Here is a 72,089-nt window from a genome sequence, read left to right as displayed (position 1 = left end):
ATAATGATACTAAAACTAGTTGTTACTGGAGGTGTCTGAGAATGACTATGACGATTCGATTTGGAGAAGTCTGATTCGACTATCAATGTCGCCGTTGAATCATATAAAAATGTCATGTGAAATGCAACCTGTGTCAGCAGCTTCTTACATATGACAACAACCAGCAGTGTATCGTTTAAAACAAGTGAGGCTGTTACGCCAACTTCATGTTATATCCCAACAGTGAACTTGCATGCAAGAAACGAGGCTGCTATTTGGCAAGTTGTTGTTTTTCAAGCCATGTTGTTCCTATTCTGTGTGCCGACAGCAACTGTGTTTCGGTTTGCAAATGTGATCTGTTTATTTGTCGGGATTAGTTCTGCTCTTAAAAACCCCCAACAACAACAACAGTTGACTATTAGTCGACTATGGACAAAATCCGATGAATCACAATTCAACTATGAAAAAAGCCTTACTCGAAGTCAGCCCTCGTTATTACCTTTAAATATTAAAATGGAAAAGCTCAAATTGATTGAGATTTTATATGACTACAAATAACAACAAATAAGTTCCCCGCGGCATTTTTATACAAAATTTTGCATATAGTTGTATATAGGTATTGCTTCTGTATATAGTTACAGTCAAACCTGTCTATAGCGGCCACTGAAGGGAAACGGCAAAAGTGGCCACTATAGACACGTGGCCGTTATAGACAGGTTGGTGGCCATTTTGAATTTGTGCGCACACATATTAACATGTATTCACAAAACCAAGAGACATGGGAGAAAACGCTCTGTTGACACATAAACAGGTAGGTAAATCTAGGTAACAGCTCCGGTGAGGAAACTAGTAATATCAATAACAACAATGAACATTCAACGGCGCTGGCCTTTTATCCGCCACAAATGTTAATTGGCCGCAGCTGCGCGGCCACCAGGCATGAAGCGGCTGCCTCTTCGTCCCCGGAGAAGGCACAGCCCGCCAAATAAGAGCGCAGGACAGGGGATGCTGCCCTGTCCTGCAGAACGTCACAAATTTCCATCTTTGATTTTTTTTAAAACACGATTTTAAAAGCAAGAAATAAAAATTTTAGTGAACGAGCCCGAGGATATACAGTATGTACAGGATACGTGTGAAGCAGTCATGAATGGGTGTGTGCGTGAACAATTGAGTGCGGAGGAGGTGCGAAGATCGTCGTAAACTAACAATACCATCGCTCCTTTCTTATTGAATGGGCTTCTAATCTCTAATTAGTCGGCAATTAAGTGATATTTTAGATGTTTTATTCAGGTGTTTTGGCTATTTTAGAATCTATTCACGGCATTGCAAAGTGGGAAGATTACCGTTTTGGCCGTCATTGAATCTTTTCAGGGCGGCATTGCAAAATAAGAAGACTGCTTTTTATGTCGAGCTAGGACTCAGTAATTAAAGTGTACACACGACGGCTTCATTGCTTAAAAAAACTAAACTTTTTTGTGCATGAAGCTTCTGCTTGCGTCGGCATTTTGGCCGCTATATGCGGTCAGATATTGACCAAGGGAGACAAAATGGGTGGCCGCTGGCCGCGTTAGACAGGTAACCGCTATACACAGGGTCTATAACACGTAAATTTTCTGCGGGGGATTTTTCAGTGGCCGCTATGGGCAGGTGGCCGTTCTATACAGGTGGCCACTAAGACAGGTTTGACTGTATTTAATTTTTGTATATAGTTGTTGCATTGTGTAAATGTAGCTTTTATATAAAATTATTTGGTGCAAACTGGGCGGTTATTTCATTTGTTTGATGTTCTTTGTTGTATTTATAATTTATTACTAATATTATTATTATTTATTCACTTATTAACAGGACCTACAGGGTGTCCTAAAAATATATATACACCTTTGAACAGCCGATAAGTCAATTGTTAGTTTTTTCTTCACAGATGAAACTCATTGAAATGAATGACGGCAGCCAAACTAAACTTTGAAGAAAGGAAACTCATTCTAAAAAAGCGTGAATGCACACAAATACCAAGGGAATTGTTTTGTGATGTGTGTGATTCCATTGCTTTGCGTTGTCAGCAGTGTCTGCACATTTGAGAACAGGCAGTGACAAAACAACAAAATGATGTATGAAAATGGACAAATTACAGTAAACACTTAGTTTACAATTATTTAAAGTGTTCAAGTTTTTTTTGGGACACTGTATATTTTGTGGTAATGGTATTTATACTGTGTTTCAGATTTGTTTTGTATTTATTGGTAATTTGTTAACCATGTAAATTAGGTGACACATTATCTAACAACTATTAAAAACAATGCCATTCACTTTCTTGTAAACGTATGAAAATCTCCAATGTGAGGGGATGCCCTTTAAAATCTCGCCTAGGGCGTCATTTAGGGCCGGCTCCGTGCCGACACCTCAGCTAACCACATATTGTAGCGTGGTGATGAGGACAAATTAGTTACTGCAATAAACGTGGCTGTAAAAGCTAGCGGGCCGGCATTGGCTTGGCTCCCTCACCCATCAAAAAGCAGAGCACAATATGAGCCGCCAAAGGGTGAGAGGAGACCAGACGCATCTCCAGCATACAGAGGAGCTCCTTGCGAAATGCCAGTGGGCCGGAGACGTTTATCCCACATAATGTTTCAGGACTGTTATTAAGCTCATTCACTCACTGTGAAGTGCAGAGCTGTGAGTTCAGCGGTGTCAGGTGCTTCCAACGCGGTTAAGTGAGTTTTTTGGGTTTTTGATGCTAATTGCCAAACAGTTGCCCCCCTGGCTTCCTTGAAGCTGAGAACAACCTGGAAGACATTTAAAAGGCTCCAAAAATGACATGTTAATGGATGATTTTGAAAAAACACTCATCTCCGTCAATTAGGGGGAAGAACATGTCAAACATCATGTCTCAGGAGACTTCTGTACTCAATACTGGTTGAACTTCTCTTTTTCTATCTACTGAACGGCCTTCTAACTTCAGAATGGTCAGTTGTGAGTGAAACTGTAACTTGTCCTCAATGGTGACCCTTACCTTCAAGTGTCATAGACTTCACTTATTCACTTCCCTTCACTGATCCCTTGATTTCCGCAGAAGTCGTTGGGGCGCACTTGAAAACAATGCCGCCAGCTCTCTCCACCTGGCTCTGTACTCCACTTGAACTCTACAAGTTTATGGGATAAAAAATAGTATCTGAGGGATACAAATGGACTGTACTCCAAATCTAATAGCATATTATACGGTGTGTTAATGTGAAGATGAAGAAAAACATGAGATTATGTTTAAAAATACTGTATATGATAAACAGTAGGGCTGTCTTCGACTAAGGATTTTCCTAGTCAAAACTGATTCGTTAGATTTTGTTTATAGTCGAATATACAGTATATACAGTCAAACTTGTCTATAGCGGCCACTAGAGGGAGTCTGCAAAAGTGGCCGCTATAGACAGGTGGCCTCTATAGACAGGTTGGCGTCCAGTTTGAATGTTGACCAGTAGAGGGAAAAAAAGAAAAAAAAAGGAAAAAAATAATAATAATAATGTTGACCAGTAGAGGGCACTGCGGACTGCGGATAAAAGTTGTAAAGCACAACTAGCCTTGTTATTATCAGGGTTCATGGTTCATGGTTTTAATTTATCCTGAACATGCATGAGTCAAACAGTAGCACATCACATAGTACAATTCACAATTTTGCATGTTCAAAAAGGAGTAGGAAGAAGCAAAGCTTATTTAATCCTACCCCTCATCAGTTTCACATCAGTTGCAATACATTTATTCACCTCTTGTTCTTCCAAATGTACTTTGTAGGTCTACATGACAATGTAGTGCAATCATAGCCAAGGTTTTTACTTACTAAAAGGAAGCTAGAGGCTTAATAATAACTGATAGAATATATCCACCACCCACAGAACAAAGCTGTGCTAGTAATGTCTTACGCTTGTTTTTAATATTTTACTTTTTATACGGCAGAGTGTCATTACAGCTTTAGTTCATCAGGAAGTGACGGGAAGTGACGGTGGGCGTCCCGAGCAGGAGAGCTAGGCTCAGTGCTAGCTGTGAGTTTCAAGAAAGTTGGGAAGTGTGTTTATGTTGGCGTGGATGTAAAGTCCTGCAGTGTTCTCCGCTGTTAATAAAGCCATTAAAGTGCATCGGCGACGTGAGTCTCTCCTTCCCCACAACAAGCGGCATTACAGTATTGACCAGTGCACGCCAGGAAATAAACGGTGTCATTTCTTACAGGCATTGGCTGGACAGCTATGTAGTGGGGCTTGTTTAACCTTTTCTTTGTGGGCAAGCAGGAAGGAGAGACGATGCTGAGAGATGTGTGTGTGTTCTGAGCTGCTTTCTGGTGGCCGCGTTCAATAAATAAAGTTGGCAGAAGAAACAGGAGAAGTTTCCTTCTTTGCTTCGGAGCTGAATAACACTGACAAGTTAACAGACTAGTAGCGAACGGAAAAGAAGATGGCTTTTTTTTGTGTCGAATACAGAAGATGAGGACTTTGATGGATTTGTGGATGAGGATAGATGAAAAATAACGTGAGTACATTCTAAAATACTTCAATTAAGTACAACCGAACTCAGTTTTGCTCCCGCTGCCGCATGCATGCTAGCGTATGTTTTTTTTTAATTGTAGCGTCGCTGGGAGCACGTCCTGTTCCCAGCCTAATTTGCGGTGATGTTTTGGTGCAAATGCTCTTAAAGTTACATGTTTGACCAGGAAATAGCAAGCTCAAAAGAAGACGGATTTTTATGTGGAACAACTGACAGTTTGCGTGGATCTTGTGAATAATTGTGACTGAGCTAGGACTCAGTAATTGAAGTCTACACACGACGGCTTCAATTGATTGAACAACGAAACTTTTTCGTGCATGCGGTCAGATATTGACCAAGGGAGACAAAATAGGTGGCCGCTGGCCGCGGTGGACAGGTGACTGCTATACATAGGGTCTATAACATGTAAATTTGCTGCGGGGGATTTTTCAGTGGCTGCTATAGGCAGGTGGCCGTTCTATAAAGGTGGCCGCTAAGACAGGTTTGACTGTATATATATTCGACTGCCCTGTGTGTGTGTATATATATATACAGTATATACATATTATATACACAGGCATATATATAGGCAAAATGATCTGACACATTTGTAGGTTAAATAAAAGGCAAATAAAGTAAAGAAACAAAAAAGTGTTTTTATTTTCCAAAAATACATATAATGCCATTTTGTTCATATAATTCCATTTTGCTTTGTTTCTTTATAATGCCATTGTTTTTCGTTTCTTTTTCAGTTGCTGCCATGAATTGGACTGGTGGACATCGCGCTTTCATTGTGGAAACTATCAAAACAAACAAATCTGTAACTGCAACACAACGAGCTTTCCGTTTGGACTTCAATCTTGGTAGACATGATCCCGTACCAGCTCGAAACACGATCTCGTTATGGGTTACCAACTTCAGGGCTACTGGATCTGCATTGAGTGTGTGGACAATAATGGATCCCATTTGACTGATTTAATTTTTAAAACATAATGAAACAGAATGGCATTATATACTTTTCGAAAATAAAAACACTTTCTTGTTTCTTTACTTTATTTGCCTTTTATTTAACCTACAAATGTGTCAGATCGTTTTGCCTGACCCTGTATATATGTCAAAGAAAAAGACCTAAACACTCAGTTAAACAACTTAACATGGTAGGTGTGCAACAACAGCACCTTTATTTGACGACACAGAAAGCAGTTCACATAGATGCACAGTCTTGCCTGTTTTGCTGTTGTATCAGCCCGAAGTGTGTGGCGGTCACTTAGCTCAACAGCATTGTCCGGTACTCATGTCTCGGTGAAAATTATGATGTTGCAGTCCAAAAGTCTCTTACTGTGGATGGCGAGCTGTTAGCTTTTGCCTTTGTTTACGTTCTCGACACCGCTTGCAAGCACCTCCGCTCGGCTGGGTGGTGTGTGTAGACTCCAATACTGTGGAGCTCTCAGAGACGAGTCGAAGATCGCTGATAAATATGTTGGCACTGCGAAATCCAGTATACAAAAGCTCTTGTCAAGTGTAAGATGTTAAAGCAGACCCAATATGAACAAAACAGTAACTACAAAACTGCATATCTGGAAGAGACGCTGGGCTTCGTTGTGTGTACGCGCTGCCATCTTGCGTAAGTACACGTCTTCTGTTAAACACACGTGCCATTTTCAATTCTTTAATAACACAAAAGAGGCTCATTTTGTATCAAAATAGGCTATTTATAACATATAATAAAAATGTATGCTCAGTCACCGCCATGGGCACCCCCATGTAGTCAGAATGGTACAATCTTGATTATGTGACATTTTCATGTGATTCAACTGCGAGATTGATTGTCGAATCAAACTCCTCCGAATCGAATCGTAGTGGACTATTCTATGACACCCCTTGTAAACCGTGTACCTTGCATCAAAGTTACGTTGGAATCCTCAGAATGTGACCAACCACAGCTGACAGAAATAGAAAGTGGAGCGGTCTTATGAACAAGAACAAGGAAAAACAACCTTGATGCATGACTCCGTTTTTCTGTCCAAGCCTCCATGAGTGAAGACCCATTGTCCTCACATGTTTGATCTAATTTTAACCCAGTAAATCAACAGTCGTGGTCAAGAGTTGCAGCAGAGGCAGCACAAACGCTTTGTATAAGAAACAGTACTCGTATGTGTTAATGAAGAATGTGTCCTTTTCGGGGAAGTAAGAAGGTTCCTCTTCTTTCATGTCTGTCAAAATGACTTGTGAGACTGTTCATACTTTCATCACCATCTCCAAGGTTCTCTGTGTTGAAAGGGAGCAACTGTGATCTCTCTCATGCGTGGAAGCTTGTGACCTTTGCTGCCATTTCTCACTAAAGGTGCAGCAGTGAGGGATCGTGTTCATCCCCACTTGGGCTCACAGATACGCTCCCTCACACTGATAGGAAGGCATTGATTATTGCTCCCGTGCTGCAACAAATAAGGCTGTTGAACCTCCATCCACCCATCACAGCTCGACCTAAACTCAGCCCCGGAGCACACTCATCCTTGACTTCATCCTCCCATCATCCCTCTCTCTGTTCTCCTGTACTGGCCGGGTCACATCATGACAGAGCCGATGGCCTTGTGTGAGGAGATTTACAGTGCTGTGTAGCCATCTGTTATGTAGCAAGTGCATGGCGCTCACGCTCTTTCACCTTCTTCAGCGTCTAGCTTTGTATTGTAAATGCGCCATTTGCATTCATGAAGGTATTTACATGCATTCACAAGTTACATCTTCTGTATTTATGTCACTCTCTGCACATTGCACCGTGCTCCAAGAAGCTACGACATTCCTTTTAGGCACAATTCACCCCCAACTTTCTTGTTTATCTTACACCACATTAACTTTATTAAAGAATTCATTTAAGTGAATTAGTCAAAATACACTATGGAAGAGCTCTGGACTGACGTACCAATTTAGTTTTGGAGATGGGTTATACTGTACACACAACAGGGGTTGGCGGGATCGATCCAAACATTGATAGTATCGATACCAAGGGTAGCATCAGTACTTTCAGTTGTTTTCTACAGTGGTGTGAAAAAGTGTTTGTCCCCTTTCTGATTTCTTATTTTTTTGCATGTTTGTCACACTTAAATGTTTCAGATCATCAAAGTGATTTATATATTAATGACAACACAACTGAACACAAAATGCAGTTTTTAAATGAAACTTTTTATTATTAAATGAGAAAAAAAATCCAAACCTACACGGCCTTGCGTGAAAAAGCGATTGCTCCCCTGTTAAAACATAACTTATCACACCTGAGTTCAAGTGGAAAAGGTTACAAAGCCATTTTTAAAGCTTTGGGACTCCATTGAACCGCAGTCTGAGCCATTATACACAAATGGCAAAAACATGGAACAGTGGTGAACCTTCGCAGAAGTGGCCGGCCAACCAAAATTACCCCAAGAGCGCAGCAACAACTCATCCAAGAGGTCACAAAAGACCCCAAAACAACATCCAAAGAACTGCAGGCCTCACTTGCCTCAGTTAAGGTCAGTGTTCATGACTCCACCGTAACAAAAACACTGGGCAAAAATGGCTTGCATGGCAGAGTTCCACGACAAAAAACACTGCTGAACGAAAAAAACATTAAGGCTCGTCTTAATTTTGCCAGAAAACATCTTGATGATCTCCACGACCTTTGAGAAAATACTCTGGTCTGACGAAACAAAAGTTTAAAGGGATATAGACAGGAAAAGCCAGCAGTTTTTTTTTTTATAGCAGCACCAGCTGGAGAACAGCAGGTCAAATGCATTAGACATTTTAGAAGATGCATTACACTATATTTTTATGCTCTGCTGAATGAATTAATTTGGAGGTTTATATTGTGTATATCCAAGCTCAAGACAAGGTGGTCAGACCTTTACAACAAGGAAGAGAACCTTTCCTGGTGAAGGAGGGTGCATGTACTTCATATCCAAATAAAAGGTACAGTAAGACCACAATGTGTTACAGTTCATCAAAAAATAAATAAATGTGACAAAGACGTATTTGAAAATATTTTGAAAACTTGTGTTTGTTTTTTAAAGAGAATAATTCACTTGGAATGATTCTTTTCTTTTTCTTGGTATCTTGGTATCCTCATGAACCTCACCGCACGTCACTGCCTAATATTCACATACTCACATACATCGCTCTCTACGACTGTCATCAGGATAACATCAGATAGGAGTTACTTTTCATAGAACAGTGTGGTTGCCAGCAATTGTATTCATCACAAGTCTAGAAAACATTTTGTAAACATTTCTGGGATATCAATCTGTCTGGTTAAATGGCAATACTGATTGTATATCAGTTTTACCTGCTGTTGTGCTAATGGCACAGGCAACAGGTGTAAAGGGGATGATATGATAAAGACAACTCTTATCAAAGAATGGTTTTGCAGGTGGTTTCCATGAAACGTTTCTCTGAGCCTCATCCTATCCTGCTGATTCATTGCTAGTTTTGCAATTTTTCAGTGTCCTCACCACTCACGGTACAGTAACATGAAGCGGTATCTGCAGTCTACAGAATTTGCTCAGGTAGTGCATCTCCTCCAGGATGTAAAGTAAACGCGCCATGGCCAGAATATTTTATGTGTCTTCGACAGGGATGAGCCGGATACTCATTTTAGACAAGTATCCGTAACGGATAATGCATTTTTGCCGAGTACGAGCATGAAACGAGTACAGCTCGTCATTATCCGTAATCGTGATGAAGGAAAATCGTGCATACACTCAACAAAAATAGAAAAACAACACTTTTGTTTTTGCTCCCATTTTTCATGAGATGAACTCAAAGATCTAAAACTTTTTCTACATACACAATATCACCATTTCTCTCAAATATTGTTGACAAATCTGTCTAAATGTGTGATAGTGAGCACTTCTCCTTTGCTGAGATCATCCATCCCACCTCACAGGTGTGCCATATCAAGATGCTGATTAGTGCACAGGTGTGCCTTGGACTGACCACAATAAAAGGCCACTCTGAAATGTGCAGTTTTGTTTTATTGGGGGGGGGCGTCACACACGCTGTCTGCCATCTGCCCTGAACGGTGTAAACCGGGATTCATGCGTGAAGAGAACACCTCTCCAACGTGCCAGACGCCATCAAATGTGAGCATTTGCCCACTCAAGTTGGTTACGACGACGAACTGGAGTCAGGTGGAGACCCCGATGAGGACGACGAGCAGGCAGATGAGCTTCCCTGAGACGGTTTCTGACAGTTTGTGCAGAAATTCTTTGGTTATGCAAACCGATTGTTTCAGCAGCTGAGTGGCTGGTCTCAGACGATCTTGGAGGTGAACATGCTGGATGTGGAGGTCCTGGGCTGGTGTGGTTACACGTGGTCTGTGGTTGTGAGGCTGGTTTGATGTACTGCCAAATTCTCTGAAACGCCTTTGGAGACGGTTTATGGTAGAGAAATGAACATGCAATACACGAGCAACAGCTCTGGTTGACATTCCTGCTGTCAGCATGCCAATTGCACGCTCCCTCAAATCTTGCGACATCTGTGGCATTGTGCTGTGTGATAAAACGGCACATTTCAGAGTGGCCTCTTATTGTGGGCAGTCCAAGGCACACCTGTGCACTAATCACGGTGTCCAATCAGCATCTTGATATGGCACACCTGTGAGGTGGGATGGATTATCTCAGCAAAGGAGAAGTGCTCACTATCACAGATTTAGACAGATTTGTCAACAATATTTGAAAGAAATGGTGATATTGTGTATGTGGAAAACGTTTTAGATCTTTGAGTTCATCTCATAAAAAATGGGAGCAAAAAGAAAAGTGTTGCGTTTATATTTTTGTTGAGTGTAATAAAGTCTTACAGATCACTATCGCACATACACAGTGCACATATAGCTGAATAATAAAAACTAAATATAACAACTGATCAGTTCGTGTCAATTTCAGGCTTGAAATAATGTGCCGATTTAAGCCCCACACATTTCCGGTTAAACCACACCACTTTCGGTTTATGCCCTGCTCACTCAGAGTACAAATCCAGATACAGATCATTTAGATGGGTGAACAGATACAGATACAGATAGCTGTGTACTCGCTCATACCTAGTCTTCGAGCACAATGTCTACTGTATAGTGTGGGCGATACCAGGAGACAGGCTAGAACACTGGGAGAAGTGGAGGGCAACAGCAGCTCGACCGCTGCTCCTATTGGCAAGGAGGAACACTAGAAACACTACCAGATGCCCACAAATTGACCTGTAGTTGGCATCTCATTAGTTTCCACCCAAATGTTGGAAATAGACTTCATGAGGGCCTGACATCCACAAGTTGGACCTGCGCACACAGCCCCGTTACCATGCAGTTTGTGCATGCTGTTGGCATTTGTCAGAGAAGTCATAATTGGCAGATTTACCATTGGCACCCTGTTCTGCTCGTAGATGAAAGCAGGTTCACACTGAGAAATGTGCGAGAGTTTGGAGATGCTTGCAGAGGAGGTCCCCTGGAGACATGCTATCTTCTCAGCAGGACTGTGTCCTCATAGTGTAGATAGAGCATACAGACACATGGAAGCCACACACACTACTTAGCTACATCATATATTTCTTGAGGAAATTAGGTTGAATCAGCCTGTGATCTATTTTTCTTATCTGAACTATGATTTCAAATAAAATCCAGTCCTCATTTAGCGGACTACAGTCGTCCTTCGTTTATCACACTTAATTGGTTCCAGACCCAACTGCGACAAGTGAGTTTCCGCAAAGAATTTAATATATTTGTAGTTAGAGCATAGAAAACCTGTTTATGACTGTCTAAATACACTATAAAAACGAAGGCAGTGTATCTATTACAGTAACAGTAAGAAATAAAAATTCCAATATATTTATTTAAATGAAACTACTAGGTTGAGAACTTTATACATATATATAAATACTGTATATACACACATACGTGTGTGTGTGTGTGTGTGTCAGGGCTGTCAATCGATTAAAAAATTTAATTGCAATTAATCACATTTTGTCCATAGTTAATCACACTTAATCGCAGCTAGAAATCCATTTAGAGATCCGCCAGTTTTTGCACTTTGTCCCACGTTGTACAGCTAGACTAACTATAATGTATTTTTATGGTTTTTCTTTCACCTTATATTTGGTCCCAAATGCTTACACTATGTGGGAATGCATAAAGGTAAGATCTGATGACCTTACTGACTGCTAATGTACACATTTGTTCGGTACACAACCTCCCTGAAAAACAATAACATTGAAAGTCCAGGCTCGTACTGGTGGATGGTGGGTCTGTGTTCATTTCGTGCTTTTAACCATCATAATTGAGGACAAAAAATCCTAATGGGCAAGGATGTCCCAATATGCTGTGCCTTGCTGATGCTCTGAATCCAGACTATTGTAGGGAACTTAAATATATCTTTGAAGTTTTTCAAAAGTTCTTGCTTTAACTTGATGGACTGAAAATCAGTGCAAAAACAATGAGTTTCAAGAATAGCATTGTTTAAAATGTTACTCAATTTTGGTGCTTTTTTCCAACTGAGCTGTCAGGCGTGGTGGGAGCCACGACAGGAATCAGGATCCCAATGCAGACAGCCAGAGTCAAAAATAGTAACAAAAATACTTTAATACGAAACAGAAAGAGTCCACAAGGTAAAAGTACAACTAAGGAAAATCCACTAACGGTTAACCAACGAAAAACACTGACAGCAAAAGGCTGTCAGGAACAAAAACCAAAGTACAAACAAAAAACACTGTAGGCAAACCTGACAGGAGATATCTTGGATACAAGGCTGAATGAACAAGCAGGTAAGGGAGCCAGAATGCAGGGTAAGGGTAATGGAGCCGGACTGAGCAGGAGCAAGGAACAGGAGGTCAGGAAGTCAAGGAGTACAATCTGGCACTGGTAGATTGTTTGGCTGCAGCTTAAGAAGGGAGGAGGTAATGAGCTGCAGGTGTGTGTGATTAGGTCTGGGTCATGTTCAGGGATGTGCTGCAACACAAAAACGGCAGAGGGCAGCAGAGCAGAATGCAGAACATGACAGTATGTCCCCCCCTCATAAGACGCCTCCTGGCGGCTTACCTGGCTTGTTAGGGTGGAGATGGTGGAAGTCGCTTATGAGTGACGGGTCCAAGATAAGGGAGCGGGAGACCCAAGAACGCTCCTCAGGGCCGTAACCCTCCCAGTCGACCAGGTACTGGAATCCTCTGCCCCTCCTTCGGGAGTCCAAGATAGCCTTCACCGTGTATGCTGGATGGCCATCGATCAGGCGCGGCGGAGGAGGCGACTCGGCCGGGGGGCACAGGTGACTGGAGGACACAGGTTTGAGGCAGGAGACGTGGAATACCGGGTGTACTTTGAGTGCTGGAGGTAGTTTAAGTCTGACGGCGGAGGGACTGATGATGGAGTCAATTTGGTATGGTCCCACAAATCTGGGTGCAAGCTTCCGACTGGTTCCGGCCAGTGGTAAGTCCCTGGATGACAACCAGACTTCCTGACCGACCTGGTAGACGGGTGCCGGAATTCTGTGGCGGTCGGCCAGGCGTCGATTGCGCTCCGCCGTGCGGTTCAGTGCGGCTACCGTCTCTCGCCAAACTCTTCGGGCGCGGCGAAGGTGGATCTGGACCGATGGTACTGACACTTCCGCCTCCTGAGACGGAAAAAGAGGAGGCTGGTATCCATTGGCGACTTTGAAGGGTGACATACCTGTGGCCGAGCTGACAAGGGTGTTATGCGCGTACTCCACCCAGGGGAGGTGGATGGACCAGGATGACGGGTGTCGGTGGCAGACGCAGCGTAAGGCGGCCTCGAGGTCCTGGTTGGCCCGCTCTGTCTGGCCGTTTGTCTGTGGATGGTGACCGGATGATAAGCTCACTGATGCCCCGAGCATCTTGCAGAAGGACTTCCAGACCTTGGAAGTAAACTGGGGCCCTCTGTCGGAAACAATGTTGATTGGAATTCCGTGGATGCGGAAGACATGTCTCACCAAGAGTCGCGCTGTGTCCAGTGAAGTAGGTAGTCCAGGTAACGCTATGAAATGTGCCATCTTGGAAAAACGGTCAACAATGTTCAGAATTGTGGTATTTCCTCTGGAAGCAGGTAGTCCAGTAACGAAGTCCAAAGCTATATGTGACCAGGGACGGGTCGGGATGGGCAGCGGTTGTAACAGACCCGCCGGAGGTCGATTCGATGACTTATTTCTGGCGCAGACAGAGCAGGCCGCGACGAACTCCTTCACATCCGCCGCCATGGAAGGCCACCAAAACCTCTGCGCCAATGCCAGTTGAGTTCGTCTGGTTCCTGGGTGACAGGTAACTCTGGAAGCGTGACCCCACTGCAATACGTCCGACCTCAGCGTCTCAGGAACAAACAATTTACCAGCAGGACAACCCTCTGGAGACTCCTCCCCTTTAGTTGCCTCCGACACCTTCTTCTCCACTTCCCACCGAAGAGCGCCCAACACTCGGGCCACAGGTATGATGGTTTCCGGCGCTGTTCCCTCCTCCGTGGGACTGAAGACTCTGGACAGGGCGTCAGGTTTAATATTGCGTGAACCGGGTCTGTAGGTGATGGAGAAATTGAAGCGTGTTAGGAACAGTGACCAACGGGCTTGTCTGGCATTGAGTCTCTGGGCGGTTCTGATGTAGGACAAGTTCTTGTGGTCGGTGATAACTATAAAAGGATGAACTGCGCCCTCCAGCCAATGCCGCCACTCCCGCAGCGCGAGAACGATGGCCAACAGCTCCCTGTTGCCCACATCGTAGTTCCCTTCAGCCTGTGTGAGGCGACGCGAGAAGAAGGCGCAGGGATGCAGCTTCTGGTCGACCGGGGACCGCTGGGACAGCACGGCTCCCACTCCCGTATCAGAAGCGTCAACCTCAACAGAAAATTGTAAATTAGGATCAGGATGTACCAGAACCGGAGCGGAAGTAAACAAGGTCTTGAGTGTGTTAAACGCAGAATTAGCCTCTGGGGTCCATACAAACGGAATTTTAGGTGATGTAAGCCTAGTCAGAGGTCCTGCTTTGCTGCTGAAATTACGTATGAATCGCCTGTAGAAGTTGGCGAACCCGAGAAACCTCTGCAAGTGCTTCCTTGATTTGGGAGTAGGCCACTCGACCACCGCCTGGATCTTGGCGGGATCGGCACGCAGTTGACCTTTCTCCACAATGTACCCCAGAAATGGCACCGAAGTGGCGTGAAAGTCGCACTTCTCTGCCTTAACGTAGAGCCTATTCTCCATTAAACGCTGGAGAACTAGTCGGACATGAGTGGTGTGGTCTTGAAGATTCCTGGAAAAGATAAGTATGTCATCCAAATATACGAAACAGAATTGATTTATCATGTCGCTGAGAACATCGTTAATGAGGTTTTGGAACACCGCCGGGGCGTTCGTGAGACCGAAAGGCATCACCAGATATTCGAAATGCCCCAGCGGTGTGTTAAACGCGGTCTTCCACTCATCTCCATCCTTTATGCGTACCAGATGATAGGCGTTGCGGAGATCCAATTTTGAAAAGATGCGTGCAGAGTGTAAAGCGGAAAAGGCAGAATCCATAAGTGGCAAGGAGTAACTATTGCGGACCGTGATGCTATTGAGCCCCCGGTAATCGATACAGGGTCGTAGAGATTTGTCTTTCTTGGCAACAAAGAAAAAGCCCGCCCCAAGTGGCGAGGAGGAGGGTCGAATAAGACCGGCTGCTAGGGAAGAGGAAATGTACTCCTTTAGGGCTTTTTGTTCTGGAGCGGAGATGTTATACAATTTGGCGCTAGGAAATGTGGCGTTAGGTAGTAATTCTATGGCGCAGTCGTACGGTCGATGAGGGGGAAGTGTTTGCGCACGTTCCTTGCTGAACACTTGCTTTAAGTCGTGGTATTCGCTGGGAATTCCTGTAAGATCTATAACTTCCTCTGGGGATATGGAAGAGGGAACATTGGATCGAGCCGAACGGAGACAGTTAGCGTGACAAAACGGGCTCCAACTGGAGACGTGCAATTTGTTCCAATCTAAGAGTGGGTTGTGAAGCTTAAGCCAGGTTAACCCCAGCACTAGTGGTGCGGACTGGGAGGGCATGACATAAAAATGGATGGTCTCGGAGTGGTTACCAGAGAGATGAAGAATAAGCGGTTCGGTTTGGTGTGTAATGGCCGCCAGGAAGCGCCTATCCAAAGACCAGACCTCCTTCTTAGCAGGTAACTTAATCATGCTGATATGTTTGAGAACAAACGTAGTGTCCAAGAAACAGTCATCGGCGCCCGAGTCAATAAGTGCGGTTATGTCAATACTTCTCTCTTTCTTTATAATTACTCCCTTAATTTGAAGTCTCTTGAAGGAAACCTCCTCCGCTGTAGTGGCTGAATCCTGGAGGTACTCACAGCTCCCCATGGCTGGATGGTCCTCCGTAGCCGGTTGGTTGCTCCTGGATCTTGGCTTTAACTCCCCTGCTGATCCAGAAGTCGATCCTTGGCGACGATGTGGTCGAATGGGGCATTGGAGGAGTCGATGCCCCGGATCTCCACAGTAGAGGCAGAGGTCCAACTTGCGACGACGTGCTCTTTCCTCGGCGGCGAGGCGTCGTCCCCCAAGTTGCATGGGAACCTCTGGTAGTACGGTCACGGCGTCTCCGATCCCTGGTTCGAGCCTCTGTCCCTCAGGAGATGGTAATGGTATCCTGGTAGGAATCGACAACCTGCCGTCGTATCCCTCCTTGGTGTACTCTCTCACCCTCTCCCTTATGCGGTTCTCTAACTCTATGGCTAAATTGATAAGGCCGTTGAGGGAAGTAGTGTTGTCCTTAGCCACCAGCTCATCCTTAATGTGTACATCGAGTGCTTTGCGAAAAATACTTCGGAGAACGGTATCGGGATACCCACTCTCTACAGCAAGCACTCGGAAATCAATAGAAAAATCTGCCACCGAGCGTCCTTTCTGTTTCATGTCTAGTAGTCGGCTTGCTGCTTCCATTCCCCGAATGGGATGGTGAAAAACTCGTCTGATTTCTTCCAGGAACATAGGTAAGGAGGTGCGTATGGCAGGCATAGATGTGCTCGCAACCATAGCCCACGTAGCGGCTCTACCCGAGAGTAAGCTCATTATGAATGCTACCTTGGATTGATCCGATGTGTACGTGGTGGGCTGCTGGTCAAAAACGAGGGAACACTGGTGTAGAAACTGGTTGCAGGAGTCCGACTCTCCAGAGAAGCGAGCAGGGTGAGGGATATTAGGCTCTCGCAGCTGATGAGATACAGGTGCGTGTGCAGCTGCGCCATTAGGTGCGTCTAAGGTGTGTGGGGACGTACCGACCTCTGGTGGCGGGTGAGAGGAGGTGCTGGCGAGTCGTAGGTTTAGAGCGTCCATGCCAGCAGATAGAACCGATATGGCTTCCATGATGCCTTGGAGGGTCTTCTCGTGGCCACCGACTAATTGGCCTTGATGTGCCAGGGCCGAGCGGAAGTGCTCCATGTCTGCGGGATCCATTTTGGCCAGATTGTTCTGTCAGGCGTGGTGGGAGCCACGACAGGAATCAGGATCCCAATGCAGACAGCCAGAGTCAAAAATAGTAACAAAAATACTTTAATACGAAACAGAAAGAGTCCACAAGGTAAAAGTACAACTAAGGAAAATCCACTAACGGTTAACCAACGAAAAACACTGACAGCAAAAGGCTGTCAGGAACAAAAACCAAAGTACAAACAAAAAACACTGTAGGCAAACCTGACAGGAGATATCTTGGATACAAGGCTGAATGAACAAGCAGGTAAGGGAGCCAGAATGCAGGGTAAGGGTAATGGAGCCGGACTGAGCAGGAGCAAGGAACAGGAGGTCAGGAAGTCAAGGAGTACAATCTGGCACTGGTAGATTGTTTGGCTGCAGCTTAAGAAGGGAGGAGGTAATGAGCTGCAGGTGTGTGTGATTAGGTCTGGGTCATGTTCAGGGATGTGCTGCAACACAAAAACGGCAGAGGGCAGCAGAGCAGAATGCAGAACATGACATGAGCACCTGCAAGTGTAATGTTAAGTAACTGCTTTTCATGTACATTTTTGAAGCTTAAATTGTATTTGTGTAATTTATAGAGTGACGCAGATGTTTATTCCATTTGGCACTTGTTTAACTATACAAAGAGATAATTGTGCCAGCTGTGCTGTAATTGCATGTTGATACAGAATATTGTTTATTCAACTAAACTGTTTAGAAAACTTGATTTGAACTGAATTTTGATTAAAATTTGATTAACTTAATTTTTTAACTAATGTCCATTTAAAAGTACATGGTAACAGACACAATAATAGACAATTAAGTACATTTTATTTAAAAAATCATTTTCAATAATACATAAAAGTCATTGGATCAACTTAATTTTAAAGGGCAATGCACTATATAAAAAAGTGATTGAAATGTCCAAATATTAAGTCCATGCAAGCTAAAATTCCTCTTGAGGGAACAGAATAAGATCATTCTTCCAACTCAATTTAGGCTGTCCGTTGAACATAATTTTTGAAAATGCTGTCATTACTTAAAAATGCTGAATACAAATGGTTATTTTTTTTCATTGAGGCAATGTATTATTTTTTAGAGTGTACGGTTTTTAACATTATTAGAGCCCCGTGACATAAAACAACACCCCTATATTGAACTTTGAGCTGTGATGCTATAAATGCTATAAGGCTGCTATGTATGCCTCTGCGAGTGTTCCCAGCCAACTGCATCACAGGCTCACCCTGCTGCTTGGGATGCTTGGGTATGTTTTCTTGAGAGCATCCGCTTATCTCATGATTCGTTTCACCACGTCTTGTTTGCCCCACCCTGTTTGTGGTTTATCCAACCAATCCATCACTTGCCCCCCCTTATGATGATTAGCTCTCATTCTAGTAATTAGTTCCTCTGCTTCTGTTCAGTTCTCCTTTAGCTCATTTGTTCCATGACCTTGTCTTTTTTAGCCTTCATTTTTTCCTCACCTCTTTTTGTGTTGAATAATTTCTTCTGAGGATTTTTTTTTTTCAGTTACCTGGCTGCCAGTGCTGCATTTGGCCCAGCATGCCAAAAGATTCAGACCTGAAAAACAAGTGGGGAAAAAAATCCATCATTGACTTCCTTCTATCACTGCTCCTTCAACATTGTGTTTTCTATAGTATTCTTAAATGTGATCAATAGGAAATGCTTTCTTTCTGGCCTATTGACACAAATCATTATCCAGATCATGCATTGTTAAACACAGAATTGGATGGCTGATGTGTTAAAAGTGTTTCTTCCAGTCCATGCAACACCATGTGCCCAAAACAGCCGGTGTCATCTTCTGCTACGATAAGCGCTTTCACACGGCGCTCCCAGCTGATGCGTGCACATACAATGTAACGTTAATGTCTTTGTGAGTGCTGTTTTAATTTCCCATGCGAAGGCGGGGAGAGCCCGTCCCCCTGACCCTGGCGTGTGTTGGACAGCCCTTCTAGAGCTCAACGGAGAAAAACGGCCTTATTAGCCCAGTTCATTAAAATCATTAATAGTCATGAAATGAGAGGCACCAGAGTCCAAAAGGCTTAATGCTTCATCCATATTAATTAGACGCCCACAAATGTGAAGTGAGGGAAACCAGGCTGCTGCAGCTTCAGGCACACACACTCATGCACACACGCACACGCACCCACACACACACACTCACACAACCTGCCTACTGTGGCGTGACCTCCTCACATCCCTCCCTCGACTGTCACTACGACTAGCCTCCTGTTACCACTCCCGATTAAATTCTGTTTTAATTAAAACTGATCACATTAAGAAACTGATGTGCTTAATTAAGCAGACTCTGGTGGAAGCGCCATCCACTACATCTGACGACTGCAATGTAAAACACTTCCCGTGGCAGGAAGGGGCATCATTGCGGAAAGGGGTGGGGGCGCTGCATGTAATCAGCCCCACATGCTTCACCCTGATGCCCCTCCTACCCCTCTTTAGACAACCTCATTTCCCTTCAGAGGCACAACACATCTATTCTGTTTTAACTTGTGTAGTGGTTTTCTGGTCATAAGGACAAAACCTACAATGTACTGTAACTCTATGCAATTTCCATATGCTCTTTAGTAACATCTAGAGTTTACTACAGGAAACTATAAGTTTGGGCTATGCAGACCACTACATCAGGGCTGTCCAAATCTGTTCCACCATGGGCCACATACTGAAAAATACAGGTGGTCCTCAGGCTTCGTATCAGTTCCGATCCTACGCTGTGATGTAAGTCAAGATTTGGTGTCGAACGTCGGATCTTACACTTAAATTACAGTGCTTCCTAGAATATCGCGGGGAATAGCTTCCCAAAATAGCCCGCAATGAGTGAAATCCGAGAAGGAGCCAACTATATTTTTGTACAATGATTATACATGTTTTAAGGCTGTAAAACCCTGCACCATACACTTTTTATACATGTTTCTCAGACAGGCATGAACATTTTATCACATTTTTCTCTTGTTCAAACACTCAAAGTTCAAATTTCATTTGAATTTTAATGGAGATTGGACACAAGAAATTAAGTGACTCACACATATTTTAATCCTCTGATCGTGGCTTGTCCTGGCGTTGTTAGACTAGCGTTTTTGTATCCTTGTTAAAATATATTCCTCCTCATCGTCCTCCATGAACCGAAGATTCATTTACAGTACTCTAAGCGCCCGACAGCCGCGTAACATCTGCCTTCATTCAGCATGTACGATCGCTAGTAGCTAGCGATCATACAACAGGAAACATGCGTCCTGCACGAAGGAGATTGATTGACAATGGTCTACAGCCAATCAGAATGCAGAACACAATGGTTGGGTTTTCCCTTAGCCAATCAGGACTGTTGTAGCTCTATATTTACTGAGACAAATTGGACACGTACGGACATGTCTTTAAATCTCACATGAGTATAAAACACCCTAGTAAAACACAGTAGTAAATATAATAACAGACACATGCAACAGAGCACCGATAGATGGCTGTAATACACCACAAGGACGCAGGACACAATGCGTGTTCATACGCTGTTAAAAAAATGTGCAAAATTGCAGTAGACCAGGGGTCGGCAACCTTTACTATCAAAAGAGCCATTTTGCCCCCTCGCACATAAAAGAAAAATTGTCTGGCGTTTATAAACTTTAAGTTTTAATCATTCCTAATTTGACGTGTTACAATAGATTACAACAAACACAACTAGTGGGGTTGTGATAACACGTTAGTTAAACCGCACTACCTGATGCCTCAAGAAATGTGCAGCACAGTGAATTGATAGCTGGTTCCTTTCATTTCGCTGCTCGACTGAACTATCAATCAGTGGACTTACAGTATGTGGTTGCCGGTTCGAAGGGCTGTACTGCAGGAATGATCACTGCTAGATGTGTAGGTCTACTTGTAAATAAATGACTACTTTTCAGAAAATGGATGCCTGTTTTGAAAACGTCTTTGGTAATGGTAATGGTGTAATTTTATTTGAACATGCATCCAAGTTACAATGGAATACATCACATAATTCAATTCACAGTTCCACATGTCCAAAAGGAGTAGGAAGAAGCAAAGCTGATTTAATCCTATCACCCATCCATTACACATCTTGTGAAGTACATTTATTCACTTTCTGTACTCCATATGTGATTTTTTAATACAAAGACTAATGATAAGGTAATATAACAATATGATGATGTAATTATTAAGATTTTTTTCACAATAAATATAATAATCAGTATAATAATAAATAAATACTAATAAATAGAGACAAGCATAACAAAACAAGTTCAAGACTCTTCTTCTTTGTATTTTGCAAACATCAACTGCTTGTATTTTTTTTTTAATTCGCTCATCTTGGTGCTTTGTTTGAGTTCCTTACTCAGTCCGTTCCATAATTTAATTCCGCATACTGAAATGCTGTGGGTTTCTCGCATATAGGTGTTTTAAGTTTAATTTTCCTCTAAGATCATATTTCTCCTCTTTTGGAGAGAAATACTGTATGGCGTTTTTGGGTAAGAAATTATTATTAACTTTATGCATTATTTTAGCGGTTTGAAACTGTACTAAATCGTATTCATATTTGTGGTTTAAAAAAAAGGGATTTGTATGTTTTCTATAGGCGGCATTATGAATTATCCTCACTGATCTTTTTTGTAGTACATTTGCAGAGTGAAGGTTGCTTTTATAGTTATTACCCCATATCGCCACACAACAAGTTTGATATGCTAATACCACAGAACAGTAGAGTCTAGAGTGATTTTTGATCAAGAACAAATTTAGCTTTATTCAATATTGAAGTATTTCTCGCCACGTTATGTTGTATATTGTTGATGTGAGATTTCCAGCTTATTTTTTCATCTGTTGTGATCTCCAGATATTTATTTTCATCCACCCTTTCAATGTCCACTCCGTCCATTTGTATTTGATCGTACGTGTCCTTTCTGCTATTACCAAATAGCATTATTTTAGTTTTACTGAAGTGAAAAAATAATCTGTTTTTATCAAACCATTTTTTTAATAAGGCCCTTTCATCCATAACTTTTTAAATCAGCTCTTGGTGCTTTCCTCAGAACAAAAGGCAATAGTATCATCCGCAAATAATACCAACTTTAAGTCTTCCGTCACTTTACAGACGTCATTGATATACAAGTTGAACAGTTTTGGTCCCAAAATTGACCCTTGCGGTACCCCACACATCTTCCAATGTCTTTGTTGTTTCTTGCCACATATCAAGCATATAGGTAAGGCAACATCGTTGGCAGAGAAGGCAAAGGAATCTGTTCGTGCAGAATTAAAAGCTCAATTTTCTTCTGAGATGTTTCTTTTTTGGGGTGACATATTAATGGTTAGCTTACTGTGGGGGGGAAAAGACGTCTCTGTCATGTCTCAAAGAAAGCAGGCAGGCAAATACAATCACTAGTCAGAACTCATCCATGATGCATTCACGGTCTTACAGAAAGTCGGATATTTTTAACTCTTTTTAAAAATCAGGTGTGAAAAAATATTCGAGCATTGCGAAGGGAGCCACAACAAGGAGACTGAAGAGACGCATCCGGCTCCGGAATCGCTAGTTTCCGACCCCTGTGGTAGACGGTAAATATGATCTTTATCCTTAATCATGGTCGCGGGATTTTGTGCAGCTCGTGAGACGCACATAGTGTATTCTTTGTTTGGTTTTTCTCTGTTCTGATATTTCTTCCTGGTCTGTGCTTTTTATGGCACTGTAGGAATGACCTTTACTCTTTTTTGGAGGGAGCTGGGAGCGCACCTGCTGGTGAGTTGCAATTATTCTTCAATTTAGTTTAGCTGGGGTTTCAGCTAGTTGCCGGTTCATCGTTGTTTTTGCTAATGCTTGATGCAACCCGTTTGCTTTGCTGTTGTTTTTCACCTGGACTTGGACTCTTGCTACCTGTGTGTTGGAAGCATTCCATTGCATCTTTGTTCGCTTTTTTCTTGTTCACTTGTATTATTCTGTTCAGGTGCATTCCTGTTTTCACCTCCCATGGTGTGTTTTATGTTAACCCTAGCTGTGTCTACTTTGCCTTTTTTGTGTGTCACAGCACTCCGTGTAACCTTATCGTTTAATAACTAAAAGACTCTATTGAATCATCTTGCCACCATGTATCTGCATCGTGGGGTAATTCTACACGTAATCTAGCAGAACCTGACAAATCACTTTTGACACTATGAGTCTAATTCATTTAACAATATATTTATTGTCAAAATATTGCATATCAAAATTTGAATGTGTCTTCTTAATTCCTTATATTTGTATTTTAGTTCATTTAACCATAAGCTTGAAAATGTTTAATTTAGGCAAATAATGTCAAATTTGCTAATATATGCATGTTTGTTTGTTTTTTTTACTAACAGGCCGTGTTCAACCAAGAAACATTGTAATTTATGAAGTAATATATATATTTTTTAAAAGGTAATAGACTGAAGCCGAGAGATTCAAACTGCAATGTGGCGAGGGACGACTGTATTGGACTGCTAAAGCATTCCCTGCCTTCTCTATTTTGTCTTAATTTTCCCTTCTCCATCCTTTTCACCTTTACCACCAGCTAACCTTTTCTCTTCTCTACTTGACACCCATCCTCCCTTTCCCCTTTTCTCTCTCTCTTTCCCTTCCACCACCCTTTGCTCCTCTGCCACCTCTGCCTCTCACTAGCACTTACAAGTTATGGTTTGTGGCTGCTGAGCTGACAGCAACAACAGAGGACAAGATAAGGTTGTGACCTCTCTGGCCAGAGAGGATGAGATGAATACATTTATGTGAGATGGGAGATTGTGGGAGGGGTCCGTCAGTGTTGTCCCAGGTGGATGGAACTCTGTATTTCTGTATTTCTAACAAGAGATGAGCTGGAGAGAAAGAATATGTTCATGTACAGAAGTTTGCATATGCTGATCGACTGAATGTCGTATTACTTAATACGTAATACTTACACAATGTACATCTTCAGTGTTTTTTCAAAACAAGAATTGGATGCATAGGGTCAAACTTCTAAATGCATGCATGCTCGAATAAATGACATGTTCTCCAAAACTGCTGACTAAAAACTTGACTAGCGAGTCAAAATTTAAAGTTGAGGTGCACTCAAAACTTGCTTATTCATAGCAGTGTTCAATCACCGCCACATCATAAAAAACACATAAAAAGATAACTGTACAATGTTAAGTTTATGAATAATAGTGCCATGTCCTGTGTATGTCGCTCTGCTTCCGCCTGTCTGACATGTGTTTCAGTGCATGCTGCTGCTCTGATTGAGATGATGACGCACACCTGTGGCCAATTACGGGAAACTTTATCAGCTGCTGCTGGACTGCAGACCAGTGCCAGTTATTCCTTCGCCTACCTGTGTACCTACAGCCATTCCCACTTCTCTGGTGGCTTCTAACTGGTCTAACCCTTTTCTTGTTGTTACCTGTATGCTATTGTCGTTGCTAACGCGAAGGTTAGTTCTGCTACATTTTTGTACTGCAGCTTTCTCAGTTCTTCCCGTGTGTTTTTTTCCTGCCTTTTATTTTCACGGCAGTGTTTTTCGTTTCCTGTTTATACCCGGCCTTTAGCCCTGAGTCTTTTTGTTACCTTTTTGTATTTTAGATGTGTTTTGATTATTGCCCTTTTTGGTAATACATCTTTTTATATCACTCGCTGTGTGTTCACTCTGCATCCTGGAATCCAGAACTCGGCCTAGCTGAAACGTGACAAATGGTGGCAAATAAAACCTTGCTCTCACCAGTATATTTTAGTGATAACAATGGTGACGATTGGAAACCACATGATTTTTATATCAGAACTTGTTTGCATATTTTGCAAACAGTAAATCAATAATGACTTCCACTGTAAATCTTGTTACATGATGTAATTACAGTTCATATCATAGCCACTCAATAAATCATGATATTCATGTCAGGTTTTTGTGGGATTTTTTTTTTCCACACTATCCATCCATCCATCTTCATTTACTCCTCCACGAGGTCGGGTCGCGGGGGAAGCAACCTAAGCAGGGAAGCCCAGACTTCCCTCTCCCCGGCTCTTTCGTCCAGCTCTTCCCGGCGGATAGTGAGGCGTTACCAGGCAGTTACCAGTTGAGAGACACTGTCTCTCCGTGTCCTGGGTGTAAACAAGACCTCCTACGGGTTGGACGTGACCTGAAAACCTCCCCATCCTGACCAGATGCCCGAGCCACATCATCTGGCTCCTCTCAATGGTTCTACTCCGAGTTTCTCCCTGATGACAGTGCTTCTCACCTTATCTCTAAGAAAGAACCCAGCCACCCTACGAAGGAAACTCATTTCGACTGCTTGTACCTGCAATCTTTTCCTTTCGGTCACGACCCAAAGTTCATGACCATAGGTGATGGTAGGAACGTAGATCGACCGGTAAATCGAGAGTTTTGCCTTTTGGCTGAGCTACCTCTTCACCACAAGAGGCCTTTTATTTGGAGGATTAAATCACCAGCCAATAACAGACCAAACATTATCCAAGATTAAATGTATCATCATTATATCTCAATAATGTATCAATTACAACCATGGAATTTCCATTTCACCGACGACTAACAATTTCAAAATATACATTAAATATAAGTTCTGTGTAAAGAGTTTCAAAGAACGTGTCATACACCGTATTTTCCGGATTGTAAACCATACTTTTTTCATGGTTTGGCTGGTCCTGTGACTTGTACTCCGGAGCAACTTATACATTTTTTTTTCCACACTGACCGCCGCGAGAGGGTGCTCTAGGCTTGTGTGCAAGTATCTGCTACTCCTATCACTACTGTGCCACTGAAAATTTACAATGTAAACATCAACTTATGAGGACAACAGAGGGACTATCTACAGTACATGGAATCATTTTCAGGTCAAAAGGGCAAAGTATTTTATCTTTTCAGTTTCTCATGCACACGGGATCGCCGTTCTGGGTGACTTTTATATATATATATATATAGTTTTTTTCCTCTTCATTGTGCATTTTTGGCTTGTGCAACTTATATCCAGGAGCGACGTCTAGTCCGGAAAATATGGTACATATATTTACCTAAGACTTACTAAATGTGGTGCTGAAAGTTCCAAAATTGTATTTAACTTGACAAGGCCGAGCCCTGTTAACTTCTCTTTATTGATCATGAATGACTGCAGATGTTCTTTGGTAGCATATAATAATTTGTCTGACAGCAATCATTGGATGGACCAATACTCAAATTGGAAAGTGCAAGGAACTCAGTGAAGATAGTAGGAGAATTATAGATTTACACAAGTTGGGGAAGTTTTTTGGAGACATTCCTAAACGATAGCAGATTTCCGTTCTATAAATTATTTAGATGTGTCACTACTTGACTAGACTACTTGTCTGAAAGAACACAAACCAGAGCCAAACCTTCAGTAAATTGGTTAGGATGTTCAAGAACAACCCAGGAACCATGAATGCTCAAGCCTGCCATGAACTAGAAACTGCTGGAACACCAGGACCACTCTCCACTAGTGTTGGGCATTGTTGGAATTTCAAGGATTCCGAATTCAATTCCATTTTGCGATTCCGGTTCCTAAGGATTCCGATTCTTTTCAAAGGTAGGGTCATAAAAGTTTGTGTAGTTTAAATAAGGGCGCTAACCAAAGTTCTGTCGGAATGTTTTTTTTTTTTTAATTATATGAACTTTGTATGAATTACTTTATTATGAATTTCTCCCAGGGCTGTTGTGAACCAGTGTATAAATTTCAAACAAGTGAATTTGAGCATAAATGTTTAAAAGTCTCTTTACATCGGAAGACACGTTCAAAAGTCATTTTTATTTTTGAAAAAGTCATGAAAAAACAATGACACACATCCTCTTGTTTATGTGTTGGAGAGTGTCTTATGATGCAGAATAGACAAAGTGTAACTTAACCATGTTTCTGAGTTCCTAACCTGCGTGGAGTATATCAGACAAGTAAGGTGAATGGAGGAACACTTAATGCGGGCTCTGGTCAACTTCCTAGCTAAAGCTAGCGTTAACTTCAGGTAAAGTACACAGCATTACGTTAGCTGGATATTTGAGTTGGCCACCATATTTTATAAAGTATAATTTGTTTGTGTGAGGATTGGTCTGACACTTGTCTGGATCCCAGTATGCAGAGGCGTACACCAGTAGTGATTGAAATTGTCTTTTTTAATACTACTGCTTGACAGTTCAGAAACAAAAAACTACGATGCCATGGAAAGAAAATGGCATCGCGGAAAAATGGAAAAGTATGCAACAGAAAGAAATACCAAGGCTGGTCAGACGGAGCTACGAACAAAGCCGTGGGGAAAAACCAGGCAGGACTGGATGGCCGACGGCAGCAGCACAGATCTGGGCTTGGCGGTTCTGCCACGAGGAATCACCGAGTGCCATCCAGTCGCCACAGGTGAGCTAAAAAGGAGTGACAATGAGGCACAGCTGTGCCTGTTCTGTAGCTCCGCCCAACCAGAGATCACCTGGGTCTGTGTGATGACAAAAGCAGAAAAATGAACAAGGGAAAGGAAATAAGCCACAAATAATAACCTGAACCCAAAACGTAAAGCTGGTGTCTACGCCAGGCGTGACAGTTTGCTGCTTCTATGTTGGCATAAGATTGACGTAATTTGTTGTTTTTCTTACCTGACTGGTTGGAAGAAGTCCGGCGTAGCGCATCACAAACGGGGAACTCTGTACACCGTGAATCCGGAGGTGTTTAATCCTGTGAGTGGTGCAGCCTCTTTTGCATGATACGATATCACGGCGCCGACCTTTCATTTTTTTAGCTGAATTGCAGCCAAACTTTCCAGTGCCATCGCACACTGTCCATGGCTGAAATGGATGCACACAAACGCTTCCTGCCGCTTCTTCTTTGTGGGTGTTCCCTGGATTCTTCTTGGTTGGTGTTATGCAGCCATTTTTGACGCTTGGCGGGCTGGATCACCAAACGTAAGGTTAAAATTTTTTTTTTTAAATGAACGATTCCGGGAGAATCGGAATGTAAGTCCCAGTTCCCATTGATGCTCGATGCCCAACACTTCTCTCCACAGTGAAGCCAGTTTTACATCACCATGCACTAAGACAAGCCAGATGCCTTACAGACAGATGTTTTATGGGCAGACTAGATGAAAAGCTAAGAACACTGTACCAACTGTCAAGCATGGTGGTGGCAGCATCATGCTGCGGGACTGTTTTGCTGCCAGTGCTACTGGTGCATTGTGCAAAGATGGACTTATGAAGAAAGAGGGCTACCTTAAATTTTTAAAATTATTTTTGGATAATTGAGTGTTCCAACAGCATGGGCTGACATGCCAACATCACGCCCAGTCTGCATGATTATATACTGCACTCACTTCAATAGGTACATCTGTAGAATGTAATGAGATGCAACGTTGTACAGTAATAAGCACATGTTATGTACCTTATTAGGCTACACAAGGGGGGTATATTTAGCTGTCTCTACAATAAAAAAAAAAAAAAAACAGAGACAGCACGAGGGGTGTTTAGGTGCAAAAAAAGACCGATTATTTCAGAAATATAATCAGTTTGTGTTGGATGAGTTTGTACCCGACAATGAATTTTGCACTTTTTGTCCTTTTTTGTCTTGTCTTGAGTACACTTGTGTTTGTATTTCTCTTTGCACTTGTATGTCCACCAAGGGCATCATTTATCCAGCAGCCTGGAGGTACGGGAAAAAAAAATTCTGCTGCCAGCACTGATGGTTCCTCCTGCTGTACCTGTGTGGATTGGGTTCAAAGGTCACCAGTCACAGGCAATCAGGAGTAAATGGAGCTTGTGTAACTCTAAGAAAAGAGCTTTAGAACAAAGCCAAGGCCATAGTTTGGTGTGTGTGGTGTACGTGTGTGTGTTATCGCAATACTCTGACACTCCTATTTCACTCAACCTTATCCACCCTAACAGGATTTATTCTTGTTTATTTCCAAAAGTCTGACCTTGCTGACGGTATATATTTCTCCTCAATATGTCTACAAAAAGCTCACTATTTATTTTAAATGTGTAGTGTGATTGCAGGGTGAGCCACTCAATGGGCACAATCCTCACACGGTATACTGTATATCCCCTTTAGGAAGGTTTAACACGCTCAACTCCTCCAAGCAGCCTCATCCCATGTTCATCTGCTGGCTAATCCAACACTGTTTTATTGTCCTATTGTCTCTCCAGCCTGAATGATGACAATCATTATGACATGTGGAACGCAAGCTAAAGAATTTAGCGTCTCAGCACAGGCCAAGCCATATTGGAAGAGAAGGGCACATATGAGAGAGGTATTAAATGCACTCATCCGCCGAGCCTTAACGCTCTCTCTTACATCATCATAAAGAATCATCCAATTTTGCAGCTCTGTCAGAGAGAGGAACCATAACACATTTGCATAATGCATCGTCTTCACTATGTTAATTCACCATGCACTCAGGACTGTTTGGACATATTCTGTCTCTCCCTCTGTATACATTGCGTGTGTTCCACCATGCCAGTATGTCAATGACTATGGGAGATTATGGAGTTAAATGAGGCTCTCCAAAGCCCTCCAAGCTCTCCAGACTGCGCTGTGATACCGCAGGCCATCACAGGAGGAGCAATAGAAATGCATTACTACCCAAATCACATTGCTATCCTCCAGTGAGAAGTGTAAGTTACCGGGGAAATGGATGGCGCACACACGCGGGGGGGGGTGAGGTGGTAGGGATGAGGATCAGCCCTGATGCAATTTCCATTGACACATGTGATCTCTTTAATTTTCCAGCTGGGTGAAAAATGGAAGACGACTTGATTAAATTTTGCCTCGGTTGGATTCTGATGCAAAGTGGCACATGACTGCACTCTTTGGATGCCTTTGGACTAAGTTTGAATGTGTGCAAAGAAAACCCTTCCTGAGACTGCAAAAGGGTTGTAGCTCATCAATCATTCAGTGCACTGTCATGCAGGGCCATGCCAACTTGTAACATCCAGCCTCGTTCATTCTAATACAGAATATAACGGAACACTTTGGGAGGCAAAGTTACTGGATAGTCACTTAGTTTTTCTTTCTAATTCTTAATATCACGATGATGCTACCCTTGCTGTAAAGCATGAGACAATCACACAACAATTATATAACAACTAAAGCTCCAGCCTCCATCTATCCATTCATCATCTACCTAGGAGGCCAACCATAGTTGTTATAGAAAATGACCCAACCCATCACGCCGGGTACATTTGCATATAAATGAGAAACATACATGGCATAGCAAAAGACTAAAATCCCCCTCAGACATACAGTACTGTGCAAAAGTCTTAGGCCCAAACTAGAGATGTTCGATAATATATTTTATGCTGGTATAAAATGAGATATCGGTTCATATTGGTATCGTTTCTTTCTGCCGGTAATGATATCAGAGCACAACTGATGATGTGCTAGCTCAGTATGTTTTACAATTATTTACAATTTTCGCCTTTGGATTGTAAATATGCAATTTGCAATGAAAGCGCTGGTTAGGAGAGGGGAAGTTCAGTCGTCCCTCATTTATCAGTGAATTGGTTCCAGACCCAATCGCGATAAGTGAATTTCCGCAAAGTAGGATTTAATGTTAATAAATGTAATAGTTTCATAGTTAGAGCATAGAAAACCTGTTTATGTCCTTCTAAATATGTTTTTTAATCCTTATTAGACCACTGCAGACATGAAACGACACCCCGGTACTCACCTTTACACTTGTTTACCCAATATAGTTGACATAATAATTGAAAAAAATAAGATAAGAGAGACTCACACATTGTTGACAGTGTACTTCCTGGTGGCTATTGTCAGTGGCGGAGCCAGAAATTTTTCATTGGGGTGAGACCATTACTCACATAAGAGTGGCAATAAGTTCACACCTGAAATGTCTAGATGGCCAGTAGGGTGGCTCCGCCACTGGCTATTACTCTACTGACACTGTTTGTGGTTAAAGAGCAAGAGTTTGTGGCAAGAACGGTAAGACCTTCAGGGAGTGCTGCTTATTTGTGCTTCGCACAATGGCTTACAGCTAGTGTCCCAGAAGCTAACATAAGACACTAACCAACCTCAGGACAGTCAGAGCCGCCAGGAACAGAGCCGGTGGAAAGCACAAAGGAAGTGAGCTTGCACTGTATGTGAACAAACTGTTGTGTCATCCTGGCCATGTGAACATTAAAATGTCCATCTGCATTACATATCGGTTTTCGTTATCCGAAAAAAACCCCAATATAATTGTCTACCAATATCACGTTTTTATGCAGTATCGGGCTGATATTATCAGTGGGCCGATATTATCGGAAATCCCTAGTTACCATGCATTATTAAATTGGATTTTTATTTGTGAATTTATTGAGACTAACCTGTCTTACTTGTTGATGTTATTTTAGTTGACTTTCGGTAAAAATGTTTTCATGATTATTTTGAGACAAAATGCTTAAAATAAATATGGCACTTCTTCAATAACTTACATTGCATATTGCAGTATTTTTCTTATTGTGCACAGTGTTTATTTGTGAAATGCATCCAGTGGCATCACGGTAAAAGACACATCATGTGTTCATTCATTACACACTGTGACCTCACAAAATCTGAATAATATCGGTAAGAAAGTCATGAAAAAGCATCTTTGAAGCACAGACACAATTAGTAGGATTACACTAAAAATACAAAACCACCAAACACTCCTCTCTACTAAGTAACATTCTAGTTATACGTGCTTAAGTATTGATAAAACAACATATCTAATAGTGGTGGAAGACTTTTGCACAGTACTGTACATTAAGCACTATTTGTATCGTCATGCACGTGACTAATGTGTGTTAATTGTACTTTCAATAATACAAATGGCAGACCTCCGCTCAGATTTGCGTTTACTTATTGTGTTTGTGTGTACACCGTGAATGTTTGTGTTCCTGAACATGATGCTTTACTTCATGTAGCGTATATGTTTATATATTTAAGCTTTTAGGGCCACCTAGTGTACATTCGGGCTTGGTACATATTTCAGGATATTACTGAGTCATTGAAAGTTTCCCGACAGGTTTGGTGCATTTGTTAAATTGGGAGGAGGTCAAGAAGCAATAAAATCTCAAAAATGAGACCCCATTAGATGATGTACCTTAGAATACACTCACGTTTGAAAAATTGTCAGTTGTAATCAGTGGCGGACTTAGCAATTTTGGGGCCTGAGGTGATCACAGCCAGGGGCCCTCTTCATATGTTTTTTTAACTCAAAAAAGCAGGAAAGGCAGCCTCAAAGGCCCCTATCGATATGCAACCTTGCACTAAGTTAATACGGGGTGAACAGAATGAGAGAATAAAGTTTCAGATATAAAACCAGTGTCAAAATGCCAGGTATTTATTTTTTAACAAAAACAACCCAGACATCATCACAACAGATGTGTGTGTGTGTGTGTGTGTGTGTTTTCAGAGAGACACACACGCACACCTCTCTCTTTCACCACAAACTCTCCCTGTTTCGGTCTCACAGACATAAACACTTTGCACACTATTGCTTTCTCCCCATGTCCATGCCTTCCATGGGAGAGAAGTCAAATGGAGTTTTTTCATATTTGTACAAATACAAATAATGTGGATGCTCATTCATCCATCCATGTTGTTGTCCATGGTTTTCATTGCATAAATGTCAAAGAAAGTAAGTCCTACTTGTTGCTGTACTTTCTCACTGGACCTCACACATAGGTGAGGTGTTGCAGCACCAAACTCAGCATCTGGTAGCGGACTGGGACTCGCCGGCATGTTTTTTACCGACACTGTAAAGAATCTTGAGACCTTCGACAATGAGGCAATATATTTTTTGGCCTCCCCTCGCCGTTTCCTTTTCTCAAACCCGCTCTGGTAAATTCGCTTCATTTTAAGTAGCTTGACACTTACAGTAGCTTCTCACAAAGGCGCATTACCGCTGTCATCATGGAACAGTCCATTATAGTGTGGAGGAGAGGGGGGTAGATAATATGAATTTAGGTTTTTCTTTTTGTTCTGTTATTTGTTTAGTATGCTAATATAATTTATAAATGAATATGTAAGGGTGCTGCTGGCAGTGGTGGCCCTGGTCTGTGCTGGTTAGGGCAGGGGGCAGCTGGTTGGGGGCCCCCTACTGGTTGGCGGCCTAAGGCAATTGCCTACTTTGCCTTAATGGTAGGTCCGCCCCTGGCTATAATATAGGATGTGGTTGGCTGATGGATAGATGGCTGATGTCACGTGAATTTGCGATATGTAATTAATGATATACACTAAGTGAGTACGTTTTTTAATGTTGCTTGCAGCCAAGGCCTTGAAATAAAGTATTTTCATAAAAAATAAAAATAAAAATGCAATCTGGGCGTGCAGCCCCTGGAGCATTTGCATTTTTTATTGGCCTGCAGAACATTGTAGTAATAAAATTAAACACAAAAAACTGCAAGCGTGGGAGAACTCGAAATGTTGATCCTAATAACTAATAAGCACAAATCTTTAGTCTATTATTATAATTATTTAAATATATATAAAAAAAAATTCGGGAAAAGTTTGGACACCCCTGAAAGCAGCATTTTAATTCTGACAAATGTTAGCACTGGGGGAAAATAAATTAAATAATGCAAATCCAATTGTATATATTTGTATTTTTATGAAATAAATGCAAACTGCAAAATTTCAGTAATTGTACACTTGTATTATCATTATTTTGTTGAGCTATTTAAATTGTTAGCGTTTGTTTTTGTTGCAAGGAACATAATTATGGATTCATTCTCTATTCTATTCGTGTACCTAATGAATTGTCCGGCCAGTGAGGGTGGATTTCTCTTTAAGAATTTGTGAGGACACGTCAATGCAACTATGCCCAGTGATGAGAGGAGGGGAGACAGACAGCATGTTTTCGTACTACAGAAGCAGATAAAAGACTTTCCTCCCTTAAACTTCCAATGGCTTGTGTGCTGCTGTTGTTTGGACTAGAAGGAACGTCACAGCCCCTCGCATAGATCAACAGTTCAAAAGACAGGTAAGATCATCTTTCTGACCGTTATCATTTGTTCATGAGCTTATTATCACCTCGATGGATCTCGCCCAGTGTTCAAATGTGCTACTTAGCTGAGGTGAAAAGCATAGCTTACTTGTCTTGCTGCAGATGTGAGCCTTGCTAGCAAACATCTGACAGGCAGCTGCCTCCATGCTGCACCAAGGACACACAGATCAGGAGGCTGTTGCGTAGTTTCATACCAGACGGGCTGTCCCCAATGACACTGCTGTGCTGTTGTCACCTTAACTTACAGATAGAGTGGGCAAAAGCATAGGAACAACTTGGGCTTTTAAAATGTGCTCATCAAATGTGACGGTGCTTTGCAACACTGTTGTTTCCATGTACAGTATGGGCTTTCTGCAGTTGTTGTATCTACCTTGTATTGAGACATTTCTCACAGTTCTATACTTATATTCGTATTCCATTTATTTCTTTCACATTTTGCAGTAAATGCAGCTTCAAGTGGGTAGTTTTGCAGAATAATCCCAGATGTCATTATACTACAGTTGTTTTAGGATTTGACCATGTACTACACATTTCTACGTGGCACAAACATCCGTATAAGAACAAAGTATGAAACTCTAGACCAGGGGTGTCCAAACTTTTTCCAGCGAGGGCCACATACTGAAAAATGAAAGGATGCAAGGGCCACTTTGATATTTTGTAAACCAACACATACAAATATGCTAAGAAGCTATATGTAGCTCAAGAAAAAGTAGTAAAAACTATGTTTTTTCCACCATAATAAGAGTTTATTCTTGTAAAATTGCGACTTTGTTCTTCATTCGATTATTACTTTTTTTCTTAATATTTTTCTCCATTTCTGCTGGGGTTTTTTTTCCCAACTATTTCAGTTCAGCTTTCCTCTTGTAAATTTTCTTCTTGTAATTCTAACTTTATATCTTTTAAAACAATAATGTATTTTTTCTTTATTTCAACATTGTTACTGAAATTATATATTCTTTATTTTACTTATAAAATAAATATAATATTATAATATATTATAATATAAATATTTTATAAATAGAAATATTTTATTTATATTTTATTTTACAAGTTTATTCTCATAAAATTCTGTTCAACAACTGTTCTCTGTATTTTTTTCTCTTAATATTTTGACTTTACTCTGGTAACATTTCTGCTGGTGTTTTTTTTTTTTTGTATAATTTTCCAAATATTTCAACTTTCTTCTCCTAATATTTTCACTTTATTCCTATGTTATAAATTTGCACCCAACATAAGTTTCCAAAAAATTACAACTTTATTCATTGTTTTTGACTTTTAAAAAATTATTTAATGACATGAACCGATATTTTATTGTTGTATTGGCTGATAATATTGAACATCCATACTTAAAATGTGATTCAAAATACGCTAACATGAATGACGGCACAAAATGTCATCATCCCCAGTGTGGGAATATTGTGGTTTTAAACAGAATAAACAAGGTGAGCGCATGAACACCGACAAACTGAGATGTCGCATTTGTTCAAAAGTAGTGACGAGGAAGCAGGGGAATACGACCAACTTGTATGCACTCCTAAAACAGAGGTGCAAAGGAGCCAGTCAGTCAGTGTCCCTCACTGCATAGCAAAAGAAGTGCAACATTTCGGGAAATGTTAAAAATGTTTGACCGCCCCTCCCTAGACAGACTCTCTACAGCCACAGAGAGGAGTACACGGTGCATTTGACAAGACAGAAAACCGCTGGTGTCACGTTAGTCACTGCCTCCACTCCGGACAGGGTTTTTTTTAGGTTTTCCTCAGCTTAGCTCGTATCTAAAGTTACTTGTATACTTGTTTCATTAGTATGCGGTGCATTTGACAAGACGCAGCTCTAAACGGCTCGTGTTGCGTCGGTGTTTTTTTTTTTTTTTTTTAATCTGCTTGCTTCTAATGTGTGTGGTGATATAAAGTCAGTGGGAAAACTTTGCTCGTATTTCCGAACGTGGTGTTTTTGAAAAAACTACAGTGGACAAGACAGTGGATTATTTCCCTGCCATCACTGGATGTTTGCATGAATCAACAGCTTCACACAGATCATTAAAAAATAATTACACACAAACAGTACACATATAGCTGAATAGTAAACAATAAACATAGCAACTTCTGATCAATCCATGTCAATTTCACACTTACAATGATGCATGGATTTAAGCCCCACCCATTTCTGGTTAAACCACGCCCACTTCCGGTTTATACTCCGCCTACTCTAAGTACAGCTAGGGATACAGATAACTTAGATGGGTGAACAGATACAGATACAGATTGTTGTGTACTCGCTCGTCCCTATTTGGAACTGCAATTTGTTATAAATAATGGACTGTCCAGGCTTCCTTCGTATTGGATGACCAGTGTCCATAAATCACTACTTCAATCTGTATTTGTTGATGACTATGTATTCTATTGATTGAAAGTCTGTTACACTGTGTTACAGGAGCTGAAGATGGCAGCCAGAGAAGTCCTGTATTTAACAGTGATGGTTTCTACGGTGCTTAGCGCCCTGCAGGAATGCCCGACACTTTGTACCTGCTCCATCAAATATCGCCGTCATTTTGCTGAATGCTCCTACAAAGACTTAGCTGAAATCCCATCTGACTTGCCTCATAATGTTGCCACTGTCAGTCTCTCAGCTAACAAGATCCATTTGGTACCACGAGGCATTTTTGACAATGTCACCCAGATGATATCACTGTGGATGGCCCACAATGAAATCGTCTCCATCCAACCAGGAAGCCTCACATCTCTAGTTCATCTGCGTAACTTTGACATCAGCCATAATAAGGTAGCTGACTTTCCATGGGGCGATCTGCAGAATCTTACGAGGCTGCAGCTGCTAAAGATGAACCACAATGAAATGGTCAGCCTGCCAAGAGATGCCTTGGCTAACCTCAAAGACCTGAGGTCCCTCCAGCTTAACAATAACAAGCTTTTAACTATATCTGAGGGGACGTTCGATTCCTTAACTTCTCTGTCCCATTTGCAGCTCTTCAACAATCCTTTTGCGTGCACTTGTTCCCTCAGCTGGTTTAGAGATTGGTTTTTGACCACCACCCTCTCAGTACCCAAAATGAACTTGATCACTTGTTCTACTCCAAAGGAACTTAAAGGAGAAATGATTGTGAACTTAGCTGAGTCCAGATGCACACAGCCGACTGTTACAATAAGGACTCAGCCTAATGTTGACAACACAACTTTGTACGAGGGTGATGCGTTGATCTTAACTTGTGAATTTAAAGGAAACCCAAAGCCGTTGGTCATGTGGAGTATTCGCAGTCGACCGCAAGAACTTACTCAGTCATATCCAAAGGAGAGATCCACCTTGTCAAGTAATCCAGTCAAAATCTATCACAATGGAACCATCGTCATCTCACATCTCAGCAAGGATGACAGCGGAAACTATAGCTGCTCTGCCTCAAACAAGTTTGGTACTGCAACAGACTCACTGGTAGTCAAAGTGTCATCAGAGCCAACATTTGTAACAGAAATGACCACAGCAGCTATTTACAATACAACACAACAAATAGTAACTGCAACATCTGTTGTATATTCTGTAGCTGATAGAAATGATGTCGTGCCCACTTCCTTACCCACTGCACAGGTTAACCCTCAGTATTTTGAGGAGTTAATAGGGGCAACTAAATGCGGATTGACAGCTAAAACAATACATATTTCCAATCATGTCTCAAATAGGAGTGTGGATGACTCCACGCAGTATATGTTTGACTTTGGTGTCATTGCCCTGGGGGTGTCAGAAACAGAGGCAACAGTTAGGCTCAACCCTCTTCTCATACCCAGAGACAGGCATGCAAACTGGACCGTTATGGTCACACCGGATAGCCCCCACAATGTCAGCGAAAAGCCTCACAGGCATTCAGACAACTCTGAAGAAATCCGTTCAAGAGGATTGTATCTGTGCGTCACCACCAACCGCAAACACTCACCTGTGCTGTGGTCGCAGATTAAAGAGGGCATCAACACCTACCTACTCAGTGGTCTACGGCCTGGTACCAACTACTCCCTGTGTCTGACTTACAAGGGAGAAGACTGTGAGGTGCAAGTCCTGTTCACCACCAAAAGGAAGGCCCCTAATCTGATCATCATCATCTCAGTCAGCATCTGCCTTCTAACTGTGTCAACTGTCCCTCTACTTGGAGCCACATGTTTCCACTTGGTGTACAAATACCGCAGCAAGACATACAAGCTGATCATGAAGGCCAGAGACCAGTACCAGATGGAAAGAACACTTGCCACTAACATTACCATCCACGCACCACTAACAGAGTCTCAGGGGAACATTACCATCAGCCAGCTAGAGGAAGAGGCGACGGCAACTGAGAGTATAGATGGAGAGAAGGAGGCGGATACAGAAGAAAGTGTAATGACTATGTCCGTCACATTGTCTCAGTCCAGAGGCAATTTGGACGACTGTGAGGTTGGATCAGAGTTCAGTGAGGGACTTCCTTTAGGGGCTGAAGCTGTTAATATTACACGCAATGAGAAATACTGTATGTACATCAGTAACTGCGAACCTGTAGTAGCATAATGTTACAACGTGTGCACTTTTGTATTGCACTCAGATTAAGCTGGTATTGTACTTTGTGCCAGTGGTGTCAAGAGATGTGTTGTGTCATGTTAATGTACTTCAGTCAGATATGAGGGATCAAGTCACCCAACAACCTACCGAGCAGCTAATTAACTAACTAACCAGGCAGTAATGAATGTAGCAGGCAGTGCAATAATTCTGCAGAGTAAATGAAAGGTACGTGATCCACAGTGTTGGGAGTAATGGTGTTAAAAATAACGACGCTACTAGAGCTGATACTGTTTTCTAGTAACGGGTAATCTCATCAATGTTAAATGTTGCAATACTGTTACCGTTACTGGCGTGAAATGTGCGTTATTATAAATCTAACCACTGTTATCTGCGCATCGGCTCGCTCATAGAGATGTGACGTTCACGAACGGGTGGAGTCTTTGTTTTCGGCTCAATTAGAGACCCGATTCGCGGATATAAGAATATAAGATATAAGAACGAGCGGTTCTTATATGAAACCGGGAATAATTTCTCATCGTTACATAGCTCACTTAAATGAGCTGTTCAACTCATTTGCAAATGTCACATTTCTAAGCCACGCAGAAGAACTCGATGCAACAATGGTGAGACGGAGCTGTCGTTTTCAAAATGGAAGTACAGGCAACGTCATTGGTGTAAGTGTTTAATTACATTTATGATGGAGTAATTTCAATACTAATTATATTATTTTGGGGGGGAAGGTAACTACCGTTAGTAAGTGTAACTGGTTACTTTTTAGAGTAATTTCATCGGTGATCCAAAAATTACTTGGATCGCTATTGTGTTGTCATTTTGAGGCATAAGATATGCTGCTCATAAGGCATCCTAGTAAAAAATGCAAAATGGAACTGTATTTAGATGTTTGAATTGATTGCTGTTCCTCAGAGTTAGCTGCTAACCTTTCCACGATATCGTGAGCTTGAATTTAATAATATGGAAGCCCTGCTTGCATTCAGTTTTGCAATGCGGAGCAGATTATTGCCTCTTGCTCAAAGTTTTAATCGAAAGAACTGCAACTGCAAGACAAAAAAACTAAATATCTTGCTTGGCCAAATGTAGCTCATTTGTCCAATGTGTCTCTAATATTAGCGCATACAAAACACAGCAACACATACAAGTGGGAAAATAACAGTGTGAAATGAAACAACAGAAGGTGAGTGTGCTGCTCCTTAGACACTTATTTCAACATATTTGTCCTGTTATGTCACATCATATACCAATGTGGCACTTAAAAACAAAGGTTTGCTTCAAAGAGAAACATTGTGATAAAAAGTACTGTGACTTAAATGTTCGGTTACTGTACTATTGGACCCAGTAGATGTTCAAAACATGCTTTGGTAAACTGGTTTGGTGCTGTATCTTTTTTTCACCACAACCTACTTAGTACACAACAGTAAAAGTACTTCTAAAAACTGAACGTGTATGAGTCCAGTGTATTTCTAATGGCACATTTAACAGACATACTGTGCATGCTGCCTGATGACCTCTGTTTCTGCATTCTGATTCTATTCTTGACTCATCTGATAACTTGTGTTGTGTTCTCTGTCTTTGTTTATCTCTTTTATATCCATGTCTAAGAATAAGTTGTTTTTTTACTGGGGTGTATTAATAACTGTGCAAACTCCTTCCATCAAACTTGTCTTGAACATTTAGTAACAATTGCGCTAGTAATAATCACTAACAGAACGCTACTGACCCAGAAAAAGCCTGCAGACATGATACTTAAAGCCAGTTGTGTCACCTCGTCTTACCAAAATGGAACTATGACCTCTCGCTCAGTGACTGTTGTGATGCAGCCATTCAATAGTCCTGATTAATACATGTGCATGTCAATATGGAACAACAAAGGGCCAGTGGACTTTGCACTATTGGAAGTAAGTGTTGTTAGTAACACTGAGGCCAACTAGCATTACATTGTCACTGGTCAGACCAAATATAATTCTGCTTTGCTTTTATGGGTTTACTCGTGAGGCCTTATGTTTGAGTGAGTGACATTGGGTCAATTCAAAAGGAAAACCCACATATACAATATCAATGTCAACAAATGCAACATACAATCATTTTTAACAATCAACACTTGGATGGATACCGAGGAGTACTGTATAAAATGCTATTTTTTCCCTAGCATAAAACATGGGTCGTCTTCTATTCAGGGTTTACAGATTAGTACATGCACCCCAACATATGGCATCAAACAACACACCGGTGACCTAGAACTACAAAATATTTAGTGCAAACTATCAGTTGTTGTTTTGCTGATATATGTATTTTTTTAAAGATTTATTATGTCTTTGACATGTCTGTGAATATTGTCATTCATTCGGGTCGTTGTATTCTTAGATTCTCAGATCGATCTCAGCTGACTGTTCATGTTGTCCTGTTGTTTCACCTCTCATCTGAGCAGGCTTCACCAGTTCATGCTCTCGACTAGATAGGAAAACCTTTGTCTGAGGGGATGGTGTAGGACCCAGGTATTTGTCCTGTAAGGTAGAGGCACGCCCCAACCAAGAATGATTTCTCTTTTGGGATGCAAACACCCATCCTACACCATCCCTTCAGACAAGAGCTGTCCTACCTAGTCGTGAGCATGAACCGATGAAGCCTGCTCGGATGTTAGGCAAAATATCCTCTAAGACAGGGGTCTCAAACTCGCGGGCCATTTGCGGCCCGCCAAGTCACATTTTGCGGACCACGACTTGAGAGGAAAGACTACTGTAAATGCGGCCCGGAAGCTCTAAGTCAGGGGTCTCAAAGTCGTGGCCCGTGGGCCATTTGCGGCCCGCCGAGTCACATTTTGCGGCCCACGAATTGTCTTCAAAGATGACTGTAATACGGCGTGCGACAAGCCAGTGTTACTCGTAGGATGCACACATACTGTAAGCCTACACTGAACTAAGAGAGAGTCATGGGTAAGCTGGAGCCTATCCCAGCTGAATGCAGCAAAATATAAACTGTGAAATTATGTATTTATTTATTTGATTCACCCTATTCCTGTATCAAGATATTATTGTTATTGTGAGCCATGTATCGTGTGTCGTATCGTGAGGTACCCCGAGATTCCCAGCCCTATTCCCAATACTTGATGCGGCCCAGCCTTACTCTGACTCTACCTCCAGCGGCCCCCAGGTAAATTGTGTTTGAGACCCCTGCTCTAATATAACTTGAACAGTCAGTTGCGAAAGAAAATGTTTCTGAAATGAGGATTCATCGTATAGTTGAGTTGATACACTTATGTGCTGATATGGACTTTGACACCAGCTAGAACAGTCATCCGTCGCTACATCGCAGTTTGAACATCGCTCCCTTAAATTACCACTGCTTCATGGTAGACCATGGCCAATACACTAGGTCCCCAACTTACGAACACAATTGGTTCCAGACGACCATTCTTATGTCGAATTATTTCTTAAGTAGGGGAAAAGGTAATATTACCAATGATATAGGTACTACATGTACGTGTATACATACAGTATATGCGTATGTATGTAACTATGAGTTTGGATGTAGTAGTAATATTAAACAAGGATAATTAATGAAAAAAACAATAATAAAAGTGATATAATAATACGTAATGATAAATGTTATTTACCTTTGAAGAGGAGTGGTCGAGCATACGTCGTTGTGGAGGAATTGGAGGAGGAGTTATTGAAAAAAAGGACAAATCGTCGTCGTCGTTAGACTCTTCTAAAAGAGGTAGTGTTCTGTGGGTGGTGTAGAATTAAGCAGGCCTATTAACTCTTCATAAACTTTAATCACACGCTCTGTCCGGGTTGTATAATTTAGCTTTCCATTTAGCTTTATCTCCCCAGCGTCTAACTCTTCCTCTGTTGATCCCATTAGCAGTGTCACAGTGCCCTCTACAGGTCAAGCATGTATAGTAGCAGTATAAACACTGATTGAGCGACGACAAGGCAAAATAAAATAAAATATAGACCAGTCGGCTTGTGTTCGTATCAGCGAATGTTCGCTAGTCGGGTGTTCGTAAGTTGAGGACCTAGTGTATTAACCAAAAAAGATTGAAAGAAAAGTTATTATTCTGGTCACTAGGCATCAGTAATGTCACATTTACAAGACATTACCTTAGATTATATTACCTTAACACTGCATGGAGTCAGCCATGGCATGTCTGACATGATCAAGCGAAAAAAAGGTTCTCCTCTCATTCCATGTGGAAGTGGAATGTTCCTGGCGTCTTACTTTGTCCTTTCTCACTCCATGAAAAATATTGTAATGTTTCAAATAAGTAAATGAGAAACTACGAGTAACTTGGAGAGGCTAACTAGTTAGCTCTGTCGCTTGCGATGCTAGCGGCGGCTGTCTCTTATTGTGTAGCTTGCGCAATGTGGTGTAAACAAAGCATAATAGGAGGGTAAAGGTGACTGTAGGGGTGTTATTTCATTTCTACAGGGCTCTAATAATGTTAAAAAAGCTTATTTAGAAAACCATAAACAGGTTTTCTATGCTCTAAATACGAAAATATGCTGTTTCATAATATTGAATCCTACTTCCTAAATTCACTTCGCCGTCAGGTCTGGAACCAATTAACCACGATAAACGAGGGATGACTGTATCTTGGATTAGACATCAGTAATGCTGTAACTCTGTAATTTCAGATGTATCATACTATTGAATAAAGAAAGTAGAACAATATTAAAGCAACGTTTTATTTTATACGGAAGAACCACCAGAATCCACGATCTTATGTTATTTGACTGCCCTCACATGATGAGTCAGTAAGGCCAATCAATGTCTTCTTAACTATCAAATCCAACCTTCTACCTTTACTCTTAGACTTTTAAGAACATCATGATTTTATTTGTGCCTGAATTCATAGCAGCTCTGTGACTAGTTCACCTGATGATGCCAACCCAGCTGTAATGACTATGATCTCATTCAGTTTTATCCTGGTTCTCACTGGCCCTGGCAGACTCACTAGATGTCCTGTCAGCTTCTCTCTTGCTGCTTCTCTCTTTGCTATGTTTTGGGGTCCCGTTCAGGAGGCTCTCTGAGGCCTGCATTGCTTGGAAGTGCTTCCTGGAGCCCAACAGGGAGGGGTTGTTGACCAAAGTGTAGATCAGCTGCCAGCGAGAGCGAATCCTGCGACTGCTGGCCGACTTGCTCTGCTGGATCCCTGCAAACATTACGGAGCAGGCTGTCAGGACAAAACCAGACATCACCTTTCAGGCGAGAGTCTGTGACCAGACACTGTACTGTTATATGCTGTGTTCATTTTGATAGCTTTCTAACATAGCGCCCATCTCAGAAGGTAACCAAAATATGAGACACAACTTTTAGTATGAAGTGCATTTCTACACCACCACAATAATGAACATATAATATGATTATATCAACTTATAATAATGAACATATTGTTTAATTAATACCAGTCTACTGCATCATGTACAGCAGAGCGAAAAAGTGTTTGCCCCCTTCCTGATTTCTTATTTTTTTTGCATGTTTGTCACACTTAAAGTTTCAGACCATCAAACAAATTAAATTATTAGTCAATGACAACACCAGTGGACACAAAATGCAGTTTTTAAATGAAACTTTTTATTATTAAGGGAGAAAAAAAATCATTTAAAAACTGCTTTTTGTGTTGAGTTGTGTTATCATTGACTAATATTTAAAAGTGTTTGATGACCTGAAACAGAAGTCTGACAAACATACAAAAAAAAATAAGAAATGAGGAAGGGGGCAAACACTTTTTCACACCACTGTATATATAAATGTCGATTTATGCCATTTTCCTGTCAGAGGTTCTGCATCATACTGGCAGGAGCTTGCAATCTCTTGGCAAATCCAATTTAGAGGTTTGAGATGAATATCTGTCTCAACATTTGAATTGGCCTTTTCAGTGTAGGCTTGTGTGGCGTGTGTGTTACAGTATGTACCTTCCTCTGCGTCTCGTATTTTCTGCCCCACTCGTCCACCTTCTACCATCATGTCCAGCAGCAGCCCACAGAAAGCCTTCATCACCGGGTGTGATTGGCTCACCTCCACCTTCAGGAAGTGTGTGTAGTAGCGGTATGCTAGATGGGAACAAAGATCCATGGGCAGGGTTCAGTCATACTTATCCAATTATGTTTTTTCAACATAGACAATAGTTAACCTGGGTTCACTGGATACCTGGGTCGTAGGACTCTGCAGTGTGGTGCAGAAGGCTGATGTCAACACGCCCAAGATGCACAATGTTGTAGAGCGCGGTTATGATCATCCTCCATATGGCCACTATCACTCCCACCACGGTGTTGATCAGAAACAGCAGATACGTCAAAAGAAACAAACTCTCTCTGGAAATCAAAGTCCAAAACAAATAAACAAACCTTTGCCAATCTTTTAAGATGAACGCTTGTACCTGTTGTTTAAATCTCTTGTGCCTGCTTCTTTTTTGACAAACGCAAACTTGGCAGCGACGTGTTGAAGCACTGTGATGAGGATCACTGTGACCCACGCTGGCCTAATGCATCACACACAAATAGAAAATCCATCAGTTAAATTGTATTAGTCTGTAAAGAGTTTGAATAAAGAAATGGCTGATAAATTGCTCACACACCAGGCCTTCCCGGCAATTTCAAAAACAATGAGGTTGCGTCCATAAAAGATGGGGACGATAACAAGGAAGACCAGGAACAGGAAGCAGATGAAAAACACAAGAGTCTGAATTGCCATACCTGCCAAGACATGACGTGGAGGGCCGATTAATAGCCTACTCATTTTACTAACACACCAACGTTAATCACTTGTTTCAAGTGGGTTCTATATTACCAAATACAGTAAAACACAAGAATGCATCATCTCTCCTTTTAACGACTGTTAAATTTATATATTAGTTACAACTACACTAACTGTGACATCCAGTCTAAGAATGCTCAGGTTTGATAGTGACTCTCAGATCAATGTATATACTGTACACTAATCCCTTGTTTATTACGGTTAATTGGTTCCAGACTATACATTTATTATAAAACAATAATATCCGCAAAGTAGGATTCCTTATTTATGAATGGAATATTTTTCATAGCATAGAAAACCTGTTGATGGCCTTCTAAATACGTTTTTTGACATTATTACAGCCATCTAGACATGAAATAGCACCCATAGTCACCTTTACGCTTGTATTGCCCAACATGGTAGACATAAAAAGATAAAATAAGCCATTTAAGACATCAATAAGACTCATGCTCATGTGTGTCGCAAGAAATATGTTCCCTGAGTGCCGGGCGGACAGGAAGTGACATCCAGGGTTTAGAGTTGAGCTTTAGCTTGACGGGGGTTACGGCCGGAACAGCATCCCGTATTTTTATTAGGGACTTTTATTAGGGTTTATTGTTCCTGTTGTGAGATCATTCAAACCTGTAATAAAAGCCTGTTGTTCCAGCAATCAAGTCTGGCGTTTGTGTCACTCACCGAACATTACAGTAACATTACTGACCCCTAGTGACCAGTGTAGGATACTACATATTCACACCTATTCACATATTTGAAATGCTTTATATTTATACTGTATGTATTTTCGTCAATTTAGCCATTGTTTTTTTTAAATGCTTAATTTAGGCAAAAAATGCATACAACTTTCTTCAATGACTAATGACTAATAAAAGGCCGTATTCAGCCACGAAACAGCATGATTTATTAATGCGTTATTAAAAAAAAATAACAAAATAAATAAATAAAAATAAAAGTGGCGTGGCACAACTACAACAGCTCCCCACATATTCGCAATTCACAATTAGCGACCCCACAAATTTGCACATTCTTGATCAAATCGTTAATTATTTATTTGTGTGAAACCCATCACTTTGTGCTTCTAATCGCCATAATTAGGCCATTTATCGGTAAACCCATCTCATTTGTTCCATGCTGAAAATGTTATAATTCTGCAGAAAGCATTCGGGAGCAAATTTCCACTTGAGGAGGTGCTCTTTATATGCAGTGGACCAGCTCCCCAGTAAGAAAAATAGCTATTGGCTGTTTCATTGGCTAATCATATGTCTTGGGGGTGCCTGCTGCTGCTCAGTGAGAACAAAAGCTGAAGAACGATATATTCTTTCAGTTTTATGTAACCAAATACCAGAAAACTCTCCAACCACCCCAGAAAAAATACATTTGGCGCTAGTCGCTTTTGAGAAAATATGTCAGGGTTTGGAACGTCGACAGATTTAGCGAGTTCCTCAGTTACCCTGGTGGGTCTGAGAATGCAACCCCACCAATAGCAGGGATCTACTGTAATTCTGAAAGTAAATTTTCTGCAGTGTTTTCGTAGCTTCACCAAGACAGACGATTGCAGCTTGGTATCCAGTAAAGCCCATCCAACAGACGACACCAGATTTAGACGGACGGCAGCTCTTCTGACTGTTATAAAGGTTGTAGATTTCTCCTTTGTACAGTCCTCTCAGGTTTGATCTGAAGCACAAAGGGACAATGGGAGGGCCATTGTGTTCAATGTATTATAGAATAGCAGTCTTATGTAGATTTATACAATGTCTTTTTTGCATAGCTAGAATCAAAATACTTGTCACAGGGGAATTTGGAGGAAACACATTACATCACATTCAGTTTTCCTCTTGCTTTAAAAGAAAAATGCACCAGTTTTGTTATTTAAAAGTCGAAACAATAATGAAGTTCCGACGACAGATACAACACCATGTCAAAAAGAGATTGCGCTTACCTGTGAAGTACCATGGTCCTCATGAGCATGACCACACTGACCACACAAGATAGGGTCATTGCACAGAGGTAGCACACTATAAAATAAATACTATTTAATCTCTTCATACTATCAACACTTTAAGAAACCTGAAGAAATACATCACAAACCTTCTAGCAACCAAGTATAGAAAGTCACAATTTTGACAACCTCCATTCTGTCATCTGAGAGGATGATCCCAAATCCCAATAAGAGGAAGGCAATGTTTTCATCAATACCAGCACGGACAATATGGAGAGTTGGGACTACCAACACCACTAACAACAGTGCAGTCTGAAAGACAAGACATATTTTCACTTATTTCTATATTATAAAGGCAAAGTAAATCACCAACAAGAAGCATGGTGTCCTGCACATACATTAGTACACATACTGTAAATACAGTATAATGCAAAGTACATGTACTGTACCGCTTTGATATTGTCGTTGTCAGACATACCAACTTATTAAAATTATTTATTTCTACACTTGACCTCAAAATACAGACAAGACACCATGTATAATACAAATACAAATAAGTATCCTGTATATTAAATAAGTAAATAACAAATAATTCATAAAACAATCTAATATAATAAAAAGTAATACAGTTATTAATGAATTAAGTCATTAATTGGTTAGTCTGTAATCAAAAAGATGAAGGTTCATAATGGTGATATGTCACTTACATGATATATTGCCACAAAAGCCACAAACACTGACACAGCCAGCTTTAGCGGGAAACGGAACACTGAAAGAGGAAAAAAAATAAATTATTATTCATCCAGGGTGGAGATGAGAGTTTAAGTATGTTTAATGTGACTTTAAAAATAATCTAAGAATCATCTGCACACACCTTTTTCTGGTCTATAAATATAACTATTCAGCACTTCCAGTAGTCTCTCCATCAGTGTCGGTTTGTCAGACGAGCAGGAGCTACATTTTTAAGCAAAAACAACCAGAAGGAATTATTATTATTATTATTATTTTAGTAAGCTAAATTAAAAAGCACAATAAGGGAATTCAATCATCACTGTGTGGTACTTGTTTTTTTAGCTTTCCTGCCATGCTACCTCTGGATGTGGGCCCACCCTCTTTGCCTCACACCATACATTGTGATGCTAATATCTTGTCCATGAGAATACGAAATGCAACTTAAAAACAAACTTGTTCCTTCACCTGACTGCTGAAGACTTCTTCTTCTTCTTCAGCAGTGATTTCACATAGTCACTGTAGTAGCTGCTGTCAAGATCCTGGGAGTAAAACCAATTATTTAGATTTTGGTCAAACATGTGCAGCTTCTTGTTCTCACAAGAAATTTGGAATTTTATACTTTGATAGATTGATGTATTTAGAATCTCTTTATTTACTTTTTTATACACACTGGATTTACATTAGCTGAACAGCTGTATGATCATGAAAACTGTTGAAACAACAAACCTGCATTAGTGCCCCTCGCTTGTGTAATCTGATCAAGGATGCTAAATTACTTTGGTCATAAAAGCAAATTGTTGTAATCATGCTTGTTATGCTTCAAATAGAGTAAACCACTCACATTTTAGAACCCATATTGACTATAGTATATTTTCTCAAGGGAAATGGAAATGAAACTTGGCTATACTTGAGAGTAGTCTGTGTACAGCTTGCAAAGCAGTATAGAATTACTATCCACTCATACTGACTCAATACATAGTCATTATTGCCCAAATACCTGTCAACACAGGGGAGTACCAAGATATTAGTGATGGGAATTTAGACTCTCCCAAATGGTCTCCCAAAATTTTCTGTTGCCTTAATTTACTGTATGTATAACCAAAATATGTGTAAAATTATTTTTAATGTAAAAATATATTTATATCAAATGTTTATTATTGACATGCTCAGTGTGGAACAGATTGCTACAAAAACCATATCATGAAGTACAACAACAAAAAAAGTCCAATGTGATTGTGTGTTTTATCTGTACATTTGCAACTACTTGTGGAACAACACAACATCAAGGAAACATTACATGACAAAATATGCATTTAAATATCCAGGTAGTAGTTTTTTCTAGTTTTTAGTGAAGACACAAACTGCCTCAGCTTTAATTTCCTGCTGCTCATTTTCCTCACCTTTCCAGTTGCCTTGTGAGTGCAACCCCTCCCTCCACCTTCTGCTTATTGTCAACGCACAGAACCACATATTTTGAGCAACGACCAGAAAAAAACGACGGCTCAGTCGCTTCAAAGAGACGGCTCCTAGAGCTGTTTCGACACTTCGCTACAAGATAACTGTGGCTTGCCTACAGTCAAGCTTGGTGGTAGTAGCATCATGGCTTGGGGATGCATGAGTGTTTGCCCGGCACAGGTGAGCTGCGGTTGGTTGGACACAAGAGATTAAAATGTTACAAGATTTCTCGTTTGGAGGAAAGCTGTCTCACGAGAACAGGGCAGCCAGAAGCCAATCAGACTGTGAACTATGAATGACAATACACATAATATGGAAGTGAAAGTGTGCAAGGAATTATGGTAAGCGCACATTAACTGCTTAACGCACACCTTGCAACCTACCTCAGTGTTCCCAGCGATCCAGTGAGGGATGTGTGGCTGTTCGATCAAAGTTGAATACAGTAGCTGTCACCGTGTTTATTGTCCAAGCAGCGGATGTAGTAATTCTACATTTCATCAGAGTTGCTTAAGATTAGCCAGATCAACCCACGTAGATGTTCGGACTTGTCTGCACTCTTAATCACCCAGCGATTCTATTTACGCTCGATATATTTGGCTGGGCACCAACTTTCAAAGCTCCAGCGATCACTCTTTTCCCATCATAACATACCTCATACATAGAAGAGATCCGTGTTGACAATTCGGCAACATGATTGCTTCATTGAACTAGAAGGGGTGCGCATTAAAAGTTAAAGTCAGGAAGTGTTTCTTGCTTGAAGTATCCGTCGCATGGCAACTTTGACTCTACTTAAATTCCGTCGTGCAATGCTGGTTTCATGGCGGTCTAAAAACTGCATCAACCCCTCCATAATGCAGCTCAACAGACCCAAGAAGGCAAAGTTTGGACACATGACTCCGTCACCTGGCAAAAATTGGCCTTCCTGGTGAAACCAAGACAGTCTAGCTCACCGAACACACATGGGTGTCCAAAGCATGGCCTAGGGGCCATCCGTGGAGCGCAGCTCATCCATCCATCCATCCATTTTCTATACCGCTTCTCCTCTTTAGGGTCACGGGGGCATGCTGGAGCCTATCCCAGCTGACTTCGGGCGACAGGTGGGGTACACCCTGGACTGGTCGCCAGCCAATCGCAGGGCACATATAGACAAACAACCATTCACACTCACATTCATACCGATGGACAACTTAGAGTCGCCAATTAGCTCATTTCAGGGGTAAAATAAACAAAAACCCAGCAATAAAAAGTGGAAAATAAAGCTAAAGAGCATAATGTAACCAGAAAATGCTAAAATATTGATACTAATAAGTAATAAAAACACAAAGATTTGTCTGACAAATTGACTGTGAGAAAACTTTACAGAGTGAAAGACGACAAATTAAAGGAAATATTGCATTACAGTATTATTTTTTATTTTTATATAAAATATAGTGCTCTGCGATTGGCTGGCGACCAGTCCAGAGTGTACCCAATCTTGTGTATCGTCTCGTCTCATGAGTTGGGTCTCTGGTGACACTCCTAGTGTTGAGTTATTTTCAGTAACTCTACATTATACTGCTATAAATGCTGTACACTGACTACTCCAAGTTATATTGAAGTTTCATGTCTATAATAATGTTCCTTGAGAAATTATAATCAAATGGTTGCAGAAATGTGAGGGGTGTGATATACTCCTGATCAAAATTTTAAAAAATTGCAAGAATTGACATTTTGCACTGTTGGATCTAACGGAGGTTCTAAGTAGAACTTCAAAATGCAAAAGAAGAAATGCAAGTGAGAAAAAAAAAACAACTGTGAAAGCAATTTATTGAAAACAAGAATTAAAGTGAAATAGGCTGTTCATCAGCTGATCAAAAGCTTAAGACGACAGCCTTTGAAAGCAATCTTGGCAACAATGTGGATTCAATGTCATTTTCTGTCAGGTATTCACACTGTCATGATATCTTAATGGCAAAGGCAAAAAAGCTTTCTCTCCTTGAATGCGGTCGGACTGTTGAGCTGCATGAGCAAGGCCTCTCGCAGTGCTGCTGAGGTTGGATGAAGTAGGACAGTCATTTTAAACTTCTTTAAAAGATGCTGAAGGTCATTGAACAGAAAAGTCAAGTGGTGCACCCAAAAAATGTCACCAGCCTTGAGCCGCAGGATCCGATTGGCTGTAAGTAAAGTCACGGAACTAAGCTCGGCGCAAATTAAGGTTGTTACTTTTTCCTTCAAAAGAACAATGGTCCTTCAGCTTGTGCAGGGGCGTCAAATGGCAGCCAGCTACAGTATGTGGAGATGTTGTCCTTGTCTGTGTGGTAATGACTGTGTTTTTCAACAAGACAACGCTGCAGTTCACAATATCCGCTTGACAAAAGGACTTTTTCCAGAGGAATAACCTCACTCTTTTGGCCCATACTTGTTCCCGTATTCTAAATCCAATTGAGAACCTTGGGGGATGGATGGCAAGGGACGTTTACAAAAATGAATCAGTTGCAGACAGTGGATGTCCTCTGTGAAGCCACCTGAAGTCATCAAGCATGCCCAAACCAATTTTGGAGGTGATTAACAAGAATGGCACATCTACTCATTACTGAGTCCTTTTAGAAAATTATTTCAGTTTAATGGTTGTTTGTAATGGGCTGCAGGCTGGATGAGTGGTTAGCATGTTGTCCACACAATCAGGAGATCGGGAAGACCTGGGTTTGAATGTTCGCTTGGGCATCTCTGTGTGGAGTTTGCATGTTCTCCCCGTACGTCCTCCCACATTCGAAAAACGTGCATGTTCGGTTAATTGGCGACTCCAAATTGTCCATAGTTATGAGTGTGAGTGTATATGTACCCTGCAATTAGCTGGCAACCAGTCCAGGGTGTACCCCGCCTGAAGTCAGCGGGGATAGGCTCCAGGATACCCCCGCGACCCTAACTAGGATAAGCAGCATAGAAAATGGATGAGCTGTTTGCAATAAATTGCTGACTCAAATTTTGTTGTCTCACTCCCATTTCTTATTTTTGCATTTTGAAGCTCTACTTATGGGGCGGCATGGCTCAGGTGGTAGAGTAGTTTTCTCCCAACCTGAAGGTTGCAGGTTTGATCCTCCGTCCTCCCGTGATCGTGTTGAAGTGTTCTTGGGCAAGATACTGAACCCCCAGTTGCTCCTGATGCTGCGTCATCAGTAGGTAAATGTGCTAACAGTGTCAAAGCGCTTTGATTGCCTTGGAGGTGGAACAATGTTATACAAGTGAAAGACCGTTTTACTTAGAAACTCCTTAAGATCCAACAATGCAAAATGTAATTTCTTACAATTTTTCAGCTGGTCTTAAAATTTGGATCAGTTGTGTACTATAGCTGAAATACATTGTGTTTTGTGGCTGTGTGTATTTTTCATTCTCATTTTTTCCATTAAACAAAGAAGATATCGCTGTTCACAAACATTTCTCACCTCTTCAGTCTTTGCTCCTCTGAAGAACAGCAGAGGAAATTGGATGCAAAGATAAGCCAGGCAGGCCAGCTGAGGTAACGCGGCAAGCAAAGTGTAGAACTTATAGAGCTGTGAAGAAAAAGTCAAGAAGGAATCACAAAAACATAGTTTTATATGTAATAGAAGGCCCTAATAGAAATAGGTAATAACGTCTCACCTCTGGAGTCTTTGGACAGTCAAACTTCTGCCACAGCAGTACTCCAAAATGACAGAATGAGAGCAGAGTCCCAAACACATAAGCTGTTCTGTGATGCAGAGTGCTACAAATCATCAGAGGGTAGTAGAGGATTGGATAGTAGAAGATGGCGATTATCTTCATGAACTCTAAAAACAAAATAACAAGATAATGTTGGGTATGAGAATTGGTTTTCATGATGAATGAATACAGTGGTTCTGCTTAGGTGTGGCATACAGATGCGAACATGCGGTTCCAGTTCTTGTTATAGATATGCACCTTTGATTTCAGCTGGAGTATCTTTGGAGAACGGCAGAGGGTCGGGAGCAATCACCAGCACGGCCAACTTGCTGAACACCAGTCCAAACACAGCCATGGTCACACCTTTTTTCTGTGTCTGATCCAGGAAGTTGGTTGGACTGTAAGAACATACAGGAAACACTCACAGGTGATATGCCACATATCAAACATGCCTTAACTGTGAAACCCACCTAAAGATACTGGAGGATCCTCTTGTAAATCCTTGGCAGAGTTTATTTCTCCTGCTTAGTGCTGCCAGGATTAACATGACCACCAGCTAGAAGGAGAAAAACATTTGTTACAAGTTTGCAGGACACTAATTATGTGAATGATTGGCAAACTGAGGTGTTGCTGTTAGTTTTAGGGTGGTTTCAAAATCATACAGTAATCCCTCATTTATCGCAGTTAATTGGTTCCATACCTGACTGTGATAAGTGAATTTCTGCGAAGTACAATTGCTTATTCATAAATACATTTTTTTTGTAGTTAGAGCATAAAAAACCTGTTTACAAACCTTGTAAACATGGGTTTTAACATTATTAGAGCCCTCTAGACATGAACTAACACTCCTACAGTCACCTTTACACTTGTAATACCCAATATACTGTAGCAGTCGTAATAAAAGCAGATAAGCCAATTAAGACAGAAATAAGACATAAATACGCTAGTGTGTTGCTTTAAATGTGTTGCCTAAGGGAGCTGAGGGGCGGACAGGAAATGGGGTCAGGGGTTCAGAGTTCAGTTTCAGCTTTCCATGGGTTACAGCCACAATTTTTATCAGGGAAGGATTTTATTAGGGATTATTGTGCTTGTTGTGAGATAATTCAAACCTGCAATAAAAGCCTGTTGTTCTGGCGATCAAGTCTGATGTGTGTGTCTCACTGAACATTACAGTAACATTACCGCAATATAGTGACAAGTGTAGAATATTACATAGTCATGTTGTTGAGTTTTTTCAATGTCTTATATTTGCACTTTAATTCATTTAACCATTTTTATGCTTGGAAATGCTTAATTTAGGCAAAAATACATAACATTTGCTTACATATGCATATGTTTTGACTAGGGATGCACCGATCAATTGGCCACGCGATCAGTATCAGCTAATTTCCAAGAAAAAGCACGTGAATCGGCACATGCCAATAAACGTCTTTCAACGCTGACCACAAAAGCTGATCACGAGTGGCTCGTACTATTGCAGCCTGTAGCCATCCCTGCGTGCAGTGCAGTATCTTGCAGCGTCTACAGTAGCGCCCTCTCACTTTCCTTCACCCCGCGCATGCGTGCCAAAACAAAAACAAACATGTCTGTCGTGTGCAAATCACCTGCAAACTCATGCCAGGAAAAATATCTCACCGGGGTGGCACGATAAAAAACTTTAATTTAGAACGGCATTTGAAGAACAAACACTTGACGGAGTATGGTTAGTTTTTGAGGCTCACAGTGTGATCATGCTCACGCATGACATTACTACCAACTACCGTTGGAATTTAAAGTGACTAAAGAGTGAAAACAAGCACCTCTACAAAAATCTATCCCGTTTTTTTTACACTGAATGTGTACTTACAGCAGTGATGGCCATATAAAGTGCATGTTTCAGAAGTGAGGGAGTTATAGAACACAATACATAAAACACAGGACAAGGAACAGTGGTGTACATGAGGAAGTTGTCGGGAGATGTGTCACTAAATGAAAAGTTAACAAGCTAACAATTCATCAAATATGAAAGAAAAAAAACAAGAGAGTCAAGATGATTGCTATGTAGTTATGTGGTATTTGAAAAAGAAAGAAAAAATGAATTATATATGTATGTACTGTATGTGTATGTCAAATGTTCAAAAATACTTTTAAAAAAGGAGGGCAAATTAAAACAAAATGGGGAAAACACAAATAAAACGGATCAAATTGGACAATAATAAAAATGAATTTCTTTTTTTTTATTATGCATTTTTACTGATGTTTATTGAGTTGAGTTTATTTCTCTCATATTAAACATTTATCAGATCTGAACTATAACACTTTCCCATCAGAATGTCAAAACCTATACTCCTCACATCCCCTAGGGGGCATATTTGTATGGGATATGGGGGATTGCAATTTTTTATGGTAATATTATGATTACAAAAATTCTTTCTTTGTATCAGTTGTTAAATTCTACAGTGTACTATATAATTATTGATCATTACTATAAAATTTCCCCTTGAGGGATTATTATTGAATAATTATTCATCCATAATTATGATTAGAATTATCACACAAAAAACTACTACCATTGCTACCACCAGTGTGTGTGTGTGTGTGTGGATATGGGAGAGAGAGCGTGTGTATTGGATCCAACACATGTTGAGAAGACCCAATTATGTCAGTTCTAGAATAAAACGTAGTATAAACCTCTTCATGTTAACTTAACTGGTCAGAGTCAGACAGGTTGCATTACAATTAGGGCTGTCAAATGATTCAAATTTTGAATCAGACTAATCACGGTTTTCAAATTAATTAATCATGGTTAATCACCATGTCACACTGTCTGAAATATGCCCATTTTTATTGTATTTTATTGAAAGAATGATAAATGACGAGGCAGGATTATATATATTTTATGTATTAACAGCGCCAAATGAACTTAAAATTTAAATCAAGTTAAGAGACGGCACACATGTTTGAAAATCTATTTAGCTAACACTGGTTTCTTTAATAGCAGAATATTTGAATCAGACTTTACTGTGTTATTATGAGCAATGAGGAGTTGCGTTCAAAAACACCACGTGATTTAAGTTGAGTTCACATGTTTTGAGTGAATTTTCTGGGATTTCCAAGTACACTTAAATCCTGCAAATTGTACTTCCGCATTAAGAGTGAGTGATAAGAATATCCGCTTATTGTATTTCTTTGTCTTTCTGTTTACTCACAGTAGACTACACATAACAACAATATAATATGATGTTGTTGTCTCGTCTGTCTAGTGACAATGAGGTAGTGTCGTTGCAATGACAAATGGACTGGAGACGTGTTTGTTTGGAGTTGGGGATACATATATGATGTTGGAATTGCACTGCTGTTGATGTGTTCATGATTCTGCGGGGGCTACAGTGTGCCGCCGTCTGTCGTCATAACAGAGAGCTGTGGCTTGCCATGATGCGTATGTGTTAAATACGCTAAAAAATGAATGTAATTAATGAAATAAAATAGTTACTGCCCTCGACGAGATATTTTTGACAGCCCTAGTTACAATCCAAATGAAATATACAACATGTTTCATGGACTGGGACATTTGACTATTGAATCCTTGCTTCACTGTAAAAGCGGACAATCATTTACTGTAAGATTACTGCTTGACTTCATTTTAAAATGAAATGCGTGTACTTACAGATAGACATAGTATGCAGATGTGAAAGATTTTATCATCCGCTGTTGGGTCGCATGGTAAAATCACTCTGCAGATAATGTAAATGCAAATAAAGTTAAGTAGGCATCAATTACCATGAACCGGTAAGTAACTATACAGTACTGTAGATGAATTGATCTTCATGATATACTCACTCTTTGGGAGGCTTTGTTGGCTCCGGGTTGTTGGAGTACCAGTCTGAGTAATCATAGTAGGAATATTCAAAAGGTTCAAATTCAACCTTGCTGTGGTTCATTGTGCCTGTTTGGTGACAAATAAAGAATACACCTCGTCTGCCTCCTGGTCTGTCTTCAGTCTTCAGTCTGCACTCGGATCAGATTTGATGGTGCTGTGTGGTAAGAGCCAACACATTCCAGTTAGCGTTAAGAATTGAACACAGTGGATTAGTGGCTGCACACGGGGGACTGGAGAACAGTTTAACCTAAGGTGACCCCGATGCCTGATGATTTCCTTGAACATTATTTATGGAAGAAATGATGTATGATTATTGTACAGTAGGATCGGTTGGCAGTGCGTTCTCATTTTGTAGACCAACATTCATTTTGGTGTTACTGTATGTCCATTGAATGTTTGTGTTCTTTGTCCAAATAATGTAATGCAGGGTACTTATTTACTGAACACTACTGATTAAACAAAACTACTTCAGCATCAAAAATACCTTGTTATTATTATTATTATTATTATTTTCTGGTGAAGCTGTATACTAAGGAGTCATTTCTACATAAGAATTGGCTAATGTCACTTTCATGCTCCAGTGTGGAATTAACCTTCTTGCCTCCCTCTGCCTGTTACTGAAGAGACTAATCCCATTATAAGATGGAAATCTCTGCTTTAAACAGGGGGAACCTTTGTTTGCAACAGCCTAAAAAACTGTTCAACATGTTTAACGCATGAAAAACAACAGTGTGGTTTTGTTATTGAGTGAATGTGAAAAAGGGCGGCACTGTGGTGAACGTGGTAAGCATTTCGGTCTCACAGCGAGGAGGTTCAGGGCTCATAGGTGCGCATGTGAGTGTGAAAGGTTTGGCGTCCAATCAAGGGTGTGTGAACAAATTTATGAAAATGAGAAAAATGGTTCTGCATTTTTCATGCATCACAAATAAATACAAAAATCACAACACACAGTGTACATTATTCATAATTTGATGCTGAATGAGAGCAAGCTATTTCTGTGAGTTTAAAGTTTGCTAATCTCCGAGCGTGAGCTCCCTCATATGACAGAAGCTCCAGGGCCGGACTGATCCATGGATTTTCTATGTGGTATGAGTCCCATGCAAAGCTACCACTACTGCAATATGACAAATAAAGAAAAAAAACAAACACCACAAATAAGTGTTTGTTTACTGTTTTGGGGTTAGACCATATTGAAAGCATCATGGGAGTTTTATTTTCCACTGTTTATGCCTTGTGTATTACATTTTGTTGTTGCAACATAGGAACAAATGCGCAAAACAAGGTCTTGAGCGTGTTGACACCTTGTAAAAGGTTTACACAGCTTGGATTTGTCTGAAACACAAGACAAACAAATAAATGGAGTCAAATGTTCTATTCACTTTTGTAAAGTGTGCTGTACCGTTATACTGAAGTTGAGACCTTGAGGTCAGATTGCTTCCACCGGGAAGCAGCCACAAGCCCAGAGCACCACGGAGCGCCACCAGTAGGCCGTCGGGAACCCCAACACCCATCCTCTCCGCAGAGAACAGCAAGCCGCGTAACAGCACAGAGACACTGGATAGCCGGACGTGCCCATCCAGAACGCAGAGAAGGCCTAGCCAAGCCCATCCTCAGAGGCCACAGCACATCCCGCCTCCATCCCGAAAGCGGGAGTTACATCCTGACGTACGTGTTACCACATGCAATTTTTGGGAAATTTGCTGGCCGTGGACAGCACGTAGAGGAAGGTGGGGTATCAAAGGTGTTGCAAGTGATTCGTGACACACGTGCTTGCTGCTCACCCTCCGTTGGTAGCTTTTAAATCGTGAGTGCGGCGTGCGACTTGTGCAAGCTTGGTGTGCTTCATGTAAGGCTGTTGTATGTTTCACTCACTGGGGACGTACCGTGGGTGGGCATCGTACGAGGCTCATGAAACCCACTCACTTCGACTGCAAGATGGGCGTACTGGCTTCCTACGGCACCTACAGCTATCGTGACCGGGAGAGCCAGAGTGTACAGCGGGAGCTGCCCGCCGTAGCCAGATAAGGTGCATTAATGTCAGGTACGCTATATGAGCAGCCACCGTGCGTCCACGGAGGTCGAGTGTACCGCTGGAGGAGTCACCCGCCGAGGGAGGAGCCGTGGCAATGTACACAATATACTTTTAAACTTGCGCCACACGCACTCCTCCTCTGCCTTGCTCTTGCAACCCGGCTGCGTCCAAGATATTCCTGCGTGCACGCGGAAAATCTTTTGCATCCCAATTTACTTGCTTCTGCAGGTTTGAAAATCCATGCAGGAAATGTGTGTGTCTCTTGCAATTTTCCCCATTTGTGCACGAAGCCAGCACGTACGTCAGGGTTGTAACTCACCCAGAAAAACCAAACCCCCCATAATCAGTGACTGTATTTGACTCTTATCTGGGTATGAAAATAAAACAAAAATAATAATCATAATCATAATCGCAATAAGAATAAAAATAATTATAATAATGACGGATAGTAGAAACTTTACATATGTTTTCATACTCAAAAAGGAGCATGAGGAAGCTCAGGTTTATGTCCAGTGCGATGTGTGACCACGGCCGGGATGGAATGGGTAGGGGGTGGAGGAGCCCAGCCGGCGGTTGGTGGGAAGCCTTGTTCCTGGCGCAAGTAGTGCAGGCGGCCACGAACCTCCTGGTGTCCTTAAGGAGCGTGGGCCACCAAAACCGCTGTCGGAGGAGAAAGGTTGTGCGGTTCACGCCTGGGTGACAGGCCAGTTTGGATTCATGTGACCAGCGCAGCACCTCTGAGCGGAGTTTGGGGATGACAAAAAGGCGTCCCGGAGGGCATCCGTTGGGGGGTGTAATGGTCTGGAGGGACTCCTTCACCCGTCTTTCTATGTCCCACTGGAGGGCCCCAATGATGTATGCGTCCGGGACAATGGGTTCCCGGTGGACGGGCTCGGTGGGGGGGGCGTGGATGCGAGAGAGGGCATCCGGCTTGATGTTCTGGGAGCAAGGACGGAAGGTAATGATGAAATTGAAACGTGTGAATAGCAGGGCCCATCTGGCTTGACGGGGGTTAAGTCTCTGCGCTGAGCGTAGATAGGCCAAGTTCTTGTGGTCTGTCAGTACCGTGAATGGAAGCTCTGTCCCCTCCAGCCAGCGCCTCCACTCCTGAAGGGCCAGGTCGACGGCCAGGAGTTCCCTGTTGCCAATGTCGTAATTTCTTTTCGCCGGGGTCAGGCGTCTGGAGAAGAAGGCGCAGGGGCGCAGTTTCTGGTTGGTGGTCGAACGCTGGGAAAGGACGGCCCCCACGCCAGTATCGGAGGCGTCCACCTCGACAAAAAACGGGACAGAGGGGTTAGGGTGGATTAAGACAGGTGCGGAAGTGAAGAGGAATTTGAGTTTATTGAAGGCGGACTCTGCCTCTGGGGTCCAGGAAAAAGGAATTTTAGGGGATGTAAGCTTCCGGATGAAACGGCGATAGAAGTTAGCGAATCCCAGGAACCTTTGTAGATGCTTCCTTGATATAGGAGCAGGCCAGTCGACCACAGCCTGGATCTTGGCAGGGTCGGCTCTGAGCTGGCCTCTCTCCACTATGAACCCCAAGAGAGGAATAGACGATGCGTGGAACGAACATTTCTCAGCTTTGACAAATAGTCTGTTTTCTAGTAGCCTTTGGAGGACGAGGCGGACATGTTGGATATGCTCCTCCAGGGAGGCGGAAAAAATGAGAATGTCGTCAAGGTAGATGAATATGAAGCGGCCTAGCATGTCCCGCGGGACGTCGTTTACGAGGTTTTGGAAGACGGCAGGGGCGTTGGTAACCCCAAACGGCATTACTAGATATTCAAATTGCCCTAGCGGCGTGTTGAATGCCGTCTTCCATTCATCTCCCTCGTGGATGCGCACGAGGTGGTAGGCGTTACGGAGATCTAACTTAGAAAAGATCTTGGCAGCGTGTAATGGGGTGAAGGCTGAGTCCAAAAGGGGTAAAGGGTATTTATTTTTTACAGTAATAAGATTGAGTGCTCGGAAGTCTATGCATGGGCGTAAAGATTTGTCCTTCTTCTCAACAAAAAAACCCCCCGCAGCAACAGGAGATGAAGAGGGGCGTATGAGGCCAGCGGATAAGGAGGACGAAATATATTCCTCGAGGGCTTTCTGCGCTAACTTGGAAATGTTGTACAAGCGGGAGGATGGCAGCGCTGCCCCTGGCAGGAGGTCTATGCTGCAGTCATATGGGCGGTGGGGGGGAAGAGACAGCGCTTTATCTTTGCTAAAGACTAATGCATCGCCCCCCCCCCCTTTGCTAAAGGGGGGGGGAGCGAATGGGACAGCTGTGAAGTGCGTGGCCCGGCTCGCCGCAGTAGATGCACAGACGCAGACACCGCCGTCTCTCCCTCTCTGCCGCGGTGAGTCTGCCTCCTCCTAACTGCATTGGCTCCTCCGTAGTCCAGGTGGGCGTGGAGTTGGACACCGCGTGTGGGCTGGGATGGTTGCTGTGGCTCCCTGGCGTGGTCCCCGGAAGGTGTACCTCGGCGAATCGACGACGTAGGTCACGCTGCTCTCCGTGATCGCTGAGGCGCTTGTCAATCAGTGTAGCTAATTCTATGAGGTCGTCTAAGTTTGATGGCATAGTCAGTGGGATCATATGTACTCTGATGTGCTCTGATAGTCCGAGAAAAAACGCGTCAAGGAGCGCGCCTGCGTTCCAGTCACTTTCTAAAGCCAGTGTATGGAATTCTATGGCGTAGTCGGTGACCGGACGCCGCCCCTGGCGAAGCGTGAAGAGAGCCCGCGACGCCTCTCTGCCAGGTGGGCTGCGCTGGAACACTTGCTGTAGCGCTTTTGCGAAGGCAGGGTAGGTCTGACTGGAGGGAGCTCGGCGATTCCACTCCGCCGTAGCCCATGCGCTGGCTCGGCCCGTGAGGTGTGAGATGACGAACGCCACCTTGGCGCGTTCTGTGGTGAAGGTGGCAGCTTGCAGTTCAAAGTGCAACTCGCACTGCGTGAGGAAGGGACGGACGTCACCGGAGTCCCCCGAAAATCTCTCCGGTCTGGACAACGGCGTGCCGGAAGCGAGGGCGGCTTGGACCGGAGAAGCGGGCGGACTGGCGGGTGCGGAGTCCTGGTTCTGAGGAAGTGCCGCCAGCAGCGTGTTGAGGCGGGAGCCCAGGCTTTCCATCATCGCGTCCTGGCGTGCTGATAATTCCTGGAGGCACGTTCCCAGGGTGTTGAGCTGCTCGTCTTGCTTCCCCAGACTCTGCGCTTGGCTACGCAGTGCCTTCTTGATCGGGCCTTGCTCCGCGTGGTCCATTAAACTGGCCGGTTCCTTCTGTTATGCGTGAGTGCGCGGTGGACCACAAATTGCAGCAGCAAGGTGAGTGATGACAGTTCTTTTAATAGTCTTAGGCGGGAGCCAACAGAAAGCGCTGGAGTCCGTGGGTAGCGGAACTCCAGGAAAAAGGGTGTCCACACAAAATAAACTATGCAAAAGGCAGAACAAGGGGACAACTGGAGCACCCAGCTGTAGAGACGCCGAAACTTGGGAATGCTAGAGTGGAGATGCCGTGAATGCTCTGACCAGCAGCAAGGAAGGAACCGGCGTCTCACAGCTGCTCCTACTCAGGTATAAGTAGGAGGGAGGATGATTAACTGCCGGTGTGTCCAGTTGTCCCTGCTCCTGCTGTGCGCCCAGCTGTGAGAGAGAGAGAGAGAGATAGAGAGAGCGAAGCGCAGCAGCACATGACCGTCACAGAAATACAGTATTCCTATGGACAGCCAGTGACTGTCATGTAAAAATATGTTTTTTATATCTGGTTTGTATTTTTGGACATTGTTTTAACTCCTCGCCTATATTGTGGTTTGCTATGAATGTATCCAAACTCTTAACAGTTTTTCCATTATTTTTGAATGCCGTGGGAGTACTAAGGCAGGTCTGTAGTTAGTAAAGTGATGTTTGTTCCCAGTTTTGTAAAATGGAATGACTTTGACTGTTTTCATTTTGTTAGTAAATGAACCTTCAATGACCTCTTCCATTATTGTTATGTCAATATTGTCGTAGTCAATTGAGGGCTGAGAAACATTGTGTTCATTATTTGTCATCATTTTTTTATGGTTGATTCTTTATGAATCTTAGGATGAATTCTGGTGGATATGGTGCATAGCTTTATGCAAAGCCCACAAGTGGACAAATATAGCACCCTGATGGAGGTCAAATTCTTTCAAGAATGGATATGTCTATTGTGCTATTGTGTCAGCTGTGTGCTGACATTCCAAAAATAATGGTAAAAAACGCTCATGAGAAATAAAAGTTGATTATATTTGAAAGAGCATACTTATAATCAAAATTAATATATCATTATTATGATATATTTAATGACATTTGTGGTTAATTTCGTCTCAAAAAATGTTAATAATGACAATAATATCACGAAAATGCAATAACTTGTGGTACAATATATTGTTCAGCAAAATGTGTTACTTTGTGCAGTGGCCCATTCAACGCTGTTTGCAGTTTTATGCACAGTCCCTAAGGGACAAATAGAATCCCCTGATGTACGTCAAATTCCTTAAGAACGGATATGTCCATTGGGCATATGTGGGTCACACATTATATAATATGATAATTTAACACATTACAATTTACTGTAATTTCTGGTGTATAAGCCGCTGCTTTTTTAAAACTTTGAACCCTGTGGTTTATACAGCGGTGCGGCTAATTTATGGCTATGTTCTAAGCTCCTTTACTTCAGAACTACTACTAATCGTTTAAATACTGCACCGCTCACGAGTCGGTGAGGAAACGGTAGTTCTTTCTTTGGCAGAAGAAAATCACAAGTTGTAAGTGAACTCCTGACGAGCTCATCAACCCACTGGAAATCACAGGGTGTCATCTTACAAAGAATGCTAAACTCATCACACAACCACTCAAAAGCTGGCTAAGGAATATACAGTACAAGTACCAATGCGAGTTTAAAATATAAAAAGTATTTTAACTTCTTCCCGCAATACATTTCGTCCCAGCAAAGCATTTCATTCAAACCATTTCAAAGATGATTCACTCACCTGAGGAGCCTGAGCTCCTCTGCCTCTGTGCACCAGGGGGAGCCAGAGGCACCTGAGAGCCAGAGAAATGCTTTGAATGAAATGCTTTGCTTGGCTGAAAAAAATTATGAGAAGAAGTTAAAATAGTTGTTTGTTTTTTTTAAACTTGTATTGGTACTGGTGTATTTCTTACATACCTTTTGAGTGTTAAGTTGCCGTGTGATGAGTTCAGCGTTCTTTGTAAGATGACGCCGTGAGTCAGACTGTTATATTAATGACCCCTCTGCAATTTCCAATTGGTTGATGAGCTTGTCATGAGTTTTTTCATAGGTCATGATTGGCTTCTGTCAAATAAAAAAACTACCTGGTCCTCATGGACTTGCCACAATATACCATTTTATGATGTGGACATGTGCAGTTTATAATCCGGTGCGGTTTATATATATGCATAAATCAGTTTTTTTCTCTACATTTTGTGGGTCTATCTTAAAGATGGGTGTGTCTTATACACTGGAAATTATGGTAAATATAATAATTATATTATATTTATTGTATTTATATTATTAATATATTAGATTAATAATATATTATATTCATAATATTATATATATATTATATAGAATTTAAATGTATATGTCTATATTCGTAATTTTTTATTTTTGTTTACGTTAATTAAATTGGAGTGAGGTGCTTGCGTTTAATAAACAAAAGACAGCACACAAAATCAAGCCATGCTTCCCTTTATCAAGTCATCACAACGTGAATACGACAGTCACACTGAAGACAGCATTGACTATACAGTCCATCTATCAACCAAGCAATAACATGTGCAATTTAATATTCACCGGAAGAAACACTAGCCGATGGCCGTCATATTGACTTTTTTTAACACACAAATGGAGTTGTAAGTAGCAAGCATGATGGTATAAAAAATTGCCTAATGTGACAAGAGCAAACAAAGAAACAAAAATAAAGTGACCTTAGATTTAACCTCATAGGAGTAAACAAAGCACTAATCTGTCAATCGTCCTTTTTCCACACTGGTTGGAAGAATGTTTGAAGACTGCATGACACACGTTTTAGGTAACAGTCAGTTTTTAAACATGTCACACAGCAGTTTTTCCATGGGAGTGTTTCCGATGGTCCTGTGGAAGAACAGCAGCTCAATGCGCTCAGAATTCACAAAACGCAGTGACGGGAGAAGAAGAAGCAGCTTTCCAAACCTAAACAAAACAAATATGTAAATTCAGTTCTATATTCTTATCTCACCACCCAAGATCCACACAGCCTACTCTTCTTCATGTCATGAATACAAACTTTCAGTCATCTCTTTGTCTCCAAGTCGGTTTTACTGGTTTTTTCCACTGTGCAAGTCAAATAATCCTTCATAAACAATCACACAAAAATAAAAACAGTTTTTTTTTTATACAAAATTATACCTTGTCTTGCAAATCATGAAGATAGTAAACAATGTTGGCTTTTAAAATAAAAAGACTTGCAGTATTTTGTCATTTTTCCACAAGCATCCTTTTTCCATTTGTACTGTATTTTGGGACTACATATTTAATATATTAAACAAAATAGTTTTCTATCTTTAAAAACAAAGCAACATTTCATGCATTTCATCTAAATAAGTCATGAAACAGGATGTTACCTTGCAGGTTGACTGGGATAATGAGTGCGAATGTGTTGTCCTAGCATCACGTGGGACTGATCCTGAAGGTTCTCCACTTGTTCTGGATCTTTCAGACCACGAGTCTCTGTGGACAAGAAGACAGGCCAATGTAGGACGAAAAGATTTGCGGAATACGTTTGAACTTGGGGTATTCCACTGAAAACGACATGCAGACTCAGCTCCTCACCAGGCTTAAAAAGCACAATGGCCTTGAGGCAGGCGAACTCTGTGGGGTCGACAGCAAGAGCCTTAAAGCGACTGAAGACTTCCTGCAGGAGTCTCAGGTCCAGGCTTGTGTAGCTGGTTTTGCCCTGCATGCCGGGGCAGAGGTCTGGCAGGGAGAGCAGTGGGCAGCTATCCAGTGGCAGTGACCACTGGATAGCGCACAGGAGGAAAAGCTCACTCCACGCTTCCTCCAGTAGGATCACCTGCAAATAACAAAACAAAAGGGCAAAACGTTAAATACCAGAATGTCTGTTTGAAGCTCCTGCCTGAGGAATACATGTATAGCAACACACACGAGCAAGAGTCTTATTTATGTCTTAAATGGCTTATTTACCCTTATTATAGCTGCTGTATTGGGTAATACGAGTGTAAAGGTGACTTTAGGGGTGTTAGTTCATGTCTAGAGTGCTCAAATAATGTTAAACCCCATATTTAGAGGAATTTCACTTATTGTGGTCGGGTGGGGAACCAATTAACTGCAATAAACGAGGAATTACTGTATTTGTATCGTTCCCCTTGTATAACACTAAATGAGACTCAAATTGTGTCTCACTTGGTCTCTGAAAGGCAGGTTGGAAAACACCGGCAGGTTCTTGGCCCACTTCACCGACATGAAGAGAAGCCTGGCCGACGTCTCGTACACGTTTTCCGAGGAGGACGGGTAAATTCCCATGTGGTACTCCGAGGACGCTCGTTCTGGTTCATTGCTGGTCACATCGATGTTTTCGTCAACTGGAAGAGAGAAGGCGGGAATGGCTGCTTAGGAAGATGACTTGTGTCCTATTATACGACGGTGTTTTTAGGTCTGTATCTAAGTTTCTGTTTGGTTGAAAAATGTATTTGGTTGGTTGGTTCAGCATGCTACTTAACCACTCAAAGTGTTCCATCGTATGATGGAAATGTGAATGGTTTGTAGTCTTTATGTACCCTGTATTTGGATCACCCAATGTCAGCTGGCTGAGGCTCCAGCTGACCCACGACCCTGAACAGCAGTAGAAAACAAATAAATGAATGAAAAGAGAGCGGCTCCTTACCGTCCTCAGGCTCCAGCTTGGCACAAGTCTCTGCCGTCATGAGGCTGGCCATGAAGCGATGGTTGTTCTGAGGGCTGACACAGCGTTGGGGGGGCACAGAGGCGGCGATGGCTATGGACGAGGTGATGTGGGGCCATGTGATGACAGAGCCACTTGAGGAGGAAGAAGAGGACGAGGAGGAGGTGGGCTCCCGCGTGGTGGCCAAATGTTCCTTCTCAGGGTCCACGTCGATGGAGTCCAGACGCACCTGAGCTGTGCTGCGGGGCTGCCGCTCATTCTGCACCGCTATGGGAACAACAGGAAGAAAGAGTTTGATTTTGTATAATCTGTACAAAATTCACCACACTGGTCCTTTAAAAGAATCCCACATGCTCACCGTCTTTATTCATGCCTGCCTGTAAGCACTTCTTCAGCCGGCACGCCTGGCACTGGTTGCGATGAGCTTTGTCCACTGGACACATGCCTGTGCCTGCCTGACACCTGCAAACGCACAAACACTCATTTTTGATGTGAAAAAGTGACACTCTCTCCAGATAATTAACAACATAATGCAAAAAATAGGGAAAATTCCCATTTAAGGCAAGATCAGGGATGTGTTTCTTATGTTTTGGCTGCAAAATTACATAGGAAGCATTACAAAATAATACAGTTAAATTTAGATTTGTATTATGTTATTTGGCAATGTTGATTCCCAAACAGATGAGTAATTATCTTACCTGTAAATGAGCCTCCTTCTCACACTGCGTTTGAAGAAGCCGCTGCAGCCGTTGCAGGCATAAATGCCGTAGTGTTTACCACTGCTGGTGTCTCCACACACTTTGCAGACCAAAGCTGGGCTGAGGGCTTTGCCAGGGGCCGGACTTTTGGCTGAGGGTCAAACACAATGACACACACACACACACACACACACACACACACACACACACAGAGCAGAATGGTTAGTGCCATTCATTCAGTATTTTCTCCTCTGAATTGAATTGTCACGCTTGTGTGTGCCTGCCATCTGTGGTGTGAGCTGAGTGTACATGAAGATGGCAAGTCAATGCTGGAACAGACGTTTAGGTCCGAAAATTTCATTTAGTGGATTATTGCATTAAAACTGAAATTAAAACTGATGACTATAATAATACATTCAAACAATTTTGAAAATTAGCCATAATAATAATTATTGGTTATTAGTAATATCAATAATCATCACAATCAGCTATGGTTATATTTTAGTATTAATATATTACTATATGATGCAATATCTAATAATAATAATAGTAGATTATTTAAGAAACAAAACTATTCACATGCACTTTAGCAACAATCAGAAAATTATGCAAACCTCTTTTTTTCCTCATAGCTGGAGGCCATGTTTACACACCTGTTGCTCCTCAACTACAATTCTCACCTCCTCTGCTGTCGTCCGTCCCGCCGCTCCCAATTGACTCCGTTGGGGAGGAAGACGGCATCATGGATATCTTTGTCAGGTGGTCCTCCATCATTTTGCAATGAAAATCTTCTTGCTTAATGATACTTGACAGAGGGGGGGAAACTGTCCGCCTAGCCAGTAAATTTCCAGACAGAATATTTGGTATCAGCAACCAAGGTGAGGTTCCTTTTGGGGGGTAAAAAAAAAACAAAAAAAGGGGGGCCTCCGCAGCTCCAAAAGTGCAGATGGCGACCAGAGTTCCCCCGTACAGTCTCTCTACTGGGTTGCAGCTCCTGGTGTGGAGATGCAGACTTGCTGAAGCTCACACTTGTTGTACAGGTTGTAGGTCCTCCCACTGACCATCAGGGTCTGTCACTGTCCGTGGGTGCTCCTCGGTGGCAGCTCCTCAAAAGAGAGCTCAAGGGGGGGTGGGTGCTGGGGATTAGCACCAAGCGCTGTGTAAGCAGCATGCTTATTTGTCATCCTCTTAATCTTTACTGTTCATCTACTGGATCAATCAGTCACATTGCCCAGACATTGGTGCTGCTAAGTGTTAGATCTTCACAAAATGTGATGACCTCTAGGAAAAGAGGTGTAACTTGAAGCCTGTAAGGTCTCATCAGTGCTCCGGTGCACACTACTCTTCTGTCTCTCCATTTAAGGGGAAGATCACATGATGCCCCCATTATTATATGTACTTGTCTCCTGCTGTGTATTTGATTTGACTGATTGCTTTCCATTCTTAATGATTCCCATGTTTGCTAAGGAGCTGACTATTAAGGCCAATTTTGTTCTTTTGGACAAACTGGAGAGCACCTGCTTCCCTCTGGCAGCAAGCTGAAAGGTCACAGGGGGACTGATATAAATTTGAATAGCTGATGTTCTCGTCTGTTTGAATTTAGCTCATGGGGATGCTACATTTATTATTAAAGAGCTTAAATTATCATGCGGTCCCATTCAGTGGAGATATTCGAAACTCAAAGAAATAATTGAAAGCATCCAACTTTCTCGTCAAATTCAAAGAGACGTTCTAGTAGAAAGAAAAAAAATGTAAAAATATGTTATTGTAATTATGGCGCAAATAAGAAATGACAAAAGCAGGACTTTATGAATGTGTTCACTTGCATGTACAACTGTTGTCCGGGTAATTGTGCAAAATTCTGCTCATCTTCAGAATATTTTAGTACTTTTTCTTTGTGCATTTTCAGCAGGGATTGTAAAATATGCGCAAACTACAACCCAGCAATAAACATATGTACAGTACTTGTTCTATAAAATGTATCTAGCAGCTATATTTACATTTTTCAAGATATTGTAATAAAAAGTTTATATTTACAATTTTTTATTGCTCTCCACTATTGCTCGTAATTCATCTCAATGTTGCCTGTGAATATTGTCATTGTATTCTCAGGGCATTCAATCGATTGCAACTGGACTGTTCAGGTTTTCTTAGAAGACGTTTTGCCTCTCATCCGAGCAGGCTTCATCAGTTCATGCTCAAAGACTAGGTGGGACACACACCAGTCAGACTAGATAGAACAGCTAGTTTGAGAGCTTGGTGCAAGCTCTAATCTATTTATCCTCGAAAGGAGAAGGCAGGTCCAGACAGGAATGGATGGCTCTTTGGTGGTGTCAAATGACGATCGTCAGGATACATTGGAATGGGGCCTCTGCCCGCCAACAATGGTCATTTGGGTGGTATCACCTTCGTTAACATCCCATTCAGATGTAATGATGGTCATGGACCCATGTGAAACCAAGGTGGCTGTGCCTTGCTCATTTGTTAGAAGCTAAATGACTGAATCTTTTAGGTAGCAATGAAAGGACAGCATTGTATGTGGGAGAAAGATGGTGTCATAGACCCACCCTCTGTTCAGAGATGGCTTCTCAACTTAACTTAGATGGCTTCCTTCACTCCTCTTTCAAACCATCCTTCTTCCTATCCAGAATGTGTACATTTTTGCCCTTAAAAGAGTGCTCTTTCTCTTTGAGGTGCAGGTAGACCGCAGAGTCTTGACCTGAAGAGTCAGCCCGTCTGTGTTGCGCCATGCACCTGGCTCAGTGGCTGCTTGGTTTCCCCAGTGTAAAAAATGGCCCATTCCTCACTGCACTGGACAGCGTACACCAGATTGTTGTTCTGGGTATGGGTGTCATGTCTTTGGGGTGTACCAACCTCTGTCTGAAAGTGTTACCAGGTTTGAAGTGTACTGGTATGTTGTTTTTGTTAAAAATCCTTCTGAGTTTCTCAGGATGACAATGTTATGCGTCTGCTATTCTTTTCTTCTTCATCCACCCTGCTTTTGTTCTTTCTGGAACGAGATGCACTTTTTGCAAACGACCAGCTGGGGTAACCACAGGTTTTGAGGGCATCCCTCAGGTGCTTATGCCTGTGGACTGGTAGGAACATTATCAGCTCTGTGTTGTAGGGTTCTGATAATGCCCAGTTTGTGTTCCAGTGGGTGGTAGGTATTGGTCAGTCTGTGGGGTTTTCTGGAAACATGGAGGCCCATTGTCTGCAATGTCATCACAGTCCAAAAAAGCAAATTCATTGTCTTTGACATCTTCACGGGCGTATAGGTGTTTTCTGTAAAAATTTTTCCCTGAGGTCATATTTCTCTTCACCTGATGAGAAAAAGTGTATTGTGTTTTTGGTTAACAGGTTATTTTTTGCTTTATGCAAAGTTTTAGCTGTTTGAAGGTTTACCAGGTCCAAATTTACCAAATTGTAATAGTTGTGATTTTAGGTGAAAGCCAGCACTTCTTGACTTCAAATTTTGACCCATGTGTCATCCACATACTGTATCTGTACCAGTGACTCAGCGCTGTTCCCTTAAAGGAGCTCATGTCCATGTCCATTTCATTTTTGTCCAGTTTTCAGTGTCTAATTTTCTTGACGAAGTCCATTGAGTTTTGGACATGATGTGGTGTTTTGCCCACCAGGGGTGCTAAGATGTTGGCCACATACTTAACAATATTATAAGTTACAAAGTTAATGCTGTTGACAATGGGTCTGAGGGGAGAACCTTCTTTGTGTATTTTCAGAAGATCATAAATGCCAGGGATGGTCTCTTGTGGGTATAGTCGGTAATAAAGTGCTAATGGTTTTTGACTTTTGCAATGTTTGCAGGTGCTCTATGATTTTCTTCTTATACCCCCTTGTTGGATCTCTTTTTAGTTTTTCATATGTGTTAGCATTATTGAGAAGTGTAAGTAGCTTGTCATGGTAGACAGTTGTGTTAAGAATTAGTTACTGGATCTTGCACCAACCTCTCAAACTAGAGCTGTCCTATCTGGTCTGACTGGTGTGTGTCCCACCTAGTCTTTGAGCATGAACTGATGAAGTCTGCTCGGATGAGAGACAAAACGTGTTCTAAGACAACCTGAACAGTCCAGTTGCGATTGATTAAATGCCCTGATAATTGCAATGTTCTGTAAATATTCTTTTAAAAAAACATATGCACATATGCATTCACAACATTTTGCAATATGCGTTCATGAAACTGAATTAAAAAGGAGTTACATCCCCTAGAGACAATAACAAGAATACATTTTATTTATAGAGTGCTTTTAAAAAAAAAGAGGCTTTAAATGGTAAACGCAAACAAATATACAGTAAGTGTACAAAATAGCAAAATAACAGTAGAAAGTGAAAACCAAAAAGCAGAGTTCAGAACAAATAGCTAAAACTGCATAAAAGAGCAAATATTAAGCGATTGCAATGTGATGTATTACTAAATATGTACGTTTTTAAAAGTTATCTGTTAAAAGCAATGCGGAACAAGTGTGTTTTTAAGTCTGAAAGTGGTAACGTCAGCAGTGTCATGGATGTGTGGCGGAAGTGAATTACAAAGGGAGGGTG

The 72,089-nt window shown here is 41.7% G+C and overlaps 3 protein-coding genes across 5 annotated transcripts; 1 reads left to right on the top strand and 2 right to left on the bottom strand.

The window, feature by feature from the left end:
* Nucleotides 1–33,749: 33,749 nt before the first annotated feature.
* On the top strand, nucleotides 33,750–43,044 carry LOC129178811 (immunoglobulin superfamily containing leucine-rich repeat protein 2-like). The gene is made up of 2 exons (XM_054771396.1): nucleotides 33,750–33,897; nucleotides 36,352–43,044. Exon 2 carries the CDS (start codon nucleotides 36,361–36,363, stop codon nucleotides 38,458–38,460), a length of 2,100 nt encoding a protein of 699 aa, XP_054627371.1. The 5' UTR covers nucleotides 33,750–33,897; nucleotides 36,352–36,360; the 3' UTR covers nucleotides 38,461–43,044.
* LOC129178812 (receptor for retinol uptake stra6-like) lies at nucleotides 36,078–57,031 on the bottom strand. 2 transcript variants are annotated; one of them, XM_054771397.1, is made up of 17 exons: nucleotides 56,825–57,031; nucleotides 56,652–56,718; nucleotides 53,476–53,561; nucleotides 53,264–53,403; nucleotides 52,967–53,133; nucleotides 52,771–52,878; nucleotides 48,359–48,432; nucleotides 48,036–48,115; nucleotides 47,869–47,930; nucleotides 47,311–47,473; nucleotides 47,162–47,237; nucleotides 46,763–46,896; nucleotides 45,047–45,164; nucleotides 44,849–44,950; nucleotides 44,620–44,783; nucleotides 44,385–44,522; nucleotides 36,080–43,621 (listed from the first exon to the last, which is right to left on the bottom strand). In XM_054771397.1, the coding sequence occupies exons 1-17, from the start codon at nucleotides 56,923–56,925 to the stop codon at nucleotides 43,380–43,382; spliced, it is 2,022 nt and encodes a 673-aa protein (XP_054627372.1). In that variant the 5' UTR covers nucleotides 56,926–57,031; the 3' UTR covers nucleotides 36,080–43,379. The 2 variants fall into 2 exon arrangements, with proteins under 2 accessions (XP_054627373.1, XP_054627372.1); XM_054771398.1 differs by lacking the exon at nucleotides 56,652–56,718 and having other exon boundaries at nucleotides 36,078–43,621; nucleotides 56,825–56,973.
* A 7,572-nt stretch (nucleotides 57,032–64,603) lies between these two features.
* LOC129178479 (photoreceptor-specific nuclear receptor-like) lies at nucleotides 64,604–68,635 on the bottom strand. 2 transcript variants are annotated; one of them, XM_054770754.1, is made up of 8 exons: nucleotides 68,210–68,634; nucleotides 67,530–67,680; nucleotides 67,190–67,293; nucleotides 66,814–67,098; nucleotides 66,333–66,511; nucleotides 65,742–65,982; nucleotides 65,534–65,639; nucleotides 64,604–65,102 (listed from the first exon to the last, which is right to left on the bottom strand). In XM_054770754.1, exons 1-8 carry the CDS (start codon nucleotides 68,301–68,303, stop codon nucleotides 64,970–64,972), a joined length of 1,293 nt encoding a protein of 430 aa, XP_054626729.1. In that variant the 5' UTR covers nucleotides 68,304–68,634; the 3' UTR covers nucleotides 64,604–64,969. The 2 variants fall into 2 exon arrangements, with proteins under 2 accessions (XP_054626729.1, XP_054626730.1); XM_054770755.1 differs by lacking the exon at nucleotides 64,604–65,102 and having other exon boundaries at nucleotides 65,530–65,639; nucleotides 68,210–68,635.
* Between the last annotated feature and the right edge of the window lie 3,454 nt (nucleotides 68,636–72,089).

The sequence above is a fragment of the Dunckerocampus dactyliophorus genome, chromosome 3, assembly GCF_027744805.1.
Source record: "Dunckerocampus dactyliophorus isolate RoL2022-P2 chromosome 3, RoL_Ddac_1.1, whole genome shotgun sequence".
In the NCBI taxonomy this organism is placed as follows: Eukaryota; Metazoa; Chordata; class Actinopteri; order Syngnathiformes; family Syngnathidae; genus Dunckerocampus; species Dunckerocampus dactyliophorus.
This window is presented reverse-complemented; position numbering and strand designations above follow the sequence as displayed.

Coding starts and splice junctions, on each gene's coding strand:
- LOC129178812 (XM_054771397.1), bottom strand. CDS start 56,925: ATGAACCACAGCAAGGTTGAATTTGAACCTTTTGAATATTCCTACTAT. Junction 53,562..56,651: donor TCTGCATACTATGTCTATCT/GTAAGTACACGC, acceptor TTCTCCTTCTAG/CTGGTGGTCATGTTAATCCT. Junction 48,433..52,770: donor GAGGAGCAAAGACTGAAGAG/GTGAGAAATGTT, acceptor TTTTACTCCCAG/GATCTTGACAGCAGCTACTA.
- LOC129178479 (XM_054770754.1), bottom strand. CDS start 68,303: ATGATGGAGGACCACCTGACAAAGATATCCATGATGCCGTCTTCCTCC. Junction 67,294..67,529: donor AGAAGGAGGCTCATTTACAG/GTAAGATAATTA, acceptor GTGCGTTTGCAG/GTGTCAGGCAGGCACAGGCA. Junction 65,640..65,741: donor CATTGTGCTTTTTAAGCCTG/GTGAGGAGCTGA, acceptor TCTTGTCCACAG/AGACTCGTGGTCTGAAAGAT.
- LOC129178811 (XM_054771396.1), top strand. CDS start 36,361: ATGGCAGCCAGAGAAGTCCTGTATTTAACAGTGATGGTTTCTACGGTG.